Consider the following 72089-nt stretch of genomic DNA (forward strand, 5'->3'; position numbering starts at 1 on the left):
AAGTGTGTTTGTGTGGATGCGTATACTTTGATGTCGTCCATGTATAAAAGATGGTTTATTTGTCAATATTTATGTCAGTTCTGTTGTTACTGTTTCTGTAGATGTTATAAAATTTATTTTTTGCTTGTGTTAAGGGGATTAAGACGGTCATAAATCAATTGTTCACATAGCTTCGACAAAATAGGCAAGTGACCTTGCGGTCTGCATGATAAAGACTCGTTGGCATCTTTATTTGGTTTTGGCAGATCAATTATGTCAGAAACTTTTCAAGGCAAAGGGAAATAAATGAGTCTTATCGACGAATTAAATAAATATTCCTTTATAATTTGTCCTCTATTTTTGTCGTAGCCTGGAGAATTTTTGTTGTTTATATTCTTAATTTTTATCAGTAGGTCATGTATGGTCACTTTGTCGATTATTCCGTCTTTCATTTCAAATGTATCAGATGAAATATTTTGTAGCCTATTTTTTGGATTGTAGAAGGTATTTTTAAAGCGTTTCGCAAGTGTGCAAGCCTTAACCAAATGCGTTTTCTCCCATGTTTTAATTTCAGTAAGAATTGCATGTTGGTGAAGTGTTGTTTTGTTAATGACCTTTGTCGATTTCCATAATGAGAATTTGTAATTTTTTGTAGAAACTAAACTTTCCAGATAAGATTGCAGCTTCTCATTTTCAATTTTCTTTAGTGCCATATATTTGATATCTTTAGTCATCTTGTTTAAAATTGTTTTGTCGTCAGGATGTCTTGTTGTTTGACATTGTTTCCTGAGTTTTTTTTTTAGTTTTATCTTCTGGCTAATGTAGTCCGGAATATATTGTCGTTTGCTTGTGTGTTTGACTGCTGGTGTTGATAAGATTATTTTGTGAATGGTTGCATTGGTGAAAAACGCAATAGCGCTGTTGATTTTTTCCTCAGTTTTTAGGGGTACAATGCAGTCAGTTGCGCTTTCAATAGTTTCTCGGAAAATTGCCCAGTCTGTGTTTTTGTTGTATAATTTTCAGAAATATACTTGGGACTCAAGATTTGTTTGATACTTTAAAAATATTACTGAATGATCTGATGACAAGTCGAAGTTAGGCTTAATTGTGAGGTGATTTCTATATATAGTACACCTTTGTACATAAAAAAAGTCAATAAGGTCTGGTTTTTGTGCATATCGGTAGGCCAGTAGGTAGGGTCACCTTTACTTATGTAGTCCCTTTTACTTTTTCTTATTGCAGCCATTGCATTTTTCCTTTTGGTGTCTTCTTGATCCCCACGCTGTACTTTTTGCGCAGATAAACCTGCTGCCGAGAGTAGTAACATAGTCGATCGTCGAGTTGTTGTGTTTCGGTGGTCAATATGCTGCTGATATTATCAGAGGCCTTATTTGGTCTTTAATTTGAACAGTTGAGGCTTGGATAACATCTTTTCTATTCTGGCCCATTTCGGCACATTTGACTGCTTTTCGTAATATTATAGCTGAACCCCTATGAGCCTTTTTGTCCAGATGATTTGTGCATAATATATTGTGGTTCAAAATCGTATGTATGTATGTAGCTTTTTTCCGTAATGTATGTTTCTGAAACTAGTAGGATATCTACACTGCCAAGCCAATTATAGTCATCAAGTTGGACATTTGGGATATAAATTGCTTCATAATTTCTTTAATTTCGTTTTCGTTTTTGTGGCTACTATCTGTGCAAATGTCATATTTGGTGTTGCCGTTTGCAAGTGAAAATTTGGCTTTTTTCCTTAAGTGAAGGCTTCGGAAGCCCATCGGCATTTAATGTTGCATGTTTTGGTCTTAATTTTGGGAGACCCTTGATTTTTAAGGAATGGTTTACGTCTTCGATTTTTCATACGCGATGAAAGACTCCATCAGTAATTTTAATCCATTGCACCCAATATACCTTAGCCACAGGACAGGCGAAAAGCCTTTTCAGTTTTAGATAGTCTATTCACAACTTCTTTCACTTCTATGATTTTTTTCAGGTCAGCATCATTCCATGTACTTCTTATCGCAATTGGTTCCCACACATCATTGTGTGGCGTCTGTTTTTAACCCATTAAAGTCTGCTCATAGATCTCATCATATGATTTTTTTAAAATTGTGTCAGTGTTTACATAACTTTTACCATAACCAAGATTTTCAGGGGTATTTAAATACCCATCGGTCAGATCTGAGTACTGAGCATAAATAAAATGCTTAGTATGGCAGGATACTTTTGCCAATGTAATCAGCTTATATGAGTTGTGCAAGAAACTATGATCAAAACAAAACTTGAAAATAACTTTTGTGGAAATAAATGAAGACCAATATTTTGTGCAGACCAGTGAAAATGATCAGAAAAAAGTGGTTAACTGCTTTGGAGCTACAGGCAGAAATAGATAGATAAATTTGGTGGACATGCAGATGAAATAAATATTATTAATGTCTCACCTGAAAAATTGGATTCTGTAAGTGATAAGGAAGAACTAGTTGACAATATTCAAATTACCACAGACGTCAAAAAGTTTCCTCATGAAAATTTGAAGTGTAATATAGATATTATATAATGATTACAATGACAAATTGTCAAAAATCTCAGATGGTATGAATTTGCAGCCATCCACATCAAAAATGCAAAGTGGAGCCACCGGTACAACTATACGTTTTTCAAGGAACATTTGATAACACTGCAAGCGAATGTAAGGATCTATATAAAAAATCGGTAAGTAGCCTCACGCTTTCTCTTATAAGTGATCCACTAATTCGAATGGCTTCAGGATCACTGTCTCCACTTCAGTTATGGGAACTCTTCATAGATGATAAGGTACTAATTCTTACTGTAGATAAAGAGACTGATTCAAGCAGTTCAAGATTATTTGTGATAACCAAAACCTTCGACAGAGTAACAAATTTGCTAAAGTATTGTCGCTGAATGATAGTTTGAATAAAAAGTTCATGCATTTCGGCGTATTCTCCTACAATTTCAGGAATGGAATCGTGTAAAATGTTTATCAAAATCAAGCCAATCCGATTTGGGTACACATACTGGTGTTTTACGTTTCATGAAGGCTATCAACGGATTCAGTAATATTCAAATATGAACGAGACTTTATCAATAAAACGATCCGCGGATGACATATGGCAAAAATAATTTTTTTGTTGGATGGTAGGACTGCTATAAGCTTACATGGCAAATTTCAGCGTGATATGTCACATAGTTTGTTTTCTGTGCTACTGTAAACAAGTCAAGCTCGAGTGTGTTTTTCGAATTTAACGATGGTAATTCAAGTTGAACAAAGAATTTGTTTGAAATTATGTTATTCCAACAAAACTTCGGCTTCAGATGCCTTAAACATGTTGTAGACAACCTATGGGGACTCTGCTCTATTGCGTGCACGTGTTTTTCAGTGGTACAAATCGTTCAAAGAGGGCCGTACATCCACCCAAAAAACCACGCCAAAGTCCTCAAAAATTAAGGTTATGCTGACAGTTTTTTTCGATTACGAAGGTGTGGTGCACTCGGAGTTCCTTCCGCAAGACCGATCGGTTAACGCTGAATAATATTTAGACGTTTTAAAGCGTTTGCGCGAGAACATTCGTCTTAAAAGGAAGGAATTGTGGGACAACAAGTCATGGTTCTTGCATCACGATAATGCACCAGCTCACACATCACGTCTTGTTCGCGATTATTTGAACAAAAATAATGTTAATATCGTTCCACAAGCACCGTATTCGCCTGATATGGCTCCATGTGACTTTTTCCTGTTTCCCAAGCTCAAGTTGCCGCTCCGTGGAAAACATTTTGAGACAATTGAAGTCATAAAAGAGAATTCGAAGAAGGAACTGAAATTCATACCGAAATCGGCCTTCCAGAAATGCAATGATGATTGGAAAAATCGTTGGCATATGTGTATCGCCTCCAATGGCTATTACTTTGAAGGAGATAAAATAAAAATTGAACAATAATTAACGGTTTGTGTTTTATTAAATCAGTCCCGTTCATATTTGAGCAGAAGGTATATCCTTGGAGAAAACGTTGTTCTCCAATTATTGTCCCACTTTGAGCGTTCCGAGAACCACAATGTGTCATTTGATAACTTTTTTACCAAATATACTCTTAAGTTGCTCAGCCGGTGTGCCATGTTAAGAAGGCAACAAAATTATTACTGTTAAGCAGTCGTTGCTTATTCGCGATTACAATCATCGCATGGATGCCGTATACTTGTTCGACAATGCTATAAACAACTATCGCATACTATACTATACCTATATATTCGTAGCAAGAAATGGAATTGACCGTTGCTAACGAATACTTTTTTTGCAGCTATGGTTACAGCCTGTACACTGAAAGTGTCTCGTGTGAAATAGGAAAACTTTACGCCAATGCATCAATTCGAATTGTGTGGAAGCTACAGACGCTTCGGTAACTGATGTGCGTATTTGTAAACGACGAATAACCAACTGAGATGGAGACCAACGTATGGATGATTTGAATCACATTGTAGAAACATTGGATTGTCGCCACTGTTGGATCTAAAAAGTATAACGCATTGCTTCATCCGAAAAACTGTTTTTCTGACTATCACAATGCAATCGAACCCGATACAAAATACAGTGTTTTCTTTCCTAACAGACACCTCTCTTAAAGGGAGAGTTTTTTCAATACTAAAAAATTCTTAAGGGTTTTTGAAAATTGTTTCCTCTTGAGCGGACACTTGCTTTCCACCCCAAAGGGTATTTTAATTCCTCATAACCGGACAACCTACAACATTGTTTTTACGAGTTGGCAAAGAAATGTAAGATCAGCGCAACTCAAGCTGCTTCGATAATCAAAAATTTTACGTCTGTGGAAAACTGATGTCAATCTGGAAAAGACACGAAATAAAGGCATTTCTTTGTCAGGCACACTTATAAAGAGCAAAGTGACAGAAATTGCAGTTCCATCGAGATGCTGTAAAAAGTTTAACCAAAAAGGTACCATATTTGATTGAAGGATATGATTCGCGAAACATTTCTAAAGCAAATGAGATTGGCTTGTTTTTCCGAGCATTACCTGATAAAACATTTGCATTAAAAGGTGAAAATGCGCAGGTGGAAAAATAGCTATTGGCTTACGATTTTACACTGCGTCAATAAGAGAGAAAAGAGAACGCCTTTTTGATATTGAGAAATCTGCTAGACCTCGGGAATTGCGCAACATAAATTCGAACAATTGACCCGATACGTGGTGATCAAACAGAAAGGCTCGGATGGCGTGATGATGTGATGAAAGATTTTCTCGTACGGATTGAAAGAAAATGAAACTTCAAGAGTCATTCTATTTTTAGATAGTGCGACTTCCCATCCTCGCGATATAAAATTCTAAAATGTTAACGTTATTTTTCTCCCAGCAAACACAACAGCATTTCGTCAGCCCCTTGACCACGGCGTTATAAAAGATTTTAAGTTCACATATAAATCGTTATTTTTAAAACCCATTTTGTTTCGGATGGAAAAGACAAATTCTGCTATTGAGTTATCAAAATCCATCAACTTATTAGATTTTGTTTATTTCATAGACAAAGCTTGGGAGCAAGTGAGTCCACAAACAATTCAAAATTGTTCCATTAAAGCTAGGTTTCGGAAAGCAGATATACACAATAACGATAACGGTTGGACCGCAAAAGACGAGCTTCCGCTATCAGCACTTGGTCAGTTCTCCAACGTTATTAATCGAGTTCAGAGTGAAATCCTAGTTGACATGCAAGACTATCTTAATTAAGATAATGAAATATTCATTATTGATGAAAATTTGGAAAATATCAATACTGTTTCCCAAGAATCGTTGACCTTCTCGTCTGAAGATGAAATACAATAGAAAACGAGACTGACGACAAGTTAACTTCCTATAAAGAGGCTTATTTAGCTATAAGAAAACTAAAAGCTTTTTCTCTAACCCACAACGACCTTAAAGGTGTTAAACTTCTTACTGACCTTCAAATACATCTTCAAGATATTGAAATTAAAGGAAAACCCCGCCATCCTAAAATTCCATTTTGAATATCTTGTTTAATAAATTTTGTTTTTTACCTTGACAAAATTTTGATGAAGATCCTTTCTTTGTCTTATATGTATGTATGTATTAATATTATTGTTTTGGAAATAAAACTGTTTAAACATACATCTATTACACATTTTTTTGAACTATTTTTATATATAACACTATATAACACTGTGGAACAAATTCAGGTTAGCAAAAATTAGGTCCATTCTGAGAGTGGCGGGTGAAAACCGTATCGCGCCGTTTTTTTATGTTAGTTCGAATTTTTTTTTAATCGGCCTTCGAAGTTTGCAGCCAAATGCCGATTTTCAGTATATTGTTTATATGGGTTTTCGGCTATAACTCGTCGACTAATTGATATTTTTTCAATCTGTAAAAGCCAAATTATTGCTAGAGACCTGTGCAACAATTACAATTTTTGAAAAAATTGATTTCGCAAATTTTTGTGGTACTTATGAAGCAAAATGTTGGAAAAATTATTTTTTTTTCATGTTTTTTGAAAATATTTTCCACAAAACTAAGTGTTTTTTACTTTTTTTGTGGTCTATAATATGCGGTGGTCTATAATTGTGGTCTAACGTTCTGCTGATTTTGCATTTCGTCTGGTCTCTCCATCTACAATCTGCAATCTGCAAGGTATTTTAGGGAAACTGCATTCTTGACCACACCTAATGGAGTGAATACTGGTACTGCAAGAACGCTATTCATGGCAGATCCCCCTCTTGCCAGTTCATCTGCTTTTTCGTTACCTTGTATGTTCCGGTGTCCCGGGACCCAAATTAAGGTTACTTTATGGTTTTCACTCAAGTTGGTGAGGCTATTCCTACTTTGCTCCACCACTTTAGAGGTTGTTATAGTCGCGTCCAGCGTCTGGATTGCAGCTTGGCTATCCGACAGAATAGCGATATTGCCCTTAAAAGAGGGATCTGCGATTAGTAGCCTACAGGCTTCCCCAATTGCTAGTACTTCCGCTTGGAAGACGCTGCTGGTATTAGGGAGGCGCACAGATTTTTCAATTCTAAGTCTATGAGAATATATACCAGCTCCAACACCACAGTCCATTTTACTGCCATCTGTATAGACTGTGGTATTCAAGTTGCTTAGAGAGAATCCCTTATTCCATTCTTTCTAAGATGGAAAGAGTGTGGCAAAATTGCTATTGAAAGTTACCATCGGGACGATGTAGTCAGTCCTCACCGAGGTTAACTGAGTATGTCGCAATAATAGACTAGCGTGACCATAAGTTTCTTCTTCCCAGCGACCCGCTTCATTTAACCTAAATGCACTCATGGTTGGCGTCTTCCTTATATGTAGGTCTATTGGAAGAACGAGTGTCAGTGCATTGAGAGCCTCTCTAGGACATGATCTGATTGAACCCGCCGTTATTGCAAGGCTGATCTTTGTCTCCTGCTGAGTAATTTGGTATTGTACTCTCTCCCTAGAGCTTTCCACCAAACTACCGAACCATACGATAAAATAGGTCGTATAACCGCCTTATACAGCCATAATGCATGCTTAGGTTGAAGACCCCATCTTCTTCCAAGCATACGTTTGCAGACATATAAAGCAACTTCTGCTTTCCTTACGCGTTCTTCGATGTTTAACTTCCAGCTAAGTTTGGATTCCAGAATTACAACTAAGTACTTTGCACTGGTTGCTAGTAACAGAGCTTGTCCGTTGATATTTGGTAGGGTAAAAGTTGGTATCTTGTATTTGGTGGTGAAAAGAATAAGTTCTGTTTTAAGCGGGTTTAAACTTAGGCCACATCCTGTGGCTCCATAGTTAAGTTCGCCTAACGCCCTTTGGATGATCCCACTGATCGTATTTGGACACAGTTCTGACACCATTAGCACCACAGCATGAGCGTACACCACCACTTTTACCCCACTTCCAATAAGTTTTGCTAAGATTTTGCTGATCATACATAGCCAAAGAAGTGGAGATAATACTCCCCCTTGTGGAGTGGCCCCGGAGACCTTCTTTGTTATGTTGATATTTCCCATATTAGCTTTGATGATCCTGGCATGGAGATGACCCAGTTACTAATGTAACTTTCCACCTCCAGGTCTATCAACGTCCGTTGGATGGCATCTGTGCTAACATTGTTAAAGGCCTCTTCGATATCCAAGAATGCCGCCATGGTATAAGTTCCAAGGTTTCCTGTAACATCTTTGGGATGATCCCATCTGGCCCCGGAGATTTAAAGGGTGAGAAAGATTTGATTGCCCATTCAACTTTTTCCTTGGTAATAATTTCATTTGCAAGATCCTGTGGATTATATTGGCTCCGCCTAATGTTTCCCCTCTCTCTTTCGTAAGCGCTGCATCCCGGAAAATGCATGTTTAGCAGAAGCTCTAGCGATTCTTCTGCTGTAGCAGTCCAATTTCCATCAGGTTTCTTAACCCAAGAAGCCATTGAGTGGTCTTTGGAAAGAACACGGCTGAGCCTAGCAGAATCCCTGGTGGATTCGATTGACGAACAAAATTCGCTCCAGCTCTCTTTTTTGGCGGCCCTCATTGCCTTCTTGTACTGTCTCCGACTTTCTCTGTACAATTCCCAATTTCCCTTCGAGTAGCTGAAGTTAAAGGTTGATCTAGATTTTGCCCTTTGTTTTAAAAGCTGATTGCTTCACCAAGGAAGGTGAGTTTATTTGCTAAATTTTATGGGGCAGGACGTTTTTTAGGCCCTACTAAATGCCTTTTCCAGTGTTATGACCCTACTCTCAAGGTTTTCCGTGAGAGTGATTTGAGGGTTAGGAATCTCTCCTATCCTCTTGTTTACTGCATTTTTGAACCTCTTCCAGTTGGTTCTTAAAGGATTTCGATACGGTAGGGGTGGATCTACCTTAAGATCCAACTATGATCAGAAAAGCACCTTTTATTGGATACCCTCCAATTATTTACCCTTACTGAGCTATTTTCGGTTAGGCTGTCCGTTGCAGTTTGTGAATGCTGCAGGTTAATTTGGACAACCTTTAAAACCATTTTTTTATTGGTTTGCTTCCGCACGTTCGGCGTCATTTAACTGCATGCCAGTCAGCAGTTCGCTGGTGCCGTCGACCTCATCCTGCTCCTCCTCCGGATTCGCAGAAGGAAGTATCTTCAGCTGGGCCTTCCGTATGCCAAACCGAAGTTTATTTTCTCCTTTTTGCAGGGGTTCAAGGTTCTCTTCTGTGATTTGAAGAAGGAACGACACGCTGTGCTTCTGCGGAGATCTTGTGCTTCTTTGTTGCCCTCTTGTTTTCATCTTGCGAACGGTTACGTTTTTTGGCTTCTGTCTTTCGGGCGGTTTGGAACGCCAGGTATTCGTCCACCACCTTTTGACACCTTGCCTTGTCAGCCTCATCTTTGGGATGAGCTTTACCTTCGGTCTCGTTCTTACGAATCCTGCCAAGGATAGCGAGAGACCTCTGGTAGAGCTTATACCTTGATGGGCCTTTATTAGCGTGCTTTTGCCCCATGGCTTTAGCGGATGTTGTCGGTTTATTTATGGTTGTTGGCGTGCTGTGGCCCACAGCTTTACCCTCAACTGTTTCCTGGCTAGAGGCCAGGAGCTCATCCTCCGAGGAAGATCCGATCCCCAGTTTATCATGGGTGACCGATTGTTTGGCCTGTCACTTAGTATGTGTGTCCGTTTGTCTGTCTTGTGCTGTGAATGCGTCCGTTTGTCTCTCCGTCACTTTGTCCGTCTGTTTCTCGCCACTATCCGATTTTTGGTTTTTGTTTGGTTTCATTTTTCTGGTTCGTACGGTCACCTGCCCCGCCCAGGGAGCTGCGCATGTCGCCATGCGCGGTGACCAAAGAGGAATTAGGCGAAATAACCGGTCGACCATGGCAGCGCCCCATACCATGGCAAGGCCACCGTTACAACCTGAGGCGGCCTGATATCAGGAGGGCTCCGTTCGAAGACAGCCTTGTTTAGTCCCCCGGCTGCCAAACCCACCCAATAGGCACGTGTCGGATCACTCCTTGGGTTGAGGGAGTTTTTTTAACGAAGTTTACGTCTTCGGCCTGTGTGGTTCGCGGGAGACCTACTCTCTTACCTTCCATATCTGGGATATGTTCCCCTATCCACCACCCGGGGACGCGCCCTCTAGGGATAACAGGCTCCCCCTTACCCTTAAACAACGCTTACTTCTTCAGATTCGTAATCCCACTCAAGCAATGCGCTGAAAGTCGTCTTCCAAAATTTTCAAGTGTTCGCCAAACATTTTAAGCATAATTATTGTATATTGTCATCCAGATGGAATAAACACGTTTTTCCGTGGAGTCCCCTCAACATATGCAAGGTGCATGGAGCAGGCACTCAAAGTTTGCTAGAGTATTGCATAATTCGCAAGACATCACAGAAATTTGCCACAACTCGTCTCCTATGCTAAAGGCTGTTTTCCCATCGAAACCCTCAATTTACACCTGCCAGTAAGAATTTCGTATCGGATAAAGTATCTAGAGTGTCATATATTCGTGGTAATGGGTAGCTGTCTTTTTTCTTGATTTCATTCAGCTTTCTGTAATCTACACAATCCATCTTTCTTTTCAATTAGCGCAACCGGTGTGCTCCACGAGCATATTGATGGCTCAATAACTTCACTTTGCTGCATATCTTGGATTATCTGATTTATTTCCTCGCTCTTTGCCAGAGTAACTCGGCATGGAAGTTGACGAATTGGCTTTTCATCTTCTGTGTCTATTCGATGTTTCACGATGGCAGTTCTTTCAAATTTCCCTCAATTACGGTCGCACATGTAGCAGTTTTTTAGCTTTTGCCCTTCTTTTCTAGCGTTCCCACTTCCTGCAACCAAGTCCTTATAAGTTGTTTTCCTGCTGAAATTCTGATTTCCTGATTAGGCCTGTCGCAGTTTGCTTTGGTTTCTGCAGCAAAGCATTTTCCAATCACAGCTCCTTTGTCTGGGATTCGAAATAATTTATCAAAAAAAAAAAAAAAATATTTTGAATGTTGAAAGTTTTTATATTGACATTTACGCGTTCCATTGCTTGGGTGTTTGTTTACTGCAGATACTTAATTCACAAGTGTCAAATATTATTAGCATAGGATGATATTTGCACAAATTATAAATCTTCCGATAGGGTGATTAATTTGCGCCACCTTGTATATTAAACTGTAGGTGCAGTTAAGTAGAAAAAACCTTCATTCTCAGATTTTTTGATTGACATTCAAAATCTGGCCTTAGATGCGAAAAACCATGTCTCTCCTAAGTCACCGACTAACCGCTGACATGTGCGAACGCTCGTTTATTTCTTAGTGTGATTTCGGCTTTCGGTTATTGTCTGTTTTCGGTTTACATCTTTCGCTACTACTCTGTGACGCTTTCTATGAAAAGTTCATAAACACAAAAATGCTTAATAATATCTGCCACATCTCAGCCAATTACCATCAACACCTAAACTCCGTGAAAAGCACGATCTTCGCGCCATTTCTTATACATTTGCCTGAAAAATAAATTATTGAAGGCCTAGAAAATTATGGAGTATGCGCAGTGTAAGAAAGAAAAGAGTTGAAGGAGGCTTAATCCCAACAGGCGCAATGCCTCACCTTTGAAGCATACATATAAGTTACCTGAGAAAATTTATGTAGCATGGCGAAAAATTTCAGTCCGTCCCCAATACCTCAATCCGATGCGTTGCAAAACATGTCAAAAGCTTGGGCATACAATAAGAAATTGCAAAGGTCTTCCTACATGCGTTAACTCCAGTCTTCCCCCTCACGTCAACAGCGAACGCTCAAGAACCATTGGCGCGAATTCCTCAGACGAACACACTTTTTCCGCTACCACCTGCCCCAAATATAATATATGCAAACTAAAGATATTCTAAGAATAAAAACAATTGAAAAATGCAGCATGCGTGAAGCAACGATTAAATACAGAACTCAAAACTCCACCAACACTTTTCTCGATGGTGTGGCGCCACAGGGCGACACAAATATGGGTTGCCACCTGACTCACGTTCACTCCCACATTCGGCCATCCTGTTAAACATTCGTCTCGAATGGTAAGTCATTCTTGTCTGAACCTTTTACCCACGGCTTCATATATTCAGCGCAAGTTGTCGAATTTATTGGACCTTCGCCATTGCCGATTTTTTCTACCTCATATGCGTTATTACCTCTGATTTTTATTATACGGTACGGACCCAAAAATTTCGATTTTAGTTTAAGACCACTACCAAATTGTGTGCGTTTTATTACCGCCAAATCGTTGACCTTATACTGCTGTGCCGGCTTACGTCTGAGATTGTATGTTCTTCTGTTTTCTTGCTGAACCTCAAGAATTTGACGCTTTGCTTGTTTTCTAAGATCATTTCGATCGCCGTTGAATGCATTTATAGCTTCTTGTTCAATGAGTTCTTGTATATGTTTGTCGTCTTTTGTACGTATTTTTGTTCCCACCAAAAGCTCAAACGGCGTTGTATTTATGCTTCTTGTAAACGTTGAATTAATTGCTTGCTGAACTTTGGATACATGTTTGAACCATTTTGTAGGGTCTGTGGTGCTTAACTTTGTCAAAACTGATATTATAATTTCATTCAACCTCTCAACCTGGCCATTTACTCTGGGTAAGCCTGTTGTGATCATCGTATGTTTAATGTTCTCACTCTCGCAGTACTCTTGAAATTCTTTTGAGGAAAATGCAGCGCCTCTATCAGAAACAATGTTTGCCGGATTACCGAAAATTGCGCTTTGGGTGCGAAGCTTTGATATTACTTTTAAACTTGTTGTGGACTTCGACGGATACAACCAACAAAACTTTGTGAATGAGTCGATAACTGCTAAAATATGCTGATACTGTTTGCTTGTTGATTGTAAAGGACCCAAAAAATCTATATTATATGAAACGTATATAGTGGCAACTCCTCTTTCTGTATAGGATGGAGTAAACCTTCTTGTTTGCCTCGCTTTCGGTTACTTAAGATACATGGTATACAACACGCAATATGTCTTCTAATTTTTTCGTCGATATTTGAAATATAATAATCTTTTAAAATTAGTTCTTTTGTCTTTTTCACTGCGAAGTGACCTCTCTCATGGGCCTGGCTAATAATTTGTTTTTCCATATTTTCTGGTATTACGATTAGTTCGGTATCTCTGAACATCTTATATAATATGTTTGACTTCACAAAATAATCGTTGTATGAGTTTTTGCTTTTAAGTACCTCTCTAATAGCTTTTAACTTTTCATCGTCTAATTGGGCTTGACTTATTCTGATAATTAATTGGTCATCTTGTATCAACATAACTGCATAGCGGCTTAGGGCATCTACGTGCTTCATACGTGTGCCTACTCTGTGCTCGACAACGTAATCAAATTCTTGTAATAACAGTATCCAGCGAGCTACACGTGTACATAAACTTTTCTTCTCTAGAGTTTTCGTAAATGCCTTACAATCCGTTATAAGCTTAAACTTTATACCAAGTAGATAAACTCTGAATTTCGCCATGGCCTCAACTACTGCCAGTACTTCCAGCTCATAGCTGGTAAACTTTCTTTGAGCTTCTGTCGTTTTTCTACTCATATAGTAGATAGGGTGCAGCTGACCATCGTGTGGAGATTTCTGCAGTAGCACTGCACCGAACCCATCAATCGAAGCGTCTGTGTGTAACTCAGTCTCGTAGGTGCAATTATATATATTTAGCACGTTGTTCTCGCATAGTGCATTTTTAAGTGCGTTAAATGCTTGTTCAGCTGGTAAGCTCATGGTAAAATTTACGTTTTGTTTGGTTAGGTCAGTCAAAGGCTTTGCGATGATTGAATAATTGGGTATAAATTTCCTAAAGTAACCCACTAGGCCCAAAAAACTCAAAAGTTGTTTTTGTGTTTTGGGTATTTTATAATTATGTACCGCTTGCGTCTTTTCCGGCGATGCACGGATTTTTTGATCTTCAATCACATATCCAAGAAAATTAACTTTTTTTTTAAGGAATTGACACTTCTTTATATTAAGTTCTAACCCATAGTCACGGCAGGTGTTTATTACTTTTTCTAGATTGTGCATTGCTTGCTGCTCGTTCTTAGCTGGAATAATAACATCGTCTATATATGGTAGTGCAATACCCTCTCGTCTCAGCTCTCGAAAAATCGCGTTGATATGTCTCTGGAATACCCCCGGAGAATTGCATAACCCGAAAGGCACCTTGCAAAATTGATATTGCCCGCTCTGCGTGACGAAGGATGTGTACTTCCTACTTGACTGTTCCACCGGCACGTGAAAAAACCCGTTTCTCATATCTAAAGTGCTGAACAACCTAGCATCTTGCAACCGATCCAGTTGATCATCAATCAATGGAAGTGGAAAATGGTCTTTAATAATTTTTTTATTTATTTGCCTAAAATCTATACATAATCTTGGTGAACCGTCGCGTTTTTTTATTAATACCACGGGGCTGGTGAATTCTGAGTTTGAAATTTCAATTATACCGTCTTTGAGCCATTCATCAACTTGGCTTTCGACTATGTCGACTTGAGAAAATGGCAATCGTCGTGGTCTTGAAAATATTGGGGATTCATCGTGAAGGATAATTCGCATTTCTACGTTTGTTGTTAAAATTTTGTTTGGCTTGTAGTTCGAAATTATTTCACTCACGGTTTTTTTTGCTTCTTTGCTTGCATCGGTGTCTATGTCAAGTTCATTATTTTGAATTACTGTATCAATTTTCATTAAAAGTACATCATCGTTTATTGTTGTATCCGTTTGCGCTTTTCTAATTATTAAACCGTCTTTGTTAATAATAATTACTGATTGCATACACAGTTCTTCACCAAGTACAACTTTAATGCCCATGCAATTTTTCGAAACCACGTAAAAGTTTAATAAAAATGTTTCACCGTCTACCTCAATTTCTCTTTTAAAAAACCCACCGGGTTTGATTTTATTTTCATGACTATTTGCACCAAACCCAACAAGTGAAACGTTACACGCATTTAATTTTGGTTTGTTAAGGTTTTCATACACATCTTGAGTAACAATATTAAATTTACTACCCGTGTCAACTAATGCATCGTAATATTTGTCCCCAACTTTAACATTCTTGTGAGCAAAATCGCGCTTAAGTACAATTTGACGCGTGTTTGCTTTTGAATTTGTTTCGTCTTTTTTATTTTTATCACAATTTGCCGAAATATGCCCGAACCGATTGCATTTAAAACATTTTCTCCCTTTTTCTTTATCTTTGCAACTGCTTGATACATGGCCTTTTCCACCACAGTTGTAGCATTGCACTTCTTTTCGTTCATATTGGTTTATATTTGTTTTCACCATTTGCTTTGCTTTTGATTTGCTTTGCATACACATCATTTCATAACATTTAAGTTTGTCTTTGAAATCATACAACTTTTTTGCACCATACAATATCGTTTTGTTTACTGTCAAATCGTTAATTCCATCAATAATATATTGTATTAATGCTTCGTCTTCAATATTACCACGATTTGCAATATCTTTCATATTATAAAAATACTCTTGCAAATTTTCATTTTCTTTTAATTTACGCTCACTTAGTTGTTTATGTAAAAGTGCACTGTTTGTTGTGTCTTTAAATTCGTTAATCAACGCATTTTTCAATGCTTGCCATGAATTCAACCCTCTTTCGTTCATTACAAAAAGTTTAGCAACACCACGCAAAGATTTTTTTGCAAACACAAATTTTTGAAGATTGTCCCATTGCATGAATATAGACTGCTCTTCAAATTCTTCGCACCACAAATCAACACGAACCTTATTAGAACCGTCAAATGGTCTAATAGAATCCTCAATATCGCGAAATGTCATTGCAAATTTTGTCATGGAATTTTCCACACATTTATTTACTTGCATGTTTATGTGTTTTGCCGACGCTCTACTGTTTTCATTTTCTTCATTGTTTTTTCCGCTTATATTTGTCGCAAAGTCGTAATAGTCTGTCGTTTCATGATCTTCTTTGCATTCGTTACTTCTCTCTACTTTACTGTTCGCTACTTCGTTTCTCCTTTTGCCGCAACTCGCTGTATTCTCTCTAGAATTTTCGCCGTTATCATCTTCTTCGTCGTCGTTTTCTCCGTCGTTTACGTCGTTATTTCTTTCGGTGAACAAGTGGTTGCGTCGTAAATTACGAAATATGTGCAACAGCACATCGTCTTCATCGTAGCTAATGCCCATCATGTTGCAAATTGAAACTAAGTCGCGTTCACTTAAATTTGAACTAACGTATATCTTCTTTTGCTGATACTCGTCGCTGTTTTCGTCGTATCCAAAGCCACAAAACTCACGAAGTCTGCGTCGGTTATTTCTGTCACCTTCTTCTTCAAATATATATTTATGGAAAATAGCAATTTTGGCTTTGGTGCCACTGCGCAAGCTACTACACATAAAATCATTAAGGCAAGACATACTTATTCTTTAGAAATTATCAGTTTCGTTGTTTAATGAAACAGCACTTTACACTTTAAAACTTTTAGGTTGAGCCCCCAAAATGTGGGAAAATGGAAAAGATATTAATATTTTTAAAATTAATTTACAAAGTAAATGTGTAGATATTGAAATTAAAGTACATATATGTTGGACAGAAACCGATCAGTAGCTGCGCACTCGAATATTGTGTCTCTCCTCGTACGTTCTCGTTGCAAGACTGCCGACTTCTTTTCTTATCTTTCTCGATGGTGTGGCGCCACAGGGCGACACAAATATGGGTTGCCACCTTACTCACGTTCACTCCCACATACATATATATATATATATATGGGGAATTTTTTCTCAACGGGAGACCCCTATCCATCCAAAAATGTTTTTGGCCTAAGGAGTTCTAATAGGGCTTAAAATTTAGCTCTTTTTATCTACTTTTCAATGCAGAGTGGCCAAAAACGAAATTCAAGATGGCTCATTTAATATGGCTAAAAATGTAATCAAAATTCATTAAATTCATTCTAATAACCTATGCCGAAAAAATTCATTTCAACGGAAAGAGTTGTACGAGGTCTCAAAATTTAGCTAATAAAGTTTACTTTAAAATACAAAATGAAAAATTTAAAAATCCAAGATGGCGGCCACAACATGGCGGCTAATTTTTTAAAACTACTCAAATCCACTTAAAATTTATTACTCGGGGGTTTTTTGGGTCGCTGATTACAAATCTGGTGTTAGATTTCCAAATTTCAAAATGGCGGATCCAATATGGCGGACGGATTTTTGAAAAAACTCATGAATTCGCATGAAACTCGTTACTCAGAGGTTTTTGGAGTCACTGATTACAAATCTGGTGTTGGTTTTTTAAAATTCAAAATGGCGGATCCAATATGGCGGACGGATTTTTTAAAAAACTCATGAATTCGCATGAAACTCGTTACTCAGGGGTTTTTTAGTCGATGATTACGAATCTTTTGTTAGTTTCAAAAAATTTAAGAAGGCGGATCCAATATGGATAGCTAAGGTCCAGACAGTTAAGGCAAGACTAGTTTTGGTCCAACCAGCAAGGGTAAGAGAAAATTATATTCCAGACACTTAGGGCAACACTAGTTTTGGTCCAACCTGCAAAGGTAAGACAAGATTATTGTCCAGACAGTTAAGACAAGAATATTTTTGTTCCAACCGGTAAAGGTAAGGCAAGATCATAGTCTAGACAGTTAAGGCAAGACTACTTTTCGACCAACCAGCCAAGGCAAGATAAAATCATTTTCCTGACAGTTAAGGCAAGAATAGTTTTAGTCCAATTCACTTAACCTTGTAGTTTAGTACAATGCCATTTGGAGCGTTTGAGTATCTTTTTATTAATAATTGTTTATTCTCACAGACCAAGAAACAGTGATTTTTTATTATTTGTGGGACTGCTGGAGCTTCGCTGAATCTTCTTTTGAGAAATCTGTCTACGCTCTCATGCGTTTTTCGACTGTAATAAAATACTTTAATACTTGTAAAATGTTTCTCTCCCCATTTTACAAGTTTGTCATGGGATAAGATGGCTTCGGACGGCTTAGACAGAAGACTGTTTCGTGCAGCTTCTCTTTTAAACGTCGCGCCAATACCATCTGAGGGTCCTTTCCCATGCGCAGTCACATGTACATGCCATTCAGCTTTTACTCCAAAGTCTTCTTCATGATGGACCAAGTTTGTCATTTGATATTTATTTTTGAAGTGTTGCTTGGCCCCATCGCTGAAATAAATTAATTTTTTCACATTACGGTTTCCTTTAAATAAGGAATTAATATTCTTTGCATTGAATAAACAGCCGCAGTATCATGTCGAGTACTTTCAGATAAAAATACAAGACTCTTATGTTTAATTTCGGTACCTACTTTGTAATAAAACATGACAGGAAAGACTGTATATTGCGTGTTGTTAAAATGAAACGCTTGAGAGGCATCTTGAACAACGTATTTATAGTTCTCAGAAAAGTCCAAAATAACAAAAACTTCACCATCATCTAAATTGTCCTTCTTATCACGATGGAACTGCGACTGCTGTTTTGCCAAAAATGAGTGAGGTTTTAGAAGTAGAAGCTTATTGCATAATTCTTCTATATATTCTGCTGTGGGGACAATGCGTGTCTGCAGTGTGGATCTGTCTGTACTAGTCCATGCACTATATTGTACATGGTAAATATTTTTTTCATCTAATAATTGCTTTAAGGATTGCGAGAAGTTTGCAATACTTGGACATTCATCACATGTACCAAGGAAGCAATTCTCAGTGGAATTTTTGCAGCTGATTTGCTTTAAACAGTCCTTATAACTTTTTATTTCCAAGTTTCCAAGTTTTCTGTTAATTTTTCAATTTCAATCGCATTCAACAGAACTTACAATTGATGAATGATACACACGCAGACAGAATGAGTTCCACTGCCTCCAGCAAGAATACACTGTTTTGGGCGGAGAAGGGCAAATTTACTGAAACTTACCGGAAAGGTTTCGTTGGATTCTTTGTATAAGAAAAAAGTCCCTTCAAGTCCAAAAGTAGAAGACGTTTTTGCTTCAAAGACTTACCGTTTTCATCTTTTACAGAGACCACATCTTTCTTTCTACTGTTTTCGTCACTAGTGTAAAATTTCACCACATTTTCAACAGTTGATGACGGTAATGCTTTTCCAGACTTCGCTGTAGTCTCTACCAAAATACCATTAGAATTTCGAAGATCTATAGCCTTCTTAGCAAACTGCCAACTGCAGGCAAATTCTTCTGAAATTTTGTTAGCACTCCATGTCTTCGGGAGTACAATAAGAATGCGTAACCTTAATGGATCATTAACAGCCAAACTTGAAAATTTTAGAACGAACAGTCACTGGATTTACTGCATTATCGTCCATATCCGTGCTGAGGACAACTTTATTCATTTGATGCACTGACGCTTCCGAATCTTTTTTATGAATTTTAGACTCCTGTTTTCTTTTCCTGCATTCAGAACAAACCTTGACTGAATCAGGAAGCTCAGGAAATTTCCGTTTCAAGCTAGTTGAAATTTTTCGCAAATTTTTACCTTTGTGGTTAGAAACACCAAAAGGATTGCAACATCGGTCTCAATGAAAGATGTCCTTACCTGACATCCTTTTTATCAATATTAAAAAAAGGAGATTTAGATAGAAAAGGTGAGAAAGGCTAGGAAAAACTTTGGAACCTGCAAGACTTTTCCTAAAATTCTTTATGAAAATGGAAAAAAAAAGAAAAAGTAAGGAGGATACACTAAAAAGAAGGATGTAAAATTTTACTTTAATAAAACTGTTATAATTAACAGAAATACGTGCAAGGAAGGGTTGTTCTGGATCGCTGTCACTGAAAGAGTTCGACTGCTCTGGTCCGCTATCAGGGATATAATGAACGAACTGGCGTTAGATCCAGGCTTGTTCGTGCAGTAGTGAGGAAACGCTGCTTGGTGGGGCAAAGCGACGCGCTGATTGGCTCTGTGGTTCTTTCAGTGCAGTAGCGTAACAAGGCTGGCCGGCGCCTCGAGACAGTGAGGATACGCGCAAACGTATCATTTAATTTTTAATGTTCAATTTCTCGAAAGCAAACAAGTCAATAGACTTGTTCGACATAAGACATAGACATGATGAATGGTATATTAGTATGGTATGTGGGGGTTAGGACATAATGGTATATAAATAATTCTTTATATATCCGTGAAAATTAATTATGTAGGTAGAAAGAAAAAACTATTTTTAAAGATAAGATAAAATTAGCGATCGTTATCTTATTATTCAACTGCTGAGTGATAATATCTTCTTGACATATATTTTTAAAAATGTTTATTTCAAGTAAAACCGGAGGTAAGACATTATAAAAATTCGCAAATTATATTGTTTTACAATATAAATTTAACAGTAACATTGTTAATTGGTTCCACTGATTTTCCATCATTTGTCATTTTTACACGAATTTATCAAAGAATTGCTTGGGTTTCAATGAAAATAACGAACTAAACCTCAAAAAACTCATCAAATTCTTACCTTCAGCTAAAAAAAAAAAACAACTTAATCAAGAAGATATTTATGAAGTTATTAAGCAAAGATTCAAAAGTGTTCTGTTTATGAAAAATCACCCTTACAACCATATGGTAGCGATCAAAAAGTAAAACAAGGGATATGTCACGAGACACGAAAAATGTTATGATTAGAACTGATTCCAAATCTATTAGGTATCAAGAAAACAATACAACTTCAATTAATTTGTAAAAAAATTTAAATTTGTCAATTGTCAATTGTATCTAAACAGCTATAATTTTAATTGTGGATTTTTAATGTCACATTTGTATTAAGCGACCCACAAAATCCTTCAAGACACAAATTCAATGTAAATTAAAAATATTTTTGACAAATCATGCGCCATATTGGATCCGCCATTTTGAAATTTGAAAATCTAACACCAGATTTGTAATCAGTGACTCCAAAAACCCCTGAGTAACGAGTTTCATGCGAATTCATGAGTTTTTTCAAAAATCCGTCCGCCATATTGGATCCGCCATTTTGAAATTTGGAAATCTAACACCAGATTTGTAATCAGCGACCCAAAAAACCCCCGAGTAATAAATTTTAAGTGGATTTGAGTAGTTTTAAAAAATTAGCCGCCATGTTGTGGCCGCCATTTTGGATTTTACAATTTTTCATTTTGCATTTAAAGTAAACTTTATTAGCTAAATTTTGAGACCTCGTACAACTCTTTCCGTTGAAATTAATTTTTTTGGCATAGGTTATTAGAATGAATTTAATGAATTTTGATTAAATTTTTAGCCATATTAAATTAGCCATCTTGAATTTCGTTTTTGGCCACTCTGTATTGAAAAGTAGATACAAAGAGCTAAATTTTAAGCCCTATTAGAATTCTCTAGGTCAAAAACATTTTTGGATGGACAGGGGTCTCCCGTTGAGAAAGAATGCCCCATATATATATATAATTGGCGCGTACACCCTTTTTTGGTATTTGGCCGAGCTCGTGGTGTGCGTCTTGATGTTGTTCCACAAATGGACGGACCTACAGTTTTAAGCCGACTCCGAACGGCAGATAGTTTTAATGAAGAGTATTTTCATGGCAGAAATACACTCGGAGGTTTCTCATTGCCTGCCAAGGCGCGACCGCTATTAGAAAAATGTTTTTCTTAATTTTGGTGTCTTACCGAGATTCGAACCTACGTTCTCTCTGCGAATTCCGAATGGTAGTCACGCACCAACCTATTATAAACCAACTATTAATTTAGAGACCGAAGGCCTTTGTTGCTAGCGCTGCTAAGCAGATATTTTTTAAATAATTTATTATTGTACAAATGTTTAAAAATTCGGCGGGCGATATAGCCGAATGAGTTGGTGCGTGAGTACCATTAGGAATTCACAGAGAGAACGTAGGTTCGAACCTCGGTGAAACACCAAAATAAAGAAAACGTTTTTTCGAATAGCGGTCGCCCCTCGGCAGGCAATGGCGAACCTCCGAGTGTATTTCTGCCATGAAAAAACTCCTCATAAAAATATCTGCCGTTCGGAGTCGGCTTGAAACTGTAGGCCCCTCATTTTGTGGAACAACATCAAGACGCACACCACAAATAGGAGGAGGAGCTCGACCAAACACCCAAAAAGAGTGTACGCGCCAATTATATAAATATACATACATATTATATTAATTTAGCTAAGGCCCTTGTTGCTAGCGCTGCTAAGCAGTTATTTTTTAAATAATTTATTATTGTACAAATGTTAAAAAATAAAATACAGGGTTTGATTGAAAAGTAATGAGACTTCCCGCGCGGAGCGTCTGCCAAGCGATCAACCGAATAGGCTGAGGGGGGAAAATGATCGTTGGACCTTCCCCTTCCACTAGAAACCGGTCCCAGTTCGCTGACAACAGCGGTGCAGTCAACATCGCTCCGCGCGTGAAAGCTGTTTTAAAAGTGTTTTAGGATTTTGCAGTGGCGAAAATGCAGCTATCGTTGGAGCAACGTTAATCGATCAAATTTTGCGTAAAGCTAAACAAAACGAGTACCGAAACCATTGGGCTACTCAAGGAGGATTACGTGGACCAATCTCTGTCCAGTACCCAGGTAAAACGGTGGCACAAGTCGTTCAAGGAAGGCCGGGAGGACGTCGAAGACGAACAGCGATCTGAAAGGCCTTCGACGACGCAAACAGACGAAGATGTGAACCGGGTTCGAGAATTTTTGAACATTGACCACCACGGTGCTAGTCTACCACCACGGTGCTAGTCTACGTGAGAACAGTGAAGAGTTAAATTTAACATATAATATTACAATGTGCGGGAAATCGTGACCGGAAAACTTAAAATGCGCAAAGTGTGTGCCAAATTGGTTCCAAAGGTTTTGACTGATGAACAAAAGCAATTGCGTTTGGAAAAGAGTCGTGAAGTATCCCCACCCTCCCTACAGCCTAGACCTTTCCCCTCCGGACTTCTTCTTGTTTCCGCGCCTGAAAAGAAAGCTGAAGGGGAGGCGTTTCGACTCCATCGAGGCGATCCAAAAAACTGTGACAGCAGAATTGAACGCGATTCCGACGGATGAGTTTAAAAAATGTTTCCTGCAGTGGAAGGACCGCTACCAGTGGTGTATTGACACTCAAGGGTCCTATTTTGGAGAATATTAGTTGTATAAGCCAAAAGATTTAATAAAACTGCTTAAAAAATAAGGCTTATTACTTTTCAATCAAACCCTGTAAATAAATAAACATTTCTTTCCTAAGTTCAAGAATATAACATAACTTAATACTTTTTATGGGATAATGGGATGATGAAAGGCAAACTGCAAGCATTGAGTAAGTAACACGATACAGTCACAATCATTCAATTTTTGGCAAACGGGCATACATATATATGCGGCCGGTCGGGTGAATAGAAGAGGAAGGGCGAACTATTGTAACAAGTTCGAGACGCGAGAAACGATGTCTTTGCTCATACATACATATATATAAAAAGAAATAGACACGAAGAACAAGCGAATGCGTTGATTTGTCTTTACCTAAGCACTGGCAAGCGTACAGTAAACGTATGTACATACATATATTCATTCATACATTTGTATCTCTATGTAAGATATGCACATAATAGAATATTCTTACATCAGTTATATATACACGCATTAATACATCTTTGTACTAGATTATATATTATTATCTAAGGCAGTGGTCGCCAACCCGTCGATCGCGAGCTACCGGTAGCTCGCAAAGGCAATTCTGGTAGTTCGCGCTGCTCACGTTGCAAAAAATCCAAAAGTCTGAAAATCATACCAGTATTAGCAAATTTCTGAAATTTTCATAATAAATAGATAAACAGCGGCAACACTCCGTTCTAGGATCGGCTGGAACCGATTAGCGTGTTCGAGAATTTTTTGGCTTTATATTATATATACGCAATGCACGTCGACATTGCGCTCAGTTTAATACTGAACGGCATTATCAACGTTCTGCGTGCAGCGGTTGGGTTAGAGTGCGAAACATTATGGCAAGCAGTAGTAAGAAGGCGAAGACATACCATTTCCATTCGGAATGGGAAGAACAATACTTCTTCACAGAAGTTAAAGGCAAAAGTGTTTGTTTGTTATGTAATACATCTGTGTCAGTTCCTAAAAAAGGAAATATTGAGAGGCATCATACAACTGTACATTCGAATTTTGAGAAGGCATTCCCGTTAAATTCTGCCACCAGAAAAGAAAAACTGAAACATTTAAAAACCCAGTTAATTGGACAACAGTCAATATTTTTGAAAACAATCGACAAAAATAAGGCTGCAACTGAAGCATCTTATCGTGTTTCCCAAATAATTGCACAAAAGAAAAAACCTTATGAAGGCGGGGAAATCATAAAACAAGCATTTTTGGAAGCTGCAGATTCTTTATTCGCCAACTTTAGAAATAAACACGAAATAGTGTCTGCTATAAAATCTATGCAACTTTCTGCTAATACAGTGATGAGGCGATTAGAAGTAATGAGCAATGATATTTTTTTACAGTTAAGAAGGGACTTAGATAACTGTATTTATTTTTCACTGCAACTGGATGAATCAACAGATGTAGTTGACACCTCACAGATGGCCATAGTTGTCAGGATGGCTTTTAGTGATTTTACAATTAAAGAAGATCTTTTGAAGTTTATTCCACTCAAGGGACATACTACTGGGCTAGAGCTGTTTTCTCATTTAAAAAATCTCATCTCTTCTGAGAAAAAAAAAAAGGTAGGCCTGACAACTGACGGTGCTCCAACTATGGTGGGTTGTGATAAGAGGCTCGTGGCGCTATGTCATAAGGATGAAAGTTTTCCACAATTTCTTAGTTACCACTGTATTATACATCAGCAAGCATTATGTGGAAATTTTCTAAACTTGAACAACGTTCTGAAACTGGTGGTGAAAATTGTGAACAAGATTAGAGCTCAAGCGTTACAAAGAAGATTATTTAAAACCTTGGCTGATGAAATTGACTGTCAATACGGAGAGCTACTTCTTCACTCTGAAGTGCGATGGTTAAGCAGAGGACGAGTGCTCAAACGTTTCAATGATGTCCTGCCTGCTATACTCCAATTTTTCAAAGAACGCGATGAACCGTTTCCTGAACTGGAAAACTCGACTTGGCTCAGAGATTTTGGTTTTCTTGTGGACATTACAGAGAAATTAAATGAGCTTAACTTGCAGCTTCAAGGCAGGGATAAAGAAATAGTGGAAATGATTTCTGATATAAATGCATTTATTACAAAACTTGAATTTTGGGAACAAAATCTAAAAAACCGCGATACTAAGCATTTTCCTATTCTTTCCGAAAAGATATCCAAAAATCTGTTAGAGCCCTATGACAGTAAATATCATATGGAAATAGTTTCTAACTTGAAGGAAAACTTCAAAAATCGTTTCAAGGATTTCAGCAAAATTACTTTAGTGACGCAATTTGTTGTTTCACCCTTCATGGACATTGATATACAACAGTTTGCAACAGAAATGGAACTGATTGCTTTTCAAAGTGACTTGACTTTAAAATCTTTAGGTTCAAATACTAATTGTATATGGACTTTAGTAAGTAAAGATAAGTATTCAGTTTTATGTCGTGTTGCGTTGAAAGTGAAAGCGTTATTCAGTTCAACTTATTTGTGTGAATCTTCTTTTTCCAATATGAAATTTATTAGAAATAAATACCGCAATCGGCTTACAGATATACATTTGGATAACTGTATTCGAATGACTGAATCAAATTATACTGCAAATATTAAAAAAATTATTGATGAGTCAGAATGTCAACCTTCTCATTAAATATGCTCTTTTTATCTGCCCATATTTTATTTATTGTATATAATAATGTACTATTACTGTTTTGTTGTTTTTTAAGTCGCTTGTGATTTGCCATTATGACTGCAAAAAATTTTGTTACGATTGATAGGTATGAACATGGATGTAGTTATGCATAAGTATAAGCACTATAAGTCATAAGTTTATTATATATAGAACGTATATTAGTAAAATAAATACATGTATTGTGTGTCGAATATAACTGTGTATTATTTAATTTATGTTGGCTTGTGCAAGTAGCTCGCTGTTTATTTCAAAATCTTCAAAGTAGCTCAACACATTGAAAAGGTTGGCGACCACTGATCTAAGGATACTATTTTTTTTATCTAGCCGACAGCACTGGGATCCAGTGTGGCAATTATTTATAATTGTTTCCCTCTTTATAAATAAATAAATACAATTTAAAAAAAATTCGAATATTTATGTCGTAATAAACTAAATAATTTTATATCTACCATGCATTACCATTAAACGTTCAATGCTCCAACTAGGAGTAAAGGGTCTTGTATGTGTGTATATCAAGAGATCAAAAATTTGACTTACTATTGACTTATATACATACATACATGTACAAACATACAATATTTGAAATTATCTATGAAGGTTAATAAAATAAATGTCATTTAATTGGTTGGGTGAAAAGAAGAGGAAGGGCGAACCATTGTAACAGGTTCGAGGCGCGAGAAACGATGTCTTTGTTCGTATACACAAAAATAAATCGATACAAACGAAGTAAGTACAAGCGAATGCGTCGATTTGTCTTTGCCTAAGCCTAAGCACTGAGCACGCGTACGGTAATTACGGTATTATAATAGTATGTACATACATATGTATATTCATTCATACATTTGTATGTCTGTACTAATGTATTATATTTGAGGCTATGGGAAAATTTTGATTTGCCTATTTTGATTTTTTAGGATTTTTTGTATAAAATATTTTATTTAAGCCACCAACATTGATATTTTATAACACTTTATATCTCTATGTAAAATAAGCATATAATCAAATATCCTTACATCAGTTATAAATACACGCATTAATACATCTTTCTGTACTAAATATTATTACTTAAGTGTACCAGTACTTTAGATTTAAGTGTAGCAATTATTTATAATAACGTTCTATGCTCCAACTAGGAGTTAAAGGATCTTATATATATATGTATTAAGAGATCAAAGATTTGATTAGATATTGACTTATATACATACATACATACATGTACATACATATTTGAATTTAAAAGGTTATTAAAATATGTGTCCTTTATTTATTATTTATTTAATGAAATTTGCTGTCAGCAGTCGATATTCCAAATATTGTGCTTAAAAAAACAAAATTCCTTCATAGGCGCAGAAGCACTATTCTAAAATGTTCTTTAATACAACATAAACTATTTTATTCATAAACGAAAGCGCATATTTCTCAAAGCAAGGTTCGCTCATTCATAAAACGAGTCCACCACATCTTCCCTCGCGCGAGTTATGGAAACCCCCATAACACTAACAACAACACAACCACCAACCAAACCTCCAAGGTTCAATCTAAGTAGCTAAGTCAATGAGCTAAAGGTAGAGTTCATAAGAATTATGTATTATAAAAAACTGCATTCCCAAATGCTAATTAAGCATTTGTAACATTTAAATAAAGAAACTAAAATTATTAAGAAATCGGTTTATTATTAAAATACAGAATAAGCAATTTTGTTATTAATTTATGAGTTTCATATTACCGATTGCCGAATTAACAAAAAACTTGTAAAATGCTAATTAAGAAATACTAACATTATTAAGGAATTGGTTTATTATTAATATACAGAATAAGCAATTTTGTAATTAATTTATATGTTTCATTTAAACATTTTTAATAATAAAAATCAGTTGTAATTCAGTGGTGGAAGAACCAAGTATCTTGTTTTTTTTTTCTATCTTTCAGGAGTTAGAATCACAACTGGCGCAGTCGGCTTAGGACTGGTGGACGATTTCAAATTCCATTAAAAGCGCTTCCATAAGGACTGTGAAGGAATATCACAGGAATAGTACAAAAAAAAACTTGAAGGGAATATCGAAGAAAAATGTAAAGTGCCTCCTGAAGAACGGTGAGGGAATATCACAGGAAAAAAGTGCAAAAAAAACAAACTTCAGGGGAATATCGGAGGAATCTGGGTAAGAAATCGGAGAGTTTCAACTTTTTACTGCCAAGAACAACAATGTTTAGAGCCATACTATTGATTTGGTGAGTAAAAATTTAAGGCTGGACCGTCCAGGTTAGAAGAGCTTATAAAAAAAAAAATACAATAATAAAGTTGTTAGGGAAAACTGAAAGAGTGGACATTTTTAATAAAAACAAAATCTTGAAAAAAAGAAATATTGTATCTATTTAAAATAAAAAAAAGAAAGATATATAAACTCGTAAAATAAAAAGAATTTTTTGAAAACTTTAAAGGAAAAATAGGAGTTAAGGGAAAAATACAGTAATATATAAAAAATACATATATATTCATACATACGAGTACATAAACATATTTTTGAAGAGCTTATAATTTATTGTTATAAATAAACAGAAAAACAAATATAAAATATTCACTTATTGATTGATTTCCCATAGGAAACAAAATAACTATACTGCTATTAAATGAACAAGTGGAAAACAGGTAAAACTCTTTCATTTAGACAATACACAAATACACCAGGAACATTTTTTAAAAGTAGAAGTTTAAGTTCAATATCCGAAGACTCTCCTTTGACAGTTACATCTTTTCGATTAGAAACAAATAATATGGCTACTCCTCCAAGCGAACAGCCAAACTCTGTAAGGAATAATGTAGAAAAATTTTAGAGTAAAATAATAGAGATCCACAATATCCAAATACACGAAACAGACGAAAAGGTAGTAAGATCAAAGAAATGACTTTATTCTGAAATGTGTCTAAATAGCTTTCTGATGGGATTAAGGGAACCACTAGGCTCGACCATAAGGGCATCCAAGCTAGACTCACTAGCAGAAGCATTTTCATTATGTATTAAAGAACAAAACATTTTTTGTATGAAAACAGATCCCATTACAACCCAAAATAAATGGCAGCCCAGGCCACACAATTCGTTTTATGGTGGAAATAGGTATAATAATAGATTTAAACCTTTTCCGCAACAAAACCAGTTTACATACAACAATCAAAATGCACGTCCCCAACAGTCAGAAGAAATAGTAAATTATAACGCCCAAATCTCTTAACGTAGGATAAACTCCAACTTACTATACGAAAACTACAACCAGAACCCATTTAGAGGTAACACGTTTCAAGGATACAGTAATCCAGAGCCTATGGATGTGAGCTCCAGCTATGTGAAAGCTCAAGCACCAACAACAACTCAAAGATCCTTTAAAACTGACCACACGATGTGTACTCTTGCTTCCGGAAATCAAGAGAAGGGAGCTTTATAACCTTCTAGATTCATTACCACAAATTGCAGGTTACCAACAAAACTTAGATCAGTACCAAGGAACAAAAGAAGATCATTCAAGCATTGAGGATACACAAATTTTCGCGACTTTGCCTCAAACAACAGATAGGATATCTAGATATAAATAAGCATGGTAGCGAGTTACGCTACATTAATATCTCCTTTCCATTCGGACGACCTCTTAAATTCCTAATTGACACGGAAGCCTCCTCATCATTTACAAACCAAAAATGTATAAATCCTTCAGACAAATAACATGTAAGCCAATTACAATAACAACGATCCTCAACAGATATGAAGTGAACAAAGAGGTTAGACTCGAAACTTTGTTGAGTTAAACGAACCAGGTGAATTAAGATTTCTTTTATTTAATTTTCATAATTATGATAGGCATTGACATACTTTCACAATTAGAATCCAAAACAGATTTGGTTGTAACAAAAAACTCAATAATTCCTTTAGAATTTAAGCTCAATTTCTCATCAGGGAAGCACATTATTCCTGATAATTTCTAACTTCTAAAAAAATTCCTGTAGACGTAAGAGACGGAGATATCTACATAGAAACAACTTTTATTACTGCTTCACTTTATATACATGAAGGTACTTATATACCAAGCAAAATACTGGCAAAGCCTACTTGAAATTATTAATATTTCGGACGAGCAACAGATATTATACATAGAGCAGCCATTAAAAGTTACTAAATACAACTGTCATGAGTTCATAACTTCGAATCAACTGAAGCAGGAAACTGAGAATACGATATTTCAGAAACACTTAGAACAGAGCATTTAAACAGTGAAGAAAAATTACATCTATTAAAGAAAACACAAAATTGACTTTCACCAATCAAGTCAAGCATAAAATAACAACAACAGATGATATCCCTATACATACAAAATCCTATAGATACCCTCAAGTACACAAATCTGAAGTAAAAAAACAAATAGCAGATATGTTAGAACAGGAAATAATACGCCCCAGTTATTCTCCCTGGAGTTCTCCTGTATGGATAGTTCCAAAAATACTCTATGCCAGCGGTAAACAAAAATGGCGGATGGTAATAGATTACAGGAAACTTAATGAAAAACCATATCCGATAGGAATTCCCTCCCCAATATAAGCGAAATTCTAGACAAATTAGGTAAATGTATGTATTTAACCACACTTGATTTCGGCAGTGGGTTTCACCAAATTGAGATGCATTATAAAGACATACTAAAAACTGGATTCACAGTAGAAGGCGGATATTTTGAGTATCTTAGAATGTCTTTTGGGGTCAAACTTTCCAAAGGGTCATGGATAACGTTTTAGATGAATATATGAAAAATTTGACTAGTATATCTAGGTGATATTATTATCTATTTCACATCCCTAAAAGAACATAAAACCTCCAGATAGTTTTCGATAAGCTTCGATCATCCAGCCTGAAGATTCAAACAGATAAATCCGAATTTCTAAAAAAAAAACAAAGTTTCTCGGGCATATTATATCAACAGAGGGAATAAAACCCAATCCGACAAAAGTCGATGTTATAAAAAACTTTCCAGTCCCTCGAATTCAGAAGCAAATTAAAAGCTTCATTGGCCTCGTTGGGTATCACCGAAAATGCATTAAGGATTTTTCCGAATTAACCAAACTCCTAACAGAATGCCTCAAGTAGGGTAAAAACATAGACTTTAATGAGAGATACATGAACGCTTTTGAAACATGTAAAACTATCTTAACTAACGACCCCATTATACAGTATCCTGATTTTGCAAAATCCCTTACTCGTACTAACCCCGGACGCAAGCAACTTTGCGTTAGGACCTGTACCATCTCAAGGTCGCATAGGAAACGAAAAACCTATATGCTACGCTAGTTGAACCCTTTCGGAATCCGAATGCAATTATTCAACAATAGAAAAAGAGCTATTGGCGATAGTATGGATGACAAAATATTTCCGCCCTTACCTGTTTGGACGTAGGTGCTTTATTGTGACTGATCATAGACTACTCACGTGGATAATAAGTTTAAAATAGCCTAATTCAAAACTGGTCAGGTGGCGCCTCAAACTAGAAAAATTCGACTATGAGATAGTATACAAGCAAGAAAAATTAAATACAAATGCTGATGCCCTAAGTCGAATAAAAATAGATACACCTAAATTATCAGAAATAAACGTACATAATGTTGCTTCAAATAAAGGTACGTCTGGTACCACAGTGCATTCAGCAGAAAGAAAATTTAAATGCAAGCATAAATATCTCAGAGAAATCTCTTTAATCTACACCTCATATTCGAAAAATCATCAGAAACTCCAGAAATGTCAGTCATCATGCCATTCAAAAACAAACAAAGTAGGATATTCAGGAAACCTTTATATACAGAAGAAATAATAATAGATATTTTTAAAAATTTTCTCAATCCAAATAAGTTGTCCGCTATATTTACTGACGATCACACTTTTCGCATTATTCAGTCCGTTTATTTAAAATATTTTTTCAAATAATAAAATGTTTCGTTTAATACAATATAAAGAAATATTGTACATGCACTGACAAACAAGAGGAAATAATAAAGAATTACCATGAAAATAATAACCACCGCGGAATTAACGAAATGCTTCTCCATCTTAAAAGACAATTTTATTTCCCTTTTATGAAAAACAAAATAACACAGATAATCAAGAACTGCGACAAATGCCAAACCCTTAAATACGAGAGAAATCCCCCAAAACGTTTGTTTGAAAAACCGGAAACCCTCTTAAAACCTTTAGATATCTTACATATAGACATCTGCAGTATAATCCCCAAATAAATGCTAATAGTTATTTACAGGTACAAATTCTAAAATTTGCAGCAGCATACACACTCCCATCGAGACATTCTGTATGTATACTAAAATCTCCCAAACATTTCATCAATCTTCACGGTATTCCAAGAAAAATAGTTGCTGACCACGGCTCGGAGTTCACAGCCAATATTTTCAAAGAATTTTGTAGGCAATTCCAAATTCACTTGCATATTACCGCATTTCAACAGAGCACGAGCAACGCTCCTGTAGAAAGACTACATTCCACCCTAACGGAAATATACATAATTGTATAAACTGCCAGAAAAGAGCGAAGACCACCTCAGCGAAGACCATGACAACATACTCACGGAAACGCTGATCACTTACAATAACTCAATACTTCGAAACTGACCCCATTCAAATTATTTTTCGGTAGAACCTTCAAATTTAATAATACTGTCACTTTAAATAACGAAAAACAGGGGGCCTTCCTCTTCCTCTGCTACCACCAGCTGGTACCGGATCTAATACTTTTAGAACCGGAGCGTTTGTATCCATTCAGGCAACATGACCCAGCCAGCGTAGCCGCTGGATCTTTATTCGCTGCGCTATGTCTATGACGTCGTAAAGCTCATACAGCTCATCGTTCCATCGCCTGCGATATTCGCCGTTGCCAACGTGCAAAGGTCCGAAAATTTTACGCAGAATCTTTCTCTCAAACACTCCAAGCGTCGCTTCATCGGATGTTGTCATCGTCCACGCTTCTGCGCCATACGTTAGGACGGGCATGATGAGAGCCTTGTAGAGTGTTAGTTTTGTTCGTCGAGAGAGGACTTTACTACTCAGTTGCCTACTTAGTCCAAAGTAGCACTTGTGGGAAAGAGAGATTCAGCGTTGGATTTCAAGGCTGACATTGTTATTGGTATTAATGCTGGTTCCTAAGTACACGAAGTCTTTTACAACCTCAACACTATAACTGTCAATATTGGCGTGGGTGCCGATACGCGAGTGCGTCGACTTTTTGTTTGATGACAGGAGGTACTTCGTTTTGTCCTCGTTCACCACCAGACGCATTCGCTTTGATTCTTTATCCAGTTTGGAAAAGGCAGAACTAACAGCGCGGTTGTTAAGGCCGGTGATGTCAATATCATCGGCATACGCCAACAATTACGCTTTTATAAAATATTGTGCCTGAGCGATTAAGTTCTGCGGCTCTTACGATGCTCTCCAACATCAGGTTAAAGAAGTCACGCGACAGCGAGTCACCCTATCTGAAACCTCGTTTGGTATCAAACGGCTCGGAGAGGTCCTTCCCAACTCTGACGGCGCTGCTGGTGTTGAGCAACGTCATCTGGCATAGCCGTATTAGTTTTGCGGGGATACCCGCCATAATTGGCTCAAATTGCAGGATCGCCCTTCTTATGGATTGGGCAGAGCACACTTAAATTCCAATCGGCGTGCATGCTTTCATCCGACCATATTTTGCATAGGAACTGATGCATGCATTTTACCAGCTCCTCGCCGCCATGGTTAAATAGCTCAGCCGGCAGTCCGTCGGCGCCCACGGCTTTGTTGCTCTTTAGCGGCAGCGTGGCTCTATAGGCAGAATCTGTTCTTTCTGCGGCCGCATGATATTCCTCGTCGTACCAATTGATTTTTCGGGTTCGCCGGAATCCGATTTCTTTTTTGGCGCCGTTTCGTAGAGAACGATAAATGTAGATCCATTGCTCGTGCATGCCAGACTGTTGGGCAGTACTCTCTGAAAGCAAGAGTGAGAGTCGAGTGGCGAATCTTCTGGCTGTACGTTGTGATTGCAGCTTTTCGATGTTGAACATTCCTTGCGTAGGTACATGTACGTTTTTTGCTGCACAGAGGCGTGTGCGCAGTTTGGCTGCAACAAGGTAGTGATCCGAGTCGATGTTGGGTCCTCGGATCGTTCGTACATCTAATACACTAGAAGCGTGTCTTCCTTCTATCACAACATGATCTATCTGGTTTCGTGGTTTTTGATCAGGAGACAGCCAGGTGGCTTGGTGAATCTTCTTATGCTGGAATAAGGTGCTGCAGAGTACCATGTTTCGGCCCCCGGCGAAGTCGATCAGCCTCTGTCCGCTACCGGATATTTCGTTGTGCAGGCTGAACTTTCCGACTGTGGGACCAAAAATACCCTCCTTCTCCACCCTGGCGTTGAAGTCGCCAATCACGACTTTTATGTTTAATTTGCGCCCACGTCTCGACGGAAGAAAAGGACGATGCGACCAAAGATTCGTACGTTCCAAGCACTCATAGCGATATGTTAAAAAAACCGGCTTTGATGCAGATTGTTGCGAAACGCTCGTCCACCGGAGTGAACGACGGTACTTGGCGACGAAGTCTCTTTCCTACAACAAATCCAACACCGAAGTTGCGCTCCTTTACATGGCAGCTGTAGTAGACGTCAGAAGGTCCTACGCTTTTTTTGCCTTGTCCCGTCCATCGCATCTCTTGAATGGCAGTGATATCAGATTTTCCTCTCACGAGGACATCAACCAGCCGGGCAGTGGTACCTTCCCCATTAACGGGCCGGACATTCCTGGTGCATGCCCTCAAATCGTAATATTTATTTCGTTTGCAGTGGTCGACACCAGTATAGGGAGGTCTCATCCGAGGCTTTTTTAATCTTTTCATTGGGGGGATTTGTAAGTGGCGGGTCCCAAACCCAGCGCACAACCAGCTATCCTGGAATGTTTCGCCTTCTCACGTTAGCTCACTCCCGAACGGGTGTTCGGAAGCTACCCAGAGGATGCGTGGGCTATTCTCGGGCGTTGTGAGCTGCTTGAAGCACTTGCAGAAGAATCGTCCTGGCCACTTCTAAGTGAGTGGCGATCAGTAACTTTCCCCACTAGCGTGGACTTCTACATATGGAACCATTCTCCATGCTGAATAACCAGAACCAAAATAAAGCAGGAAATATTGCAAAACGTCACTATCCACATAAACAAGGAACAAGATAAAATAGAAACTTACATTAACAAAATAGCAAACAATTTCTTGAAAGAAGATGCTCAACTTTTCAAACTTCAGTATATCAGCCAAATTATTTATAATGTAGACCTTTTAAACAATCACATAGAAAGCATTGCGGAATCAATTGTACTAGCAAAATTAAATGTGGTATCGCAGTTCGCACTAAGCACTACAGAGCTAGACGAAATATATAATTATATGGAAAATCAGTCTATAAAAAGAGCAAATATACGAACTGCTTTGACTACAAGCATATTATAATAATTCAAATATTATATTTAATATACTGATACCAAATGTATCAAAAGAAAACTATGAACTTTATCATATACTTCCACTCTCTTTAAATAACACTAAAAAGATAAAAATAAAACCGTACTTAACATACAATAAAAACCAAATCAAATTTTTTAACGAACCTTGTCTAAGAGTCAAGAACTTCTATTATTGCAAAAAATCACGATTTACTGAATATACAACTAACTCCACCTGCATTGTACAAATAATAAACCAAAAATGAACCAAACTATATTCTCTTCGTCAATACAAACAAGACTACAATAACAACTAGCTGCAAGAACGACACTTACGAAGTTAAGGGTACAGCTTTCCTCTACTACAACAACTGTTCAATAAATGTCAACGGCGAAATCTACAAAGACAACCCCATGTCTTACAGAAACAAAATTTTTCTACCACTCATAAGCTATTCTGAAGTAAGCGCAAAAACCATAACAAATACACTGACAAACTTAGAAGCTATCAAAAAGAAAGTCACGAAACAACATCAAAGGAAAACAATATTATTACGAGTATTCTAACACCCTGTTCATTGAGCATCATATATACCGCCGCCCTTGTTTACATCGCAAGGAAAATAACTAAATTCCAATTCATGCCTGATCTTCCACTAAACGTTCCAGCCCCTACGCTTTCCTTGTTGCCTTCAATTTACTCTAAGGGAGCAGTTATGGAAACCCCCATAACACAACACAACAACAACACAACCACCAACCAAACCTCCAAGGTTAAACATATGTAAGTAGCTAAGTCAATGAGCTAAATGTAGAGCTCATAAGAATTATGTATTATAAAAACCTGCATTCCACAATGCTAATTAAGTATTTCTTACATTTAAATAAAGAAACTAAAATTATTAAGAAATTGGTTTATTATTAAAATACAGAATAAGCAATTTTGTAATTAATTTATGAGTTTCATATTACCGATTGCCGAATTAACAAAAAACTTGTAAAATGCCTATTAAGAAATACTAACATTATTAAGGAATTGGTTTATTATTAATATATAGAATAAGAAATTTTGTAATTAATTTATAAGTTTCATTTAAACATTTTTAATAATAAAAAATCAGTTGTAATTCAAAGGTGGAAGAACCAAGTATCTTGTTTTTTGTCTATCTTTCCAAAGTTAGAATCATAACTCGGGCCTGAGCTTTCCATAAACCTATTTTCTTGAGGAAGATACAATAAAAATATTTGGTGAACCGTCCATTTTTGTCTTGGGAAGTGCCGGTATCTTCGTATATAAATTGCTGAATTTTTGTTGCTGTAGTGTATCTATTTTTACAAATGATGCTTTCCATTTCAATTCAACCGGGCTATTCGGGACATGTTCTTCGATTTCGATGTAACTCAAATATATTGCTCTCTGGTCAAAGTAATGAGGTACGTATTTTTTTGTTCGCCCTAAAAAACTTTTTTTCAAGATTTATCGGCAATTTTGCTTTTCGGCTCAAAATCGATTTTTTTTAATTATATAAGAAACTTTTTTTTTAATGCTCATAACTTAGTCAAAAATGAACCGATTTTAATGATTCTGGGTTCAAAATGATCTTCATTACTTGCACGAGCGACTTCATGTAGAAACAATTGCAAAAAAGTAGTTTAAAATTTTTTATTTTGCAAAAAACAAAAAGTGCGAAACAGGTTTTTTACTCAAAAATTCATTACTCAAAAACAAACCCTTTTTAGCTACTGGGCATTCAGCTCAATTGAAGTTTGAGGTGTCCTCTTGATTTGGAAAAAGTTAAAAAAAAACAATACACTTTTTGAAATATTGAATTGCGCGAATAATTTCGAATTTTTTCTTTCGAACATTTTTTATCAAAGTTCATTCATTTTGCCCCACTGCTAATATTGAGCGTTTACTCTTTGTGGTTACGAGCAGAGCCATTATTGGTCGCCTTTATTACTTGCGTATCTTTATACACTTAGTAAGTAATATTATGATATTACCACGGAGTTGAACCAACACGCTTTGAAATTTGAATTAAATACGATCTAATACGAAAGCATGGAGCAGTGCTTTCGCAGAAGCACTAGAACGAAACAGTCTAATAATTGATTCCCATATTTTCTACACTCACCAGTAAGCCAGCTAGGTATAGATAAAACCCATTTATAAATTATCAGTCTCTTAATTCCAAGTACTTCTGGTTCATATTTAAGTAAATTTCATAATTTTCACCATTTCGCATTTTTGTCCTTAAAAATAGGTATGTATGTATGTATGTACGAGCATATGAAATATCATCATTCTTATGGGAACGTAAAAGAAACAAACGCACATAAAAAAACAGTATACACTATTCCCTGCGACAATATTTCCCTATCTCTATTCCATACATATGAACGTACATATGTATGTATACGTCGTCTAGTGTAAGTTAACACATAATAAATCATTTCTTTTTGTTTGCACTATAAAGCAATTTACATATTTACATACTTACAATTTTGATTCCTCATAAACAAATTAATGCTGATAATCCAAATTAATATTAACTAAAATTTAGCTTTCATTCCGCTATAACAAAGCGATTAACATAATTACATAATTACCTATTTGATTTCTCATAAACAAATTAACGCTGATAATTCTATTTAATATTAACTTTCGCAATCAGAATTTCCCACAGGTGAATTCTTCATAAGTTTTGCTAAATTACATTTTTGCATTTCCTGTCTCGCAATTGAAGTTGCAACCAATTCCACGAATTGGCGCAACAAGCCAAATATTGGCTATCAAGTTACTGCACACGCATCCGGTAAAACGCTATTGCTTCTGCTAAATGCGGACGCCTGCGTCTGGCGTATTTAGTCTAAGCAATTGTTGTTGCTTTTAATAATTAAAATCTGTTTAAAAGAGGAAGAATTAGAAGTCAGTCCTCAGTCCACATTCTGTAGTGCTTCGATCAGGATAATTTGAAGAATAAATTTGCCTTATATTATTTGGCGCCCGAGCTAAAGTAAAAAAGTCCGAGCTAAATTAAAAAAGCCGAGCTAAAGCAAAAAAGCCGATCTAAAGTAAAAAAAGTCGAGCTAAAGTATTGGGAGGTTGAATTAGTTTTAAAGGTGACACACAGATGGCGCTATTTATCACTTTATCGCGTTGGCAATACTGAATATATATTCATGACAAAGCCTCATCCCTAGGCTTTGTTTATCAGTATCTGTCATTTCGCTGAAGTATAAACAACGAAGTGTTTTCGTGCTCCGAGTATGTCAACTTTCGTGCCGTCGAAACGCAATTTGCGGGAAGCTTTGCTTTTCTACTTCAATTTGAAAAAAATACAGCCCAAGCCCGTGAATTGCTGCAGGAGGCCTACCCAGACCATACTCCGTCGATTTCAACATGTGAGTACTGGTTTCGACGATTCAAAAGTGGTGATTTTCACACCGAAGACAAGGAGCGTCTTGGCCAGCCCAAAAAGTTCGAGGACGCGGAATTGGGGGAATTGGTAAACGAGGACTCGTGCCAAACCCAAGAAGAGCTTGCTGAATCATTGGGCGTTGATAAATCAACCGTTTGCAAGCGTCTAAAAGCGATGGGAATGATCCAAAAGCAAGGACATTGGGTCCCGTACGACTTGAAGCTGCGCGACGTCGAACGGCGATTTTTTACGTGCGAATAGCTGATCGAGCGACAAAATCGGAAGGGTTTTTTGCATCGGGTGGTGACTGGCGACGAAAAATGGATCCACTACGATAACCCAAAACGCAAAAAATCATGGGGTTTGCCCGGCCACGCATCAACGGCCACGTCGAATATTCACGGCAAGAAAATCATGCTCTGCATTTGGTGGGATCAGGTCGGCGTCGTATATTTTGAGCTGCTCCAACCGGGCGAAACAATCACGGGGGATCGTTACCGACTGCAATTGATGCGTTTAAGCCGGGCATTGAAAGAAAAACGGCCGGAAACGGTAAAAAGGCACGACAAGGTTATTTTGCAACATGACAACGCTCGGCCGCATGTTGCTCAACCTGTCAAAAAATGCCTTGGAACGCTTGGCTGGGAAGTGTTACCCCACCCGCCGTATAGTCCAGACATAGCTCCCTCCGATTATCATTTGTTCCGGCATATGAGTCTCGATTTGGCGGACCAGCGGTTCTCCTCGTACGAGGCTACCAAAATATGGGTTGAGTCATGGATAGCCAAGCAGCGGCCAGAATTTTGGAGAAACGGCATCCGGAAATTGCCCGAAAGATGGGCGAAAGTTGTAGCTAGCGATGGCCAATACTTCGAATAAAATATTTTGTACCGTTTTTTCACAATAAAGCCCCAAATCTTCGAAAAAAACCTTTAAAACTAATTCAACCTCCAATAAAAAAGTCAAGCTAAAGTAAAAAAGTGCCACAAAAAAAGTGCCACTCTTAAAAAATCTCTTTTTTAAATGAACATTTGTATAAAGTGCCAAAAAAAAAAATGCCACTCTTAAAAAATTTCTTTTTTAAATGATCATTTGTGTAAAGTGCCACGAAACAAACAAAAGTGCCAGTCCTAAAAATTTCCATTAAGTGCCACTAAAAAACTAAGGCAAATTCACCCGATCAAGAAGCAACAGTTATTCTAGGAAGGGTCACCAGTACCGCGAAGAAGGAAAAAGGAGCAACCCACGGAATCGGAAAGGATGTGGATTCACCTAGTGGAGTAAGTTAAAATTTAAGAATATACATACAAAAACTCTGAAATTAAATCCAAAATTTAAATTGGAAAATGTAAATTAAATTGTGAAACTAAAAACTGGCTAACTTGATAATATTTGAGTTGAAAGAAATTGTAAAAGTGTTATGAAATTTTTTAAAATAATTAAAAGAAACGGAAAGCTGACGGACGGATCATAATACAGAATATTGCAGGGACCGAAACACACCCGACACCGATTAGCGACCAAACAATAGACGGCATTCACATAAACAACCTCACAGAAATGGATAAAATCCCCGACGCAGTGGGATCACTGCGGGAGTTCTCTGGGAAACCAGCAGAATTCAACTCATGCAAGAAGAGTGTTGAAAGAGTCCTCCAATTTTATGAGCACACCAAAGGAACTCCCAAGCACTTCGGAATCCTAAGCGTTATTAGGAACAAAATCGTTGGCAGCGCTGACATAGCGCTAGAATCCTACAATACACCCCTGGATTGGAGAACGATATCAACATGCCTCTCGACACATTATGCCGATAAAAGAGATCTAGGCACGTTGGAATATCAAATGACTGGCCTAATCCAACGTAAAAACTCGATCAAAGAATTTTACCAAACAGTATACTCCCATCTTTCCTTAATTTTGAACAAAATTGGTTGTATGGAAGTCAGCCAGGAGTCAATTAGACTACTTACAGGAACATATAGAACAAAATGCATTGATAATTTCATTAGAGGCCTTAACGGCGATCTCCCACGGCTGTTAGGAATGAAAGAACCTAAAGACCTTCTTGAAGCGCTTCAAATGTGCTTAAAGCTAGAAAATCAAATTTAGGAGCACGCATGCCAACCAACAGAATAAATTCAACGATTATAAGCCATCCTTACCACAAAGAAACTATCTAAAACCAACCCAATTCTATCCAGAGCTGGCGCACCTTCCACAACCCCTACAGCAATTTAGACCCAATCAAACATTTTTAAGGCCACAACATGAATATGGAAACTCACAATAATATCAAGGACCTTACAATTTTGCAAGACAACAATATCTCCAGAGAGCAGACCTACCCGCAAGACCACACCAATACCCACAGGGATACAACGAAGCATATCACAATCCACAATATAAGCCACCCACAAGGCCTACAGCACCGAGACGACAACCAAAACCGGAACCGATGGATATCGATCCAAGCATCAGAACCACTGTTTATTATGCAAATAGAGCTAACATAAGATACGCCGGAAAAAGACGAAATAACTCAAATTTAACAACCCCATCTATTAAAACACAAAGAAATTTCCACGTAACCGCTGGCGAAGAAAACCCTTCACCAGATATTAACGAAAATAACCTTTCCAACAACTATGCCCATTATGGTGTCGAGAGCTTAAAATATCAGAACGATCCTCAATATTACCCTTGCGACAACGAATGCGCAGATTCCACAGATATCCATTTTTTAGAATAAAAAACTCTTCGTTGCCTTATTTCAACTGCAGGACGAAGAGCGGAAAAATATTAGTAGATACAGGATCAATAAAAAACTACATACAGCCTCAGTTAGCAAAAAAAGAAAATTCCAAATGACAATAAATTGCTGGCAAACTCAGTGTGAGGAAAGATAGAAATAACCCATCACACGTATATCAACCTTTTCAACTTGCCGAACATTAATTTTAAGTTCTACCTCCTTCCATCCCTTGTCTCTTTTCACGCAATCCTCGGTAATGACAGCCTGAAAGAATTATCGGCAGTTTCTATTCGAACATATTCTAATGCACCAGTTTATACAAAATATTACCCATACCCTATGTCCTTAAAAGAGGAAGTTGAAAAACAGATTCAAAAATTGTTAGACGATGGAATTATAAGACCTTCCCGATCACCATATAATTCACCCATATGGATTCTTCCAAAAAAACAAGACGCTTCACTCGAGAAAAAATACAGATTGGTAATTGACTATAAGAAACTCAACTCCATAACAATAGCTGACCGCTACCCAATACCCGACATCAATGAGGTTTTAGCACAACTAGGTAAAAATAGCTTCTTTTCAGTAATAGATCTGAAAAGCGGTTCTCACCAGATTCCTCTAAAGGAATCTGACATTGAAAAAACTTGTTTGCAGTAAAAAACGGTAAAAACGAATTTACTCATTTACCTCTTGGACTCAAAAACGCTCCCGGAATTTTTCAACGAGCTTTGGACGATATATTGAGAAATCACATTGGAAAAATCTGTTATGTTTATAACGATGATATAATCATTTTCAGTAAAGACGAAAAAACTAATGCCCAAAATATTTAAGAGGTTTTCAAAACCCTATAGGAAGCAAACATGAATGTACAGATAGACAAATGCGAATTTTTTAAAATAGAAATAGAATTTTTAGGATGCCTAGTTTCATCAAAAGGTATCACCACAAATCCTACTAAAGTTCAAGCCATTGTTAACTTTCCATTCTTGGACTATATGGCTATTACAGGCGATTTATAAAAGATTACACCAAAATAGCCAACCACTTACTAGTCTCTTAAGAAGAGAAGCGGGAAGAATTTCAAAAAATCAATCAAAAAATAGAGCCACCCCACTAAATAAAGATGCAATCGAAGCTCTGAACCAGATCAAAAATTCACTTATATCAAAGGAAGTAATATTAACCTACCCCAATTACCAGAAAGAATTCCATTTTGGAACAAGACGGAAAACCCATAACCTTCATTTCAAGGACGCTAACAAAAACAGAAGGACATTACGCCACCAATGAAAAAGAGATGCTAGCCATCATCTGGGCTTTAAAATCTCTAAGAAACTATCTATATGGAACTGCAAAGAAAAAAAATACTTACAGACCACCAACCCCTATCATAGGCCCTGAGCAATAAAAACGACAACTCAAAACTTAAAAGATGGAAGGCAATTTTAGAAGAATACGATCACGAACTTAAATACAAACCAGGTAAAAGTAACAGACGAACAACAAGAACAACAAATTCTGATCGACCACAAACGAGCTAATAGAAATGCAAGAGAAAATAAAAACAAATTATCGAAAAATTTTGCTTCCCAAAAATGCGGGCTAAAATAAACAAATTAATAAAACAGTGCAGAATATGTGCTGAAAATAAGTATGACAGACACCCAAACAAACCGGAAATAAAATCGACACCAATTCCTGAATATCCAGGACAAATCCTTCATATAGACATTTTCATTGCTGAAAAAAACTAGTTCTTACAGCTATAGATAAATATTCAAAATATGTCCAAGTCGGAGTTATCAAACTCTTAGACAACTGCTTTTCACATTTGGAATGCCACAAACCACAATCATTGACAATGAAAAATACTTAAATTCCCATTCAATAATGTTCATGTTAAAGGACCAATTAAGAATAAATGTCTACAAGACACCACCCCATAATAACAAGTCAAATGGACAGATCGAACGCTTCCATTCGACCCTCGCCGAAATCTTAAGATGTTTAAAAACAGAAGCCATAGACAGGACCTTTGAAGAATTACTCGGCAGAGCTATTTACGAATATAATTTCTCAATCCACTCTACAACTGGACAGAAACCTATAGAAAATTTTGTCGGACGTAGAATTTACATTAAACCTGAACAATACGAAGCAACCAGATGAAATAACATACAGAGACTAAAAAACAAACAGGAAAAATACTTGCAAAACCACAACAAAAACAGAACACCCTGTAAGGATTACTCTCCAGGACAAACCATCTACATTAAAATTAATAAAAGATACCGCACGAAACTTACACCCCGTTATAAAAAATAAATATTGACAGAAAACAAATCGTCAACGGTCATAACAGAGTCAGGCAAAGTGGTCCATAAAGGCCTTATAAAACAAAAAAAGAAAAAAAGGGGGAAAAAACATAAAAATAAGTAGCAAGTAATAAAAATGAAGAAAATAATGAAAATAAATTTTTTTTTATTGTATTATTTTTATTATTAAGTTTTTATAATGATTACCTTGAAAGTACGAATAATCGCAAATATGTAGATATCATGAATCACAAATATGCAGATATATCATCTCAACTCGTGACAATAGACTCAGGACCAGCAAAACTACAAATAGGAGATTTTAAAATCATACATGTTATAGAACTACAAGACTATGAAAATACCATTTAGAGCCAGCAATAAACGAGCAACTACCAAACTACCTCCTAAAACCAATCCTCATTAAAAATTATTTAAATTGAGTTAGGATAAATAATCACATTAGTAAGAGATCTTTGGACTTTATAGGATCCGCATGGAAATGGATTGCGGGAAATCCAGACCATAGCGGCTATAATATTCTCATGGAAAAAATTAACAATGTTTTAGAAAAAAAACAACATTCAAGTTGTTATAAACAAATTAAGTAATGAAAAAATAAATGAAGTTATTGAAAATATTAATAAAATATCTAAATTCGTAAAGAAAGAAAAATAAATTGATAATGATCTTGTATTACAAATAAAATACAAATTAGAAATATTAAAAGAAGAACTTATCAATATAGCTTATGCCATTCATTGGGCAAAGTCGAATATAGTTAATTCATACATTTTATGCGATAACGAAATGGATATAACAAAACACTTTTTAAAAAATGAAAACATTCCCTTCATTAACTTAGACGAGGCACTAGAGTTTGCCGAAATAAAAATTGCTTCAAATAAAGAAAGCTTAATTTATGTAATAAGTTTGCCTACAACGGAAAAAAGTGATTGTAGAGCGATAGAAATAAGACATATAAAAAAAGGAAATGTTATTAACAAAATAGAATATAAGTCGATTTTAATATACGAAAATAAAATTTACGGGAAAAAAGAAAATTGTAAATCATATATGAATTTATCGATTTGTGCAAGAAATATTGTAAAAGACATTATCTGCTAAAGGCAAAATAAACAATTGTACCAAAATAAATAATCAACATGTAAAATCAATCGAAATGATTTCAGATGATATAATTTTATTAAAAAATTTTAATGGTAGTTCAAAATTTGACAACGAGAGTATAAAACTCCAAGGTTCATATTTAATAATAATATTTAATGTTAACGCAAGTATTGAAATTAATAACAAAATATATTTTTCAAAGGAAACAACGATAAGAAAACCTTTACCGGCAATATTACAGCCGAAAGCAACAAACAACCAAATAGAAGAAATGTTATCTCTAGACTTAATTAAAGGTCTTCAAGAAGAAAATGGAAGAAATATCGCTTCTAAGGAAGAAAAACTCCATATTTTTAACAGCTTATATAATATCTACAATAATCATTTTATTTATAATTATATTGTTAAAATTAAAACCACAAAGAATAAATAAAGAAACCCAACCAGATCGAAGTACAATAGAAACAGAAATCGAAGACGAACCAAAATTTTACGTTAACTCATCGACCGAGGACGCCCGATTTCAAGGGCGGAGGACTTAACACATAATAAATCATTTCCTTTTGTTTTGCACTATAAAGCAATTTACATATTTACATACTTACAATTTTGATTCCTCATAAACAAATTATACAGATTTACAAACAAATTAATGCTCATAGTCCAAATTAATATTAACAAAAGTTTAGCTTTCATTCCGTTATAACACAGCGATCAACATATTTACATAGTTACCTATTTGATTTCTCATAAACAAATTAACGCTGATAATTCAATTTAATATTAACTTTCGCAATCAGAATTTCCCACAGGTGAATTCTTCATAAGTTTTGCTAAATACATTTTTGCATTTCCTGTCTCACAATTGAAGTTGCAACCAATTCCACGACTAAGGTCGGTTGAGGACACACCACACAAGGCAACAGCCAAACAGCGGCCCAAAGATGATGGTCCGTCCACATCGATAGACGCAGCTCTAAGAAGCAAAAAGTGGCAGCCCACTGCCACAAATAAAGATGTAACAACAGGAGTCAGGTTGGCAGTACTTGCTAGGGACTACCCTAATACGGTACTGCCGACCGAGCAGATGGACTCCATCCAACAACTTCTGTTGGTCAAAATACTGGCGGAGAAAAACATGGCCATAAAACCAGCGTTCTTGGGCACTACTTACAAGGCAGGATAAATTGTCCTGCACTGTAAGGAGAGCACATAGGCAGAATGGGTCAAGGCGGCCCTTTCAAATGCGTCGCCGTGGGAGGGTGCAACACTGTGGGCCACAGAGGAATCCAAAATTCCTCACTCTCGGATCGCAGTGGGGTACTTTCCCAACTCCCTTAAGGTTGAGACAGCCAGGATACTGGATTTTGTGCAGGTGCAGAATAAAGGCCTCAATGGTGATTCCTGGCGCCTGCTAAAAAGAACCGAAAGAGGCTCCAACGTAACGCTAGTCATAGCGGTAGATCAAAAATCAGCCGCCAGCCTGAAGGAGTACAATAGTAGAGTAAGCTACCGATTCACCCAAGTGACCGTCAGGCTGAAAGCTGAAGACATAATGACGGAGGAGTTAGTTGACCAAATGGAGGCAGTGGAGTTAGAAGAAGAGGATGAAAGTCCTCCCAACGACTCCGAAAACCAACCACCAAAATGAGGTGCCTCCAAGCAAATTTTCACCATGCTAAGGCAGCTACCATTGAGCTTAGCAGTAGACTTGCTGGAGGTATCAACATAGGGCTGATCCAAGAGCCTTGGATCTACAGAGTCCGTCCTCAAGGCTTCAATGTCCAAAAAACACAGGTAATTTATGACAAAAGCGCTGTCAAACCTAGGGCTGCGATAATCATATATACCAACATTAAATTTTTGCCATTCACAGAATTCTTGGATGGCGACACATCAACAATACTGGTCGAAGCGGAATTTGGCGGAAGCAAGAGAGAGGTCGTAATCGCCTGAGTTTATTTCTTCGGAGACGCAGACACAGTACCATTAGAGAAAATCAGAGGTCTAGTCTAGTATTGCCAACCCACAATCAAGCCCTCATAATTGGATGCGACGCAAACTCCCACAATGTGGCATGGGGTAGCACAAATACAAATAGCAGAGGTGAATCACTCCTAAAATTTTTATTACTTATTAACATAACAGTAGCAAACAGGGGTAATAAACCGACTTTTCTAAACGCAATACGACAAGAGGCACTCGATTTAACTCTAATTACTAACAAATCTTTGAATATGATCAGTAACTGGAGAGTCTCGAGTTTTCTACATTTACAGAAGCCCAGAAACAGCAAACCGGAAAAGAGACAATGAATGTCTTTCAGCTAAGCTTAATAACAGCGTAAGCAAAATAACATCAACAGAGGAGCTAGAAAAGCCAGTAACAGACATGACTGACTCAATTATAGCCTCATACCAAGACTGTTGTCCACTAAAAATTAACTCCTGAAGCAACGAGGAAACTATTCAACACTGCAAAGAAAACAAATAAATGGGACGAATATAGGAAATCCCTAAATAACTATACCGAAGATCTAAGGAGATCCAAACGAAACTCTTGGAAAAACTTCTGCGAGGATCTAAAAGATACTCCAGCAACAGCTAGAATCCAAACAAAACTCTCTAAAGGTGACTCAAGTCCCATAGGCACACTAAAAGGTCCAAACGGAACTGTTACCAACACATTCCTAGAAACACTAGAGCTTCTTCTAAAGACTCACTTCCCAGATGGTAACTCACCATCAACGGAGATCGACGGTCTCATTTGTCAATAAAATCATAAATTTTGAAAGGGTAAAGTGGACAATTAACTCCTTTAAACCCTTTAAATCACCAGGTCCGGATGGAATATTCCCAGCACTTCTATCCAAAGGCACTGTGGAACTGATCCGAGTCATGGTGAAAATCTTCAGAGCTAGTCTAATATTGGAATATATTCCAAAGATATGGAGGAAAGTGAAGGTAATATGTATCCCTAAGGGAGGGTCTTACAGACTAATCAGTCTATCGTCGTTCATGTTAAAGACAATGGAAAAACTACTTGAATACCATCTAGGAGAAGAAGTAATCTTCAAAAAACCCCTCCATAAGCTGCAATTTGCTTACCACAGTCACAGCACTGCACACACTCGTTGTCAATATAGAAAAGGCTCTAAATCAAAAAGAAATAGCCCTCTGTTCCTTTATGGAGGGAGCCTTCGACAACGCAAATTACAAATTCATGGAAACAGCACTCGAGAAAAGAGGTGCAAACCCTATATTAACACATTGGATAAACCAAATGCTTAATCAGAGGATTATTAAAGCCTCATTAGGCCAAGCTGAACTTAATGTCACAACAGTAAAGGGATGCCCGCAAGGAGGAGTTCTTTCTCCACTGCTATGGTCCCTACTAGTTGATGACTTGGTGCAGCACCTAAACAATAAGGGATTTATAACCATTGGTTATGCAGATGACATATCTGTTATAATAAAAGGCACTCATGAAAGGACAGTAACAGACTTAATGCAAAATGCCTTGAACGCAACATGGGAATGGTGTAAAAAGGAGGGGCTGTCGATCAACCCTAACAAACCTACAATTATCCCCTTCGCAAGAAAAAGAAAGTTGGAGTTTCCTATATTGAAAATAAATGAAACAGTGATAGAAATAAAGGAAGAGGTCAAGTATCTAGCTTTAACCTTAGATAAAAAACTCACTTGGGAGTCACATATAAATAATATAACAAAAAAAGCCACGAAATCCTTTTAGACAACCAAACAATTACTAGGGAGATCCTGGGGCCTCAGCCCTAGTATGGCCCTCTGGATATACACCCAAATGGTTAGACCAATCATACTGTATGGGGCACTGGTATGGTGGAGCAATTCTATCCAACAAACAGCGATAACCAAACTGGGAAAAGTACAAAGGCTTGCTTGTCTATGCATCCCAGGGGCTATGAGAAATACCCCAACAGCTGGCATGGAAGCACTCCTTAATCTCCCACCACTTCATATATGTAGCAATCCAAGAGGAAGCAGCTACGCAAGCACTCATGCTACACATGAAAGAAAATTTCAAATTAGGTATCCTCACCGGTCACCTAAGTAGCCTAAATAAGAACAAAAACACCATAAGCATGGCTCAAGTCTCAGACCACATTGACCCAACCCTCTGTTTCACAAAAGGATACACAGTTACCTTTCCAGAGAGGATCGAATGGAAAGCAAACCCAAAATGGATGAATGATGATTCACAAAAATGGTACACTGATGGATCAAAAACACCTTATGGTGTAGGAGCAGGAGTAGTAAGGCCCAGAATCCACAAATCATTTACTCTCACCAGGGACACCACTATCTTCCAAGCGGAACTATACGCAATAATGGAAGCAGCAAACATCATGCAACGTAGAAACCACAAGAGAGTACAGATTAAAATACTCTCGGACAGCCAATCAGTTCTAAAAGCTTTAGATAGCTTTCCCTACAACTCAAAAACTCTCTTAGAATGCCACAAGGCACTCAATAACCTGCCATCCAAAAACAATGTCTCATTAATTTGGGTACCAGGACATAGGGTATATGACGGCAACGAAAAGGCAGACTTTCAAGCCAAAAAAGGGGCAGATGTAAATTTCATCGGACCTAGTCCCATGTTCGGATTCAACAAAAACAGCCTAAAACAAAAAGTAAAATACTGGGCCAAAACTCTAATAAATAAGCATTGGAACAACGTAGAGGGTCTTAGACACTCCAAAAAGTTCCTAAGTTTCAACGCTAAAAGAACTAACATGGCCCTCACGTTAAACAAAAAGAGCATTCGCACTCTCACAGCCGCCCTCACGGGTCACTTCACCTGCAACAAACACTTACACAAATTAGGCATAACTAACACCAGCACCTGCAGATTTTGCTGCGAAGATGAGGAGTCTATAGAACATCTCATCATCGAATGTCCGGGGCTGACGCATAGAAGGAAAAAGTTTTTAAACAAGTTCATGCTTATAGATGAAGACCTTCAATCACTCCCTCAGAAGGAGCTGGTGGTACAATGCATAAGCATACTTAACAGTCAATAGACAGCATAGGGTGCACAATAGATCAATATGGTCGCAGCGCTAAAGGCCCATACCTTAACCCTTTACTACCATTAACCATTAGGTAAATAGTAAATAAAAGACAGACATTTGTATGTATATTTTATTAAAATGTATAGATGAATTTAAATATGATATATGTATGAATGAGGTACTCTAACTCCTAGTTGAAGCATAGAACGTTTAATGGTAATGTATGGTAGGTATACAATTATCAAATTTCAAGTGACATAAATATTTAAATAAAATAGTCTATAGAAAAACCCTACAAAAATCAGAAATAGGTAAATCAAAAATTAGCCTTACCGCCAAATATGATACATTAGTACGTACATACAAATGTTTGAATGAATATATGTACATATGTATGTAGATGCAATTGCATGTACTTCGTGTCGATTTCTTTTTGTGTATACGAGCAAAAGCTACGGCGACACGCTCATGCATTTCCTGCACTTCTTTCGTACACGTACTTCTTTCGTGTTACACATACTTGTTGTCGGCTTTTGCATGATGAAAATCAAAAATTTTAGTTTTTTTCGCGGGCAAGCGTCATCTCCTTTCAGATCACCAGTTTAATCGACCCCCTGAAGCGGCTATTCGAGCTATTGTAACTAAATTTAGAACCAAATTTACATTATTGGACATCAAACCACCAACACGCTTACGTAGAGTGCGAACTGAAGAAAATATCGCAGCTGTATCGGCCAGTGTTAATGATGACCATCAATTATCGATTCGTCGCCGTCCGCAGCAATTGGGCCTCTGTTACTCAACAACGTGGAAAATTTTGCGAAAGGATTTAGGTGTGAAGCCTTTCAAAATACAGCTGGTGTAAGAATTGAAGCCGAACGACCTACCGCAACGCAGAATTTTTGGTGAATGGGCTCTTGGAAAGTTGGCCGAATATCCACTTTTTTATCGAAAAATTGTGTTCAGCGACGAAGCTCATTTTTGAATCAATGGGTACGTAAATAAGCAGAATTGTCGATTTTGGAGTGAAGATCAGCTAGAAGAATTGCAAGAGCTACCAATGTATCCAGAAAAGGTCACAGTGTACTATCGATTTAAATAAAAATTGTATGCATTTTTCTCAATTTTACGTGTGTTTTTTTGAAAAACTTTCGTATAGCTCTTAAAAAATCACCCTTTATATATGCTGTGTATATGTATGTGCACTTGCCACAGCAAAAAATATTACGATTCCCTAAAACTTCTCAAGAAATCCAGCGCACATTCATAGGCACAGCATTGTATGTACAGTAACATTCAAATATGTGCAGTAACCTTAATATACTCTGATTTCAGAGTAATAATACGTTCACATATGCATTAATCACCTATAAATCCACCAAATTAATCTACCCGTTCACATATGGAAGATACCTGCAAAATTGACAATCAGCTGTCAATACTGCTTTGAGTGGTTTTTCTTCATAGAAATTATTTTGGTGGAATATTTCGGTGTTTTTGGTTTCTTTAATTATTATTAGCGATATGAAGAAAATACAAGAATAAGGAATAGCTAATTTAATTCAGCAATTGGCTGCTAATAATAAACAGTTGGAGGAAATTATGGCAGCAATGGGCATGGGATATTCTATATTACATTTTATAATAAGTATTAAGAGGGCAAAACGTTTATAGACACACGCTTTTTTCTGTTAAATGAATCCATAATTAATAATATTATATTTAACAAAAAATTTATTAGAATTATGTTTACAGACCTGCTTTCTTTGCCGGCATGCATTTCATTTAGTTGTTATTTTGATGTTTCTCCTTACATTTGTAATAATAATTGTCGGTAACACAGAAAACTCAGAGTTGTATGTCAAAAAGTATCGTATTATCTAGTATTATTTAATAATCTCAGATTTTGGGAGAGAAATTTGGGAAATTTATAGGAAATCGCGCTTTTTAATTGCGGATTTTGAGTTAAGCGCGAAAAAGTAGATCATCTACTTATATGTGAACGTATTATAAGTTTCTAACCTTGCAGGTATATGCATATGTTTTTGTGCAATTTTTATCAATTGAAGAACTCCATACGTAAAGTATTATACTAATTACCTATTTACCTACTATCAGAGAGCATAAAGTAATTGTTTCGAAATTTTCTCCTAGTATTGAAATGTCCGACACAGAACTTTTTTATAAGCTACTGCTGTTCTCTGCAACTTACTGTATGATCATTTGCGCACTCAACGCACAGCAGCTGCAGTTGTCGAGCATTTAGAAGACATAATATATTTACATACATATATAGATGCATACATATGTATGGTGCCGCAACCATTCGACATGACGAAAATTCAAGATTTACCAAATATTGGCAAATTATTCAGCGCGAAATATTGACTATTTTCGAACGGTTGAGAAAATTGGCAAATGAGCGGCTCGTTTAATGAATGAAAGTACTTTGCTCGTAGAAATATGAGCTCGAAGTTATCAATAAATTTGTTTTTGTTGTGCTTTTTAATATTAGAAACTGTTCAGCGCCGTCGCGGGTAAATAATCTTGGCCGCTACAGCTGCGCCTATGAATGCATTTTGTTCTTGTACTCGCTAGGCTTAGAATTTTGCTTTTGGAAACATATGCATGATGAGGTGGCACACAGCATTAAAAGCCGAAAAGTGTGGGACTTGCCATTCGACTCCCCCACTAAAAACCCACCCCAGCTCCGTTTACCTCCCACCTATTGCCAATTCTTGAAAATATGCGCTGTGTTGTTCAGCGACGTCAACCGTCAAGTACCACTTGACGGGAAGGGGAGCGGTCTATTGCCTCTTCATGAAGCTCTGGGCTGTTGTTCAGCGCGACGCAGGTTGGAGATTACTATTTTTACCATATGACATACAGTGGACAATGTTCTTCTGACAATAATCTATCATAATATCCACTAGGTTATCAGCCGAAATTGGCTTCCCCACCCTAGTGCTTAGTTCCTCCCTTCCCTTTCGAGCACAAATCGCGGACAGACAAACCAAACATGCTCTGCGTCTTCTACAGCTGGTGCACAATGAGAACAGTACGGGTCCTCTTCGTGCTTAAACCTATATAGATAGGACTTAAAACACCCATGTCCCGTCAGTACTAACTGTCCATGTTTACGGTTAACCCATTTGGCTATTAGGGGAAACAGACGGTACGCCCAGCGTCCATTCAGGGACGACCTCCAATTTTCCTGTCATGAACGCAAGCAACGCGCTCTTGCTTCCTTGCGTTCTGAAGTAGCTTTGTTTTTATAGAATTCTGCGTATTCTTTTACCAATAAATTTAGTGGGAGTAGTCGTGCAATAACCATAATGGCGTCTTCTGATACCGTTCGAAACGCGCATCACACTCTGAGGACACTCAGTCGATACACTGATTTCATACAATTCACATATGAGCTGCAATTAGTTGCTTCCGCCCATGCTGGAGGTGCATACAGCTAAATCGGTGAGACCACGGTATTAAGTAGTCTCCTGCGGTTTTGCCTAGGGCATCTAGTCTTCATCATTATGCGCGTCAGTGCTGTTACTGCCTCTGCCGCTTTGCTGCTCGCGTATGATAGGTCATTCTGAAGTTCAGCCTATGGTCGATTATTACACCCAGGTATTTAATGAACGGCCTCGATCCTATGGAATTTTCGCCCACCATTATATTTGCTGACTCCACCTTGTTCCTGCTGCTAATGAGCACTGCTTTCGTGTTATGATCCGCAAGAGTTAGACCGTTCTTGCGCAGCCATTCTTTTACCATTCCAACAGCCTGGTTGCAGGTTGCTACAGCTTGGTGGAGTACTTGAGCTACGACCATAACAGCGATATTGTCAGCAAACCCTATAATTTCTGACCCTGGGGGTAAACTGACACGTAAGACTCCGTCATACATATTATTTCACAGCAAGGGGCCTTGCAATGAGCCTTGTGAAACTCCGCCAGTTATTTTATATTCCCTAACACCCGTATCGGTATTATAGCGAACGGTTCTGTCAGTGAAATAACTGACGATAATCTTGCATATATATATATTGTGGAGCCTGAAACCAATTAAGCGCCATTAGGAACTGGTTCCAGTTCGCAGTATTTAAAGCATTGCTCACGTCCTTTTAGACCGCCTACATCATCAATGGCATCCTTAAGACGATTAAGGATCAACCTTTCTTGAATTTTGTCTGCGGTATCGAGCATGCAACGGGGGCGGTAGCCTGAAGGATCTTCCGCAGGCTTGGATCCTTTTGGAATCAGCACCAGTTTCTGTAACTTCCACTGAGTTGGAAATGTGTCTTCTTTTAGGCATGTGTTGTAAAGATCTACAAAAATGTCGGTATGACTTCGAATTGTCACTTTAAGTGCCTCGTTGGGGACTCCATCTGGGCAAGGTGCTTTATTGTTTTTGATCCGTTTAGTGATCATCAGGAGCTCGTCTTTGTCTGTCAACTGCATATTTTGGTCCCCTCGCAACACCTTTCCAAATCGTAGGCTCGGAGAGCATCTTATATCTTATAGGGAACAATGTTTCAACTACATTACGCAGTGTGGCCGGGCACGTTGTTGGGAGTGTTTGTTTGAAAACTTTCAGTTTATTCATGACTAGCCTATACCCGAGTCCCCAAGGGTTGCTATCGACCTCGTCACATAGTTGAAGAAAACATTGTCGTTTACTCCCTTTAATTGCCTTTTTCAGGGCCTTCCTTTTTTGCTTATACTGAAGCTGGTTCTCGTGGAAACTGTGCGTGCCCCTAGAACGTTGATAAACTCGCCTTGCTCTGTTGCACTCGCTACGCAATTCCGCAATGTCCGCTGTCCACCAGTAAACGGGTTCACTGTTATGCCTGTTTTTCTTTGTTTTAGATATGGCTGTATCGCATGCTTTTATTAGGTGCTTCATAGCTTGCGTAGCCTTCTCAGTTGCACCACCACTGAGTGTTACATCTGCCAGCATGACTTCGATAACCTCAGTCTCCATTGAGTCGACCCTGTATCTCGCGTCGTATGTATTTGGTAGCTTTGGTTCGCCATGTTTCTTTATTTCGCAAATTATCGCGAAATGGTCACTCCGGGTATAATGCTGGCTAACGAACCATTTCGGGGAGCGAACAAGGTTGGGACTCACGAAGGTAAGATCTATTATCGATCCCGTTTCCGCCTTTTGGAATGTCTACTAGTTCCCTGTGTTCATAAGGACTATGTCTAACATGGCGAAAGTTTCCAAAAGGGCTTGACCTCTTGGACTTTTTCGCGGGAATCCCCAGTTCAAAGCCCAAGCGTTAAAATCACCAGCTACGACCACAGGTTTATGGTCTTTAATATCTTGGGCGAGATTCTCTAGGATGTTGGTAGCCTCAGACAGAGTTAAGCTGGGTGCTAGGTAGCAGCTATAGACTCATGTATCCCCAATACGCGCACGTACAAATCCGCGAGCTGCCTTCACGCTCATAAGTCGGGAGCTATTTGTCCCACAGTTCCCGATTGACGACTTGACAGTAGCATCAGAGCCCCAGCCATTACCTTCTTGATGTTTATAGGGTTCACTGAGTATAGCAACACCTATTTTGTGTTCCCGCATAGACTGCATGAGTAGGTCTTGCTTTCGCAATGATTAAGGTTTAGTTGCAAGAACTTCATTTCTGTCGCATTTCTTTCAGACCTCTCGGGTATTCTGGGTACTTGCTTTTGGTCATCGCAAGCCCTGTGTCGCTTACATTTTTCTTCGTGCATATTATTAAGTTTTCAGCTTGTGTGCAGTTTTTGTGGTCATGTTCTTTGTCGCCGCGTTTAAAGCAGACGCTAGTGTAGTCAGCTGGGCTTTTGCAACTTCCTGCAACATGCCCATATTCCATACATTTGAATCATCTTTTTGGTTCTATTTTCTCTCATATGCGACAAATTACAAGGCTTATTCGGATTATGTTTACTTCGAGCAGCTTGATAGCGGTCTCCGGCGTTACTCTTAGAGTCGCTGTTTGCGTTTCTCCGTATGCTTTTCGTAGACCCAGAACCGCTGAGGTAGCTACGTCAAGTTCCTTGAACTGTTTTGTTATCCCCTCATGCACGTCTTCTTTTGTGGTGATTTCAGCAGGGTCTCGAATTTGCACTTGCCGCAGCTCCGTTCGAGCCCTGACTCCTACCGCTTCTCCTAAAGCCGCCTTAACAGCTTCATGGATTTTCAGGGTATTTGGGTCAGATGATTTTGCCAGCACCAACAGTAACTCTCCTTTGGCAGTTTCTTGACCCCTTGTACGTCGTTATTCAGCTCCTTTAAATTTGGTTCTGACTTAACCCGCTTCAGAATTTCAGGGTATGATATGCTGCCAACGCTTTTTACTACTATCATGTCCTTTCGCGGTAGCCTCTGACGTTTTCAATTTCTTCTTATATCGTTCCTCTCTTCCTTCTCATCTGATTTGAGTGTATTCTGTGTTAGATCTTTCCGGGTTTTCTCGGATGTAACCGTCTCCCATTTTTCGGTTGCTACATACTCTGTCATTCTAACCGGCCACCTATGCCAACCTTGAGCTCCTTTGGGTTTTTGAGTAGTTCACCGCTAGCATTATTGCCATCTGCAATAGTTGTTGGTGGTTTGTTTTTTAGTTTGGTTTGAATTCATTTGTGGTTTGTGGGCCCCAACTCATAAGTCATTATCCATATCCTGATGTGAAGTCACTTGTAAATGATTCCATGGTTATCTTTGCAAGGAGGGAGGCCATGCAAGGGTTGACAAAAGCTCCTTATGAGAGCTTAAGTTCAGAGCCGAATCAGTGTTAACTAGAAATATTACCTCTAGACCTACGTCCACACTTAATGGCGACAGGATAAGGAGCGTTGTTAGACACTTGCCATCATTTTAACGGGGCGGGGGCAACTGTATTATAAGCCTGAATGCCGTTTCAGCTAGATATCATTCCGCTTACTAAGGAAACAGAATAATACTCTCGGCAGCTCATGGCGGGATGTCCTAACGCATTCCAGTATTCCATAATTAAGACCTTATTTGGGCTCCGTCTTAATGTAGGTCGTATTAGTTTAACAGCCGCCCGTAACATGTAGGACAGACGCTGACAGGGGAGCCGCCCAATATGAGGCAGTCGCTTTTTTCTTGTTTTTTTTTTTGTTCTGTTTATTCTTAATTTACCATGCCTTTGCATGATGCGGGGACACATTTTTTATTAAAGGCGGTGTCGGTTCGCTTTTGTTACAGAAACCTCTTCGGATTAGCTAACTTTTAGATCGCTTGCTCCGTTCCTGCCGCCCATTGTCGGGGGCTGCTTATTTGTTGGAACTTATTCGCAACTAACCTGCTACTACAGGCCGTCCGGCTATCCGCAACCTACCGACCGCCACGATTGCTTAGAGCACAGCTCAGTCACCCGATCCCAGGCGAGCGCGGCCTCCGTGCATACATGCATGAAGAGGCATAAAGTGAGTGTGCGCGGTTATATGTACATACATATGTATGTATGTATATACGAATATGCATTGTTTTGCTTAGAACACAAACATCTACGTACATACATTGTCCCAACATCTGTATTCATATATGCATACACACATACATATGTATATGTAAACGCATACGGTTTAGATGAGATTTTTCAATACATACATATGTATAGTAGAGTAAAGCCATGTCAAGTGATCCTCGAAAATTTCACTAAGTCACGGATTTTAAGGCAAGATGTCTCGTTGTGTAGTCAAAGTCATGTTAACGCTGTTCTATAAATATTTCGCGCAAATTCCAATTTTAGCAATTGTTATTAACAATCAAAATTTTAAGCAAGATTAAATTGAAAAATTAATTACTCCAAAACTACAATAGATAATGACGTGAAATTTTGCATACCATTCAAGTATTGTCTGTACTATTTTTCAAGAGTTAATAACTCTTTTTATTTTGACAAAAAGATAAATAAATAATAACTTTTTGTAATCAGTTGCATTTTTTTGTGTTTTTTCACGCTGTTAAACAATCGGACTTACGCATAATTGTGCGGAAAACGCTTACCTTTAATAATCTGAAAATAGAATTTTGTACTTTTACTCCATTTCTGAGATATTGACTGTTTGGTAACTTGATGCGCTCGACGGTAGCATTGCTGCCATCGGCTGATCGGTCGCGCGGCGGCTTGAGGCTCCGCAAAAACTGAAGCAGTGTACAACTAATTTCATTAAAATAATTATATTGTATTAAAAGTCCGAAAGATTCCAACTATAGTACATTTTTACCATAATATGACAGTTTTTTTTACGTTTCTTTCTTTTATTTGCTGATAGTATTTTCAAACAAAGAATCGTCTTTTGAAAAAATTCAACTTTGAATTTTTTTTCCAATCGAAGGTTGAAACTGGTGATATTGCCGCATATTTTTTATCGCTACACCTCCTTTGATGCGGCTTTGATATTTTTTTTCATGAGCATCAGCTCAAGTTGAGAGCAAAAATCAAAATCGATTGTTTTGAAAGCATTTTCGCCCATTCATAGAGAGCTTCAAGGTTACTTATATGATCCCCGTTTACACGTTGCATACTTGCTTTATGTGCTAATCTCTACACAGCTCCTCCAACTCCATCGCACGCTCCTTTTCCATGAGACGTTGCGAAAAAATTCCATTCAGCGTCGATCGCAAAATCATTCTTATGATGATATAAATTTAAAACATTAAATTTGTTTTTGTACTGTGAACCTGCCCCATCGGAGAAGTAAAAAATTTTTTTCACATTTCTACATCCAAATTTCTTTTTCAAATACTTCGCATGTCGTGCATTGAATAAATGGACAGAATTCGCGTCATGTGCTACTCCATCTTTGCGATAATATATAACATAAGTATGGAGAGTAGCTGAGTATTAGACCAATGACGGGATTGGATTGCAACTTGAATCTCGAAAGTGTAATTTTCTTAACTGACAACATATTCTTCATCGGATACTGTATTTTTTTCTCAACAAAATACGCCACTTGAATTTTCGATAAGAAATCATGTTTACGGACTGCAGATAAATCGGCACCAAGCGTTTCTACAAACTTTGCTGCTTTCTCTGTTTCTTGCACAATTTCGCATCTGTAATGGAAATAAATAATAAAAATAAATTTAGCCACTTCCCACAAAGTGCTTTTGAACGCCTCATAAAGGTTTACAAAAGACCCTTCATGGACACGTGGAATTTTTTGAATTACGCAGTTACCGGTCAGTGTTCACCCATTGACTGATTTCTTCAACTTCATTTTCGGTCAAAGTTTGTTTAATGTGTTCCACGACTGCTGATACTCCGGGACATGCTTTGCTATCACGCAAAAAACAATGGGACGTCGAATTTTCGCAGACACACTGTTTTATCAAATCGCCCATATTCTCCTGAAAATTTACTTTACATTTTTTTAATTCGTGCCTGATTCCATAAATTTTCAAAGCCACATTCTGATGCGTTTTACACACGCAAACTTTGTGCGTCAAAAGAATCTATAGAGCTATTCGACGTCTCACTTTCTGCACTTTGAGTAAGACTGAAAAAAGAAACGTGCACGCTCCTTCAGTTTGCGCGGTCCCTCAAGCCGCCGCGCGACCGATCAGCAGCAATGCCACCGTCGAGCGCATCAAGTTACAAAACAGTCAATATCTCGGAAATGGAGTAAAAGTACAAAATTCTATTTTCAGATTATTAAAGGTAAGCGTTTTCCGCACAATTATGCGTAAGTCCGATTGTTTAACAGCGTGAAAAAACATGAAAAAATGCAACTGATTACAAAAAGTTATTATTTATTTATCTTTTTGTCAAAATAAAAAGAGTTATTAACTCTTGAAAAATAGTACAGACAATACTTGAATGGTATGCAAAATTTCACGTCATTATCTATTGTAGTTTTGGAGTAATTAATTTTTCAATTTAATCTTGCTTAAAATTTTGATTGTTAATAACAATTGCTAAAATTGGAATTTGCGCGAAATATTTATAGAACAGTTTAACATGACTTTGACTACACAACGAGACATCTTGCCCTAAAATCCGTGACTTAGTGAAATTTTCGAGGATCACTTGACATGGCTTTACTCAGTAGAAATATGTTTACATATGTTTGACTATTTGCTCTTGAATTTTTTATAGTATGTACATACATATGTAGATATGCATATGAGCCGTGTTATGAGGCACGTCAAGATATTTTTCTGCCCACCTGAATATGGATGGTAGATGTTATATGTATTCAACACTTTGTAGTATATGAATATATATTATATACAATAATAATATAAAAAGTACAACATATTGTTGAATACTAACCCTTGATGTAAATGAATGGTTTACAAAGTAAATTTTTATGTGGATATTTTGAAATAATTTTGATAATACACTTAATATCAATACAATTTAGTTAATAAGATACTTAAGATCTCACATTCATGCAGTATAGAGAAGTCTCACGAGCTACGAATAGTGTGAATTGTTAAAAATGAAGTCTGTTGTTGTTGTTGAGGTGGTTGAACATTTCTGAACTGAAATGCTCCTAATTAGTGACCATCACCGTTTTACTACCACTATCTCATGCGATGATGATGTTGTTATTTTTTTTTGTTTGTTTTTTTTTGTTTCCAAGTCAGATCCATTTAGTGAGGTCCAAGTATAGCAGCAAATCCTTTATCTCTATGTCTGAGATTTCTTTAATTTGCTGTAAGAAAGGCTTACCGAAGGATCGGAGTCGTGCCCTGGCTAGTCCCGGACATTCACATAAATAGTGGAACAGACTCTCCTTCGCCCCTTCCGCTTGACAGCTTCTACAGATAGGATTGAAGGGTAGATTGAGTCTAGCTGCATGATCCCCTACTTTCCAATGTCCTGTAAGCGTTGCAGTGATACGTGGAATGTTTGGCCGAGAACATCCTAGCAGGTCATTCGTCCTTTGGATTTTGTATGACGGCCATGTGTTTTTTGTTGTAATACATGTAGGTATTTGCTTCCATCTTCTTTCGGCTAAAGCATGATAGTGTGAAGCAATGGATGCTTTTAGAGTGTTTAGTGGGGTGGAGACTGCCACCGCCTCTACTATGTCTAGTGGTGAGCCCTTTCTTGCTAGCTCATCCGCTATCTCATTGCCCCGTATGTTCCTATGACCGGGAACCCATATCAGAGTAATTTCAAGCCAATGGCTGAGCAGTTTCAGCTCCTCTCTACACTGTAGGACCAGTTTGGATGAAATGTAGTTGGAGTCTAAGGCCTTAATAGCTGCTTGACTGTCTGAGAAGATAGCTACTCTTGCACCAACTTCCTTGTAGAGTTCTAGGGATTTGCATGCTTCTCTGATCGCTAAAAATTCTGCCTGGAACACGGTGGCATAATCAGGAAGACGAATTGATTGAGATAGGTTGAGTGGCTCCGAATGGAAGCCAGCTCCCACACCACAGTTCATCTTAGAACCATCGGTATAAATTTCGATATCTTGCCTCCCAATCACCTCTCCTTTGCTCCACTCGGCTCTCGGTGGAAAACGTACCGTAAAGCCTTTCTTGAAATTGAGGTCGGGGACTGTGTAGTCTGATCCGTTTTTGAGCAGCGGGGGTCCCTGTAGGAGGATCTTACTGTGACCGTACGACCTTTTTGTCCAGCTTCCTATGTCTCTGAGTCTCACCGCGCTGCAAGTAGCTATTGTTTTAATGTGTAAATCTAATGGCAATAGATGTGTTAGTACCTTGAGCGCTTCAGTAGGACTGGTGCTAAGCGCTCCTGTAGTTAAGATACACGCTGTTCTTTGTATCTTGTTCAGTTTAGTTTTGTTGTATTTCCTTTCTGTTGCAGGCCACCAAACTAGTGCCGCATATGTTAGTATTGGCCTTACAATGGCTGTGTAGGACCAGTTGGATAATTTTGGTTGGAGACCCCATTTTTTCCCCAACATTCTCTTACACGTGTAAAGTGCTATATTCGCTTTCTTTACCCTGTACTCTACGTTGGACTTCCAGCTGAGTTTGGGGTCCAGGATAACCCCTAGGTATTTTGCCTGTTTGGTTAGCGTGAGGTTGACGCCGTTTAGTTTTGCGAGATTAAAGTTTGGCACCTTGGTTTTCTTGGTGAATAGCATCAGTTCAGTTTTTCTCGGGTTTACACTTAAACCACAGTCCGTGGCCCTATTGCTGAGTAATACCAGAGCTCCTTCCATAATCTCACTGATTGTGGTTGGAAACATTCCTGAAACCATAAGCACTATGTCGTCCGCGTACGCCAACACTTTAATTCCCTTTCGGTTAAATTTGGTGATGATGTTGTTGGCGACTAGTAACCACAGCAGAGGGGATAAGACTCCTCCCTGAGGGGTTGCCCTGTTGACAGAGCGTTTTATCGTGCTGCTGCCTACCTCACCGATGATTATTCTAGTTTTGAGCATGTTCTCTATCCATTCGTTGAGACCTATGTCTATGCCTAACATGTGAAGAGCCTCAATTATAGATCTTGTGGTAACATTATTGAAGGCCCCTTCTATGTCGAGAAAAGCGACTAGTGAGTATTGCTTGTATTCTATGCTCCTCTCAATCGCACTTACAACCTCATGAAGAGTTGTCTCTGTGGATTTTCCTTTGCGATAGGCATGTTGAGATGGTGAAATCGTTGTGTCTGTAATCTTTTCCCTGAGATATACATCCAACAATCGCTCGAGAGTTTTGAGGATGAAGGAGGATAGGCTGATGGGTCTGAAATCTTTCGCTGTATCATGACTGCGTCTACCAGCTTTGGGGATAAAGATCACCTTAACCCTCCTCCAGCTTTTTGGTATGTGCCCTAGCATAAGGCTTTTCCTGAAAAAGACCTCCAGCCAAGGAATCGTCGTTTCTCGAGTGTTCCACAGCATGGCTGGGAATATCCCATCTGGACCGGCTGCCTTATGTGGTTAAAAGTTTTTTATCGCCCATAATATTCTATCTTGGGATACGATGTGGTTGATTATAATGGGTGATCGTTTGTATGTTTGCACACTGTCAGTATTGTTCTCAATATATTCTGTGTTGCCTGGGGAGTGTGTATTTACAAGATGTTCTAGTGTGTCGGCCGAGGATTTTGTCCACTCTCCGTTATCTTTCTTCAAGAAGGAAGGTCTCCTCATCATGTTGGTCTTGAGGCTTAAGTGGTGGTTTGCCCCCCATATCATGGGGACCAACCCAACACGAACTAAGAGGGAAGCTTCATATGAGGATTGACTAGCCATCCATCCGCTTTACGGCAAAATTGGTGGCCATCCAATCACCATATGAAGATCACCGTACCGACGAAGATCCTCTGTCAATCCTAAACTCCCATCATTCCATCATTTCCTCTCCTCGACCCCCCTAACCCAAGGTGTCATGCGACCCGTGCCTATTGGGTGGTTTACAGTCAGGGAATTTTCTGTCCGACTGTATTTCTACGGAGCTACCTCGATACCGGGTCACCTCGGGGTATAACCATGACCTTGCCGTGGTATGGGGCGCTGCCACGGTCGACCATTATGTTTGCCCTTCCTTTTAATAAGATCACCATATCTGCCACGGTGGACGGTGATCGTACGAAACAGATGGAGTCCTTCAAACCAAAAATCTCAATGGACAAGCAGTCCTTAAATGCAAAGGAAGCTATAGCTTCCACCCCCAAATCTGGATCAAACCAGATTTTTTCTAGTACGGCGGAAGCTGGGATACTCAAGCCTAGTGGAAGTGTCAGTACATCCAAGCCCTTCACGGCTAGCCCATCTCGTACGGCGGAAGCTGGCGCTGAGGACAAACCTGGCAACAGCAGAAGTGGCGGTACTTATGACAAACCTCTGGCCAAGAAGTCAACTTCCTGTACCACCAATACCGGGACTAGTCCTGGTAAAGGTGGTAAAACTGAGTCTGAAACGACTGACACCTCCGCAGTAGCAGAGCCTGCACGGCATGGCTACAAGGAGAGACGTGCTGCCTTCAGGCTACTGGAGCGCCTAAAAACGATTCCAGAGGGGGAGTGGTCTGACAAGCAGAAGCACTCTTTTAGCTGGGCGACAAGGGTAACGCAGGAGCCCCCTCGGGATTCTAAACCGAACCCAAAACGTCAGTTGTCGGACGACCCACCCAGCAACCCCAGCACGTTGAAGAAGCCCCGAAACACCAAGACTTCTCCAGCTACATACAGCGAAGCTGTCAGAGGCCAACAACTATGGGCGGTGGTTGACAAAAGCAACCTTGATGGCACTATTTCGCCTGACAACTGGAAGAAAGTGGAAGCCAGGCTCTCAAGCGTTTTCTTCCAAATTCTGAAGGAGAATCCTGGTCCAGCTCCTTTCTGTCGCGATAGTGGATGGCATCAGAGCCACGTGAAACTTATCGCCTGTGCCGATCAGAGATCAACTGATCTACATAAAATAGCGATTTCAAGCATCGGCGAAGTATGGCCTGGGTCTAAACTCGAGGTAATTTCAAGGGATGACATCCCCAGTTTACCAAGAGCTAGGGCCTGGTTACCAGCGGAGCCATCGGACCCTCAGAGGATCCTTGAAATAATTCGGGTATGTAATCCGGAGCTTCCTACATCGTCGTGGAAGGTCACAAAGCTGGACGATCCCAAAGGTGAGTACCGAAGCGCTACTTTCGTAGTCTGCAAGGACTCCGTAGACGCACTGGCGCGATCAGACGGTGTAGTAAGCTATGGGTTTTCGTCCATAACACTGAGGGTCTATAACAAAGGCAAGAGTCTAATTTAAAGGACCCGGTTGGAGCTGAGATAGCCCCCACGGCGGAATCTGGCTCCGGTCCTAATACTGCTACAGCGCTAAGAAAGGCATCTGCTGACGGCAGTATCTCTTCCTTGTTAGACAGAGTACTTGATACTACTCTCACTGATGAGGAGGAGTTACTGGCGTCAGACTCAGATGATCCCAATAAAACGGTGGTGGAGAGGAAGCCCAGTAACCATGATGTTACGGGTTCTTGAAATTAACCTTCACAACTCAAAGGTTGCGTCCGCCAACCTCATAATCCACCTGGCCAAAGGTGGACATCATATTGTCCTGATTCAAGAACCATGGGTATCACATGGAATTGTGTGCGGACTAAGGACTCGAAAATATAAACTGATGTATGCTCACAACAAAGGTAGCCCTAGAGCGTGCGTACTACTAAGAAAAGGGATAAATGCTTTCATGCTCTCTAATTACAGCGACACCGATCAACTGACCATTAGCCTGGAGTCGGGAAATGAACGGATCTGGCTATCTTCCTGTTACCTCGCACATGACCGTGAGGAGCTACCGAGATAAATATTCAAAGATCTGGTAGCGCAGGCGCAGAAGCTTGGCGCAAAGCTAATTATTGGTGCGGATGTAAATGCGCATCACGAGATATGGGGCAGTACTGATACTAACGCTAGAGGTGAGTGTCTCTTTGATTATCTGATAGGTACTAAACTACAGATTTGCAATAAAGGTAATAAACCTACTTTTGAAGCCTTGGAAGCCTGTCCCATAAGAAGACTGAGGGGTAAACTCAAGCCTAAGTGGAGGACGGTTGAACTAAGCAAGCTTCAAAAAACAAGCAGAAGTGCTTTTAATAAGGCAAAGAAAACACGTCTCGCAGAAGATTGGAATGATTATAAAGATGCTCTGAAAATCTACAAGAAGGAAATCAGGAAGGCCCAAAGGCAATCTTGGAAATCCTTTTGTGAAGAGGTTGAGGGGGCAACTGAGACCTCCAGACTTCGTAAGATCTTAGCGGGAAGTCCTCAAATTGGGAACTGCTACAGAAAAGTGATGGCACGTGTACTACAACCAGTAAAGAGTCTTTAGAACTTTTACTCGATACTCATTTTCCAGGCTGCTCAGACATTACTGGGCATGACATGGAAGATACAGTACACTGCCGTGAAGTCAGAATAGATGCTATATCTGAGGATCGGCTCTTATGGGCAATTGAAAGTTTCAAACCCTTTAAATCACCGGGTCCAGATGATATTTACCCGGTGGAACTGCAAAAGACCACCGGATATCTAGCACACTGGCTGCTAGCAATCTTCAAAGGTTGCTTTCTTTACGGTCATATACCTCTTAAGTGGAGACAAGTCAAAATTGTTTTCATTCCAAAAGCGGGTAGAAACTTACATACCCATCCAAAAGGCTTAAGACCGATATCTCCTTCTTCCTTCCTACTGAAAACTTTGTAGAGGTTGATAGAATTTCATTTAAGCCTAACTATAGATAGAAATCTTATCTCTACGTCACAACATGCCTACACGAAAGGGGAATCGATAGAGACAGCTCTATATAACCTTATTTACACGGCAGAGAGTTCACTGCACAAACAGGAATTTACTTTAGCCGCTTTCCTTGATATTGAAGGGGCCTTTAACAATGTTGAAGGGGGGGCAATTACTGCAGCTCTCACTCATCTTTGGGTAGAACCGGGCTTGGTAGGCTTCATTGGTAAAATGCTAAATAGCAGAATCATTGAAGCGGAACTAGGAGAATCGGTGGTCAGGAGATTGGTAAGTAGAGGTACACCGCAAGGCGGAGTCCTCTCACCGTTTCTATGGAACGCAGTTGTAAATAAACTCCTGTTAATACTGGAATCGGTGGGCTGTAAGGTGATAGCTTACGCCGATGATGTTGCCATTGCTGTCTCTGGTAAATTTGTATCTACATTAAGAGACCTAATACAAAATGCTTTAGACATACTTTCTAGGTGGGCGGGAAAGTGTGGTTTTGGAGTCAACCCAGACAAAACACAACTTATATTGTTCACTAGGAAACACAAAGTCCCTCAACTAAGTCCAATTATGCTCAAGGGGGAAGCTCTTGTGATTTCGGAAGAAACCAAGTACTTGGGACTAATCATAGATAGGAAACTGACTTGGAAGCCAAACATCTTAGAAAGAGTCAGGAAAGCGAACCTAGCTTTTTATGCCTGTAAGAGAGCTTTAGGTAAGACCTGGGGAATTAAACCTAAGGTTGCTCATTGGCTTTACACTGCTGTCGTCAGACCCATTCTCCTATATGGAAATGTTGTCTGGTGGTGTGCTATGCAGAAAAAAACCTAATCTAATTTATTGAATAAGGTGCAGTGATCAGCGGAATTAGCAATATGTGGCGTCATGAAAACCACGCCATCCATGGCTTTGGATATCATACTACATCTGCCACCCCTAGATCTCTTCTGCAAATACTTAGCGGCCTGCTCCGCTGTAAGGCTCAAAGCGAGCTCACAATGGAAGACTGTCACACAGGGACATTCAACCATCTTAGACTCCTATACGGATATACCCAGTGACTGTGATTATCACCCTCCCATTCTCTGCTTCGAAAGGAATTTCCTAATGAAAATCCCTTCTAGACTGGAATGGTTTGAAGAAGATCCAACACCCAACACACCCGTTAAGATCTACACGGACGGGTCTAAAATGGATACCGGTGTAGGACCAGGGTCATTTTGCGAAGAGCTTTCTATTAGTGAATCCTTTAAACTACAGGATCACTGTAGTGTTTTTCAAGCGGAAATAAACGCTATTCATGAAGCCTTAAAATGGCTAAAGATAAACAGAATATCATCAACGGATATCTGCATTCTATCAGACAGCCAAGCTGCCTTACGAGCCCTGGTTGCATTCCAGACAACATCAAGGAGTGTCTTACGTTGTCGCCAATCTCTAAATGAGATGGCCAAACAATATCGTATAATCTTGTGCTGGGTTCCAGGCCACAGAGATATACCAGGGAACTGTAGGGCAGACCAACTTGCAAGAGAAGGTACCTGTTTGCCAGACATAAGTAATTTTATGGAGATACCTCTCGCAACTTGTAAGCTTCTCATTAAGGACGCATTAATCAGGTCTACAAATCAGAGATGGATTAGCGTTAACACCTGTGAAATTGCTAGGAAAACTTGGCCAAGGCTAAATTTACGTCTGTCCAAGAGTATTATAAAACTGAATAGACTTCAAATCAGGACCTTAGTAGGGGCCCTCACAGGACATTGTCTCATAGGAAATCATGCAAAGAGATTAGACGTTTACACGCATGATTTCTGTCGTAGCTGCAGAAATGAGGAGGAGTTGGAAACAATTCAACACCTTTTTTGAACATGCCCAGCTCTAGCCAGAAGCAGGAACGGATTTTTAAAAACCTACTTCTTAACGAATATAGATAATCTATACATTTTAGGTATCAACAACCTTTTACGCTTTGTCAAAAGCTCAGGATGGTTTAATATGGAGAGGGTAATGTAGCTCAGCCCCCGCGGTTCACAACGGACCCATTTCGTGGTCTAAGTGGCATCGTTGTCTCTATGTGCGATGCGGCTGTCAATCCTAACCTAACCTAAGGGCAGGAGTGTTCCTTGGATAAAAGATTGCCTAGTCTGGCCGTATCTTTGGTCGTTTCTATGGAACTACAAAAATCTCTCCAAGCCTCTGTCCCAGCCTCTTTGATTGCTCTCTTGTATTCCCTAAGGCAGTTTTTGTAGGGTTTGAGATATTTGTGTTTGTAGCAGATATTGAAGATTTCTCTTGTCATTTTTATGAGTTGACTTAGATCTTCATTCCAGCCGGTAGGATATGTTGTTTTGCCATATGTGGCGGGACATGAAGCTTCAAGTCCTTTCGTCAGCGAAGTTTCGAAAGCTCTTACTTTCTCATCTAGGTCTTCCCTTGACGTTATGGTTCTATTTATGTGTTGAAGTTTAGACTGGGTCACTCTACGGAATGTGTGCCAGTTTGTTCTTCTAGGATTTCTATATGGGGTCGGTTTCTCAAGCTTAAGATTGATATCGAAGAGGATCCAGCTATGATCCGAAAGGATCTCTTGTCGGATACCCTCCAACTTGTGACTATTTGGGAAATATTGTATGTGCATAGGGTAACGTCTAAGACCTCTTCCCAGCTTGGAATGTTTGCCGAGCTCGGAAAAGTGAAGGTTGGGGTGGTACCTACATTACATACGTCTAGGTTGGTGTTTAATAGGAATCCAAAAAGTGACTCACCTCTTTCATTCGTCTCTGAACTGCCCCAGAGCTCGTTTATGGCGTTTGCGTCGCAGCCCATCAATAGTTTGTCTGTGCTGTTCAATGTTGACAGGAATCGAGCCACTTCGTCTGGCGGCGCCAGTTTCTCATGTGGCATATACACCGATGCCAGGTATATCGCCGATTTCTGCAGCTCCACTTTCACCACCGTAAAATCGGGAGTACTAAAATTAGAACACAGAAAAGCTTTTAAGTGTTTTTTAGTTATTATGCATGACCGTGGCTTACCGTCTGCTTTGTTGTAGAATATGTTGATGCTCTTGTTGTTTGAAACCCCTTAATCTCGTTGTCTCTGACCCAGGGCTCCTGTATGAAACTGATGTCGATGTCCCCTTCCCTGAAGAAGTCATCCAAGTTCTCTGTAGCACATTTCGAGTGCTGCAGATTCCCCTGTATGGCTCTAGGCATCGGATTTATTGTCGTCTTCAGCTAGGTCAAGCTTTTCTAGCCTTTCTAGCTGTATGTTGTTGTCGACCTCATCTGGGTCTTCCTCATTTTCATTGCTGTCTGCTTTGAAAGTTTTTAAGTTTGGCCTTTCTTAGACCAAACCGCATTTTGTTGTCGTGTTGTTTTAGTATTGGCAGGCACTCATCGTTGATCTGCAGAACGAATGACATGCTGCTCTTTTGCGGTTTTTCTGCCTTCACGATTGCCCAGTCGTCCATCGGCACCGCAGGGTTGTGTGACTTCAGGTATTTCAGCACTTCTGCACCGCTCAAGTCCATCACCGGTAGCCAAATGCGAGCGCGAGGACGGCAAGGGATGTCCTTGGCCGGAATGAGCTTAAGTTTTAAGCCTTCCAGTGTGCCGCTGATCTCAGCAACACACTTTTCTAGGACAACCCTTGACCAGTCGTCGTGGCACGTGATAACCCTGCAGCCGCGAAGTACTCCTGCAGAATCGAAGAAGGGAGAGTTCCGCCCTGTGCTCCAACCACATGCTTGTCTAGCACGAGCTTGGTTAGTTCGGCCTCCACTTGCCCCCACTTCTGCAGGACCACTTTGCCACTGTTTGTGGTCTCGTCGATTAGTGCATATAGGAGGTTATCCTTAACCACCTCACTGAACGGTCGTTGCTTTGTTTCTTCGATGCTGCTGGACACCTTAGGTCTCTTCGGTGCCTGATCGATCACGTCCTGTGACCTGTTTCTTTTCATCGCATCGCCTTTTTAAAGTGAAAACTTCTTTAGAATCGTTGGGAGTGATTTGAGAAAAAGTGAAACGAAAAAAGCGACACTCTTGGCTACGAATATTACATATACACGTAGCGACGAACTAAATAACTTTTAGGCCAGCGCCGACAGCATGGCGCGATAGCCGAGCGGCTAGCAATGTGAGCTTCCGATCCAAAATCCTTGGTTCGAATCACAAGAAAAAAATTTTTTTTATACAGTTATTTTATTTTTTTATTTTATGATATGTTTATGAGGAGCTTTTTTTCATGGCAGAAATACACTCGGTGTTTTGCCATTGCCTGCTGAGGGGTGAGCGCTATTAGAAAAATAGTTTTCCTTAATTTTGGTGTTTTCACCGAGATTCGAACTGACGTTCTCTCTGTGAATTCTGAATAGTAGTCACGCACCAACCCATTCGGCTACGGCGTTTGTTTAATTTTACTGATGCAAAAATGAGGAAAAATATATGAATAAAGTTTGCTTACTGTTTACACATTTTCCAAAGGTGACGGAGAACCAAAAAAAAAGTCGATTTTCAAACAAATACGAGTGCATATGTGTAATTGTGTTAGAGTTTCGGTCACGCCCCAGCAAAACCTGCGTGCATATGTGTTTGTAACATTCAAAAAAATGTAAATGTGTTAGAGTTTCGGTCACGCAGGTTTTGCTGGGGACGCTCATAATAGCAACCGCGTGTGTATTTTTATATTCGTAAATATTTTCATTTTTAAATATTTACCGCAATTATGCCGAAAAATAATGCAGAAAAGTGTCGTGAATATCGACAGAAAAAAAAATCTATAAATAGCATCACGGAATTCATTCACGAAAATTTAATAAAGTATACACCAGAAGTATCGCGGATACTTAGAAAAGATTACAATAAAGTTCCAATGATTTTAAGTGGCGATTTTAACGTAAATTTTGCATTGGACACAGCGGTTCCTTTAATTGACGTTCTCAATACAACATTCAATTTAAAAATGTGTAACAATCGCACTGAATCGACAACACGATCAAAAACAACCATTGACGCGGTATTTCAAAGACATGTTGACAACATCGAAACCAAAGCATTTGTATCATATTTTAGCTATCATAAGCCACTCGTATCATTTGTTGAAATTGAAAACATTGAGGATGAATAATAATAAAATGAAGAAAATAAAATATGAACTTTATAGCAATATTATAATGAACCTATAATTATCTTGCTCCTAATGCTGCTTTCGTCTTATTCTCTCTCAGTTTGTTTTACGGAAGGTTTCACTTCTATCGCGTCTAACCGTTAGACTGGTGTTTTTTTTTCTTAATGTCCTCTTTAGGTTTGTTGGATAAGAAGTCTTCGTACTCCTTAACCACCTGCTGGTATTTTAATTTGTCGGCCGCGTCGCGCTCGTCAGTCGCTCCAGCGAGTTCATTTTTGGCAATCTTGCTTAGAATGAACCTCGCCTTCGTGTAGCGAGACTTCATGAGGGCACCCTCGGATTTGTGTTTTCTTGCGGCCTGACTCTCTCTCTGAGTGCCGTCTGCCGCCTTTTTCGATGTTTGTGGTAGAACTTTTTGTTGTTGTTGTTGCTTGCTTGGTAAGGGTGTGCTATGGCTGGTACTTCCCTTACTCTTTGCTGACTCAGCCGTATCTTGGCTGGGGGCCAGCAGGGTATCCTCTTTAGAGGATGGTATTGTGTCGCAGCGCGGTACGAATTTTTTGTTCTTTTCGATTTGTTGTGTATTCATATTCATCTGGTTCTTACGGTTGCTTCGCCTGACTACGTCAAGCTCCACAACCCTCGAGTATTTTGGGGAAGTAATGGGGTCCCCCACGGCAGCGCCCTTTACCGCGGTAAGGCCACAGTTACTCTCGAAGGCGGCCAGGTATTCGAGAGCGAAACTCCGTTCGCGATGCACATGTTTTAATTCCCTGCACCATTCAGTCCTCGGCACGATTCCAAGCAC

Source organism: Anastrepha ludens, chromosome X, assembly GCF_028408465.1.
Source record: "Anastrepha ludens isolate Willacy chromosome X, idAnaLude1.1, whole genome shotgun sequence".
Lineage (NCBI taxonomy): Eukaryota > Metazoa > Arthropoda > Insecta > Diptera > Tephritidae > Anastrepha > Anastrepha ludens.